This window comes from Nicotiana attenuata, unplaced genomic scaffold (genome assembly GCF_001879085.1).
Source record: "Nicotiana attenuata strain UT unplaced genomic scaffold, NIATTr2, whole genome shotgun sequence".
NCBI lineage: Eukaryota > Viridiplantae > Streptophyta > Magnoliopsida > Solanales > Solanaceae > Nicotiana > Nicotiana attenuata.
Window position 1 is genome coordinate 30,093 of NW_017673256.1, and position 63,798 is coordinate 93,890.

Below are 63,798 nucleotides of genomic sequence, written 5' to 3' on the forward strand. Positions count from 1 at the left end.
CCTAAGATAAAATAAATCTTTGGCTTAGACGGTTAACGGTTAATGAGTACTCATCCCTTCACACCCAAAGATTGTCTTCTTCATGCGTGGATCATCTTGTTGAACAAGAGCATATCTTTCTCGCTTGAACTACAAAAAAAAAAGACAACAAAACAAGAAAAGCACAAGAAAAGAAGAAGAAATTACCTTCACGTTAATGCTTCCAAGTCGTCAAAAGTAGACTCTGAAGTAGCTAGCAAACGCTGCAATTGATGCTCGTAGAGGGAATGCATACGGGTTTATATAGCTATCGAGATGTGGCGTTAAAATTTGTTGGGCGATGTGGGAACAGTGGTTATTAGAGTCCAATAAGGACTTGTTTTCCTAATTCAATCAGAGTAAAGAAAAGTGATGGGCAGTGAAGTCTACGTGCAAATCGGGAAAGAGACAAAGGAAATCCTAATTATAGTACACCAATGATTAGTTTTCTTCGCCATAAATCCAAGTCTGGCATATCCTTAAGGCAAATGATGTTAATTTCCAATTCGTTGGAATTGACCAAAGTTTGGATGAAAATCATTATGAATACTCAAAGTTTGCTTGGATAATTATAGGATATAAGTGCTGGGTTGCAAATTGCAAATGGACGTTGCATGGGGCGTCTTTGAGGAACATGCGCACGTGATTTTTTTTTTACTTCAAGTCTAGTCTTTGAAGTTTGTAAGACAAGTCTTGAAGTAGGGGGCATTTGTAAGCATGTAAAATTTATTGGATTTAAATCCAATAGATAATTTGGATTATATTTTAAATATACTGGTCCAAATAAATATATGGGCTAATATAATTGAATTAATTATATAAGTCCAATATATATGGATTAAATAAATAAGTCATAATCCATTGGGCTAGCCCATTTAATTGGGCTAAAGTGATGAGCCCAATTCATTAGGCCCAAGATGTCATCTTCCTAGAGGCCCAGTTTGGTGTCACGTGTCAAATGACGTGGCGCGCCAAGTCAAACGGAAGAGCCAATAGGATCATGCCACATGTCAAAATGACAAGGCATGCCAAGTCACACTAAAAGGCCAATGAAATCGCGCCACGTGTACAAGTGACATGTTCTGGCCAATCAAATGCGGTCATGTCACATTTCAATTTGATTGGTCGGAAAGAGTTTGTTCTTATCATGACTCTTCCCTTCCACAACTATAAATAGGGGTCTTCATAACTCAGAAAAGGGACCAAAAGTGATAACAAGAAGCAAGAAAGAGCTCGTGGATCAAACGCTGCAAATTCCTCCACAAGTTTCAAGCTTCAAGTTCAAGTTCAAGAAATCAAGTTCAAGCTCAAGAACGAAGAACAAATCAAGTTCAAGTTCAAGAAATCAAGTTCAAGATCAAGAACGAAGAACAAATCAAGGTCAAGTTCAAGCAATCAAGCTCAAGCTCAAGAACAAGATCATCGTTCGTGACAACAAACATAGACTCAAGATCAAGCTCCAAGGCCCTTGAATTTATTTACCATTGGAGAGAAGAATCAGAGGATTCATAGAGATTGTAACACTCAAATTACTTGAAATAAAATACTACGATTGTTGCGATATTTTCGGTCTTGATTTTATTTTCTTGACGCAAATTTATTGTCTACAGGAACAATTCCAATTATGGAAGTAAAATCCCATGATTAACTAAACAACCGCCCTTAATTTGTCTGTTCCGAGATTTCCGCCACGATCTTCGACCAGTTACGGATATCTCGCCTTTTCGTTCGGTCTTGCTCGATGTCTGGCCTACTCAACCTCGATCATTATCGGTTTCGATCTTGCTAGGTACCTCAAATCCGAACTCGGTGTCTTATCCTCGTGTTTTGATCTGATCTATTACGGGATCGATCTTCGATCCTTCACACCGGTCTCGATAAATCAGTAAAATCGGGTGTACAACTGTTCTTAGTTTAATGATCAAATAACGAGCCCAAACTGTGGATGCCGGTCGTGCCTTGGTTATACAATGAAATTTTTACTTACTTTAGAGCTAAAAACATAGCTTGAAACTATAATTGGGCAGTAGTAGTATTTGTTTTTTCTTTTGGTTTCCCATATGAAGTCCGGTACCTACATTGAAGTCTGACTTTATTCGAATTCGTGCCGCATAAGGCTCATTTATGAGTCACTATAGAGGGCAGCGTTAAATGAATTAATTTGATAGAAGGACCGAATCATTGAAAAATAAAAAAACATTTCACTTTAAATAAAAGACTAGAGGGTTGTGGCAATTGCTTATTAGCTAAGCGATAGGATTGGAAACATATTAAGCGGCAATAACACTGGTCCCTTGAATCATAAATTCTCTTGGCACAAATGGGAACATAATCAGTGTCAACCTTAAGTAATAATGAGAGGCAATCACTAGATCAACCCCTCCATTTCCTCCACTAGTTAGTAGTAAGGACCGTGAGGTTTTCAAATTAATTAAATGGATTGCATTCTGTAATTTCTCCCACCAGCCGACTTGATCTTCTTGTTCACAAAATGGGAACATTTACTACATATTACTTTACTTTGATAAAGGGCTTATGATCATGTAATTTTCTCCCTTCTCAGTCATCAAAAATTTCAAGCAAGAGAATTTCTACTTTTGCCCCCTTCAAGTTTGAGGCATATCTATATGAATTTAAATTATATATATATCCTCAGTGCAAAAAAAAAAAAAAAATACACGTCAAGTCATTTTAAATATTATGATAGATAATTTGTCTTATTCTCAAGATTACAAATCCGTATTTCCTGTAAATATGTTGTGTTATACATAATTTCTAACACCGACCGTGAATATAATTTAAATTCTATTTCTGCTAGCCTTGTTGTACAAACCTTGAAAATTTCGTAGTAGGTCAGGAAAAAAAAGGTAAAATTTAAGTTATACGGATGTAACGAAGTTTTTGTTCCAAATGTCTAGTAGTACACCATAAACGTGTTGTGACCACTTATAACACATTGGTGGCATACAGCTTTGGCGCAAGGACATATTCTGATCTGATCTCTTCAAGAGCTGAAAGTCAACCCAATTAGCCTACCAGTCGCAAAAGAGATCGCTATCACTCCTTTCTTCAAAATGAGAAACAATTTGACGAAACCCCAACCTTAGAAATTAGGGGTGTCAAATGGGGCAGGGCAGGTTAGGGCGGGGCGGGGCAAGCCTTGACCTGCTAATATTTTGACCCGCTCTGCCCTGCCCTATTTAGCATTTTTTCAAATTTTGCCCTGCCCCGCACCGCCCTGCCCCGCCCCGCCCCGTTTAGGCTTTTTTGTATTTTTTTTTTCTAATTTGTAATATTATGTTTATGCATTAATGCTTTTTTCCCTAGTATGGAGAAGTGTCCTTATTAGTTCGTTTTTAAAAATATCAAATATTAAAATAAATTCAAAATAATTTGAAGCGGACTAATAAAATGTTCAAAAGTTATTATGTATTAAAAATTATAATATTCAGAAATGCAAATTGGCTTACACTTTCAAAATGCAAAAAATACTACTATAATTGATGTATTGTGTCAAGTAATTTGTGTTCATTTCACATTTAAGAGTTTTGGAAAGATACATGTTTCAAAAAAGTTATTTTTCTCTCTTTCTAATGGAAGATGCAAATAATAATGTTCCATAAAATGTTTATTCTCTTTCTTAAGTTTCAGAAAATTCATTTAGGCCTCATTTGTTTTTTTTAAGATTAAGACGTCTGAATCTGAATACACATCTGAATATCAAGATGTGTATTAAGATTAAGACATCTGAATCTGAATACACAACTGAATATATTAAGATGTGTATTAAGTTCTGAACAGAAATAATTAAGACTGTTTGATTTTTAACATCTGAATGTACAAAATTTATCTTTATTTGAAAATTAATAAATGTAAAATTCAAATGAAATACTAACTAATCTAATATTTTATTAATAAAATGTATAGTTTTTAAAAATATGATAGTTGTTGGTGGTGATGGCTAACGGGTGAATGCCGACTAGAGGGGGCGGTTGGTGGTAGTTTTGGTTGATGATGGTGGTTCATGCTAGTAGCTAGTAGCGATTGGTAGTGGTGGCGATTATGATTGAGGATGGTGGTGGTGGGTGGTGATAGTTAATAATGTCGGGTGGTGGTAGTAGTTGTGATTGAGGAAGGTGGTGGGTGGGTGGTGGTAGGTTATAATGATAGGCAGTGTCCGCTGTGGTTGTTGATGGTAATGGGGTGGTCAGTTGTGGTAGTTGAGGCGGATGAGTGTTGATTGTGGGTCAGATGATGGTGGTCGGAGTGGCGGGGATAGTCGATAATGGAGGCTATGATTGAGGATGATGGTAGCATGGTGGTAGTGGTGGTGGGTGGTGGTGGTGGTTGAGTATGTTGGTGGTGGTGGCATGGTGGTAGTTGATAATGGTAGGCGGTGGCGGCAATTAATAATGAATATGTGATAGCATCTTAATGAAATTAAGTCTCTGCTATAGATCTTGATCATACAGACCTATTCAGAACAATTAAGTGGTTGTAAAGTAAAAAAAATAAACACATTTAATGATTAAGATCTGAATAATTAAGATTCAGACTTTAAAAACAAATGCACTTAATGTCTGAGATCTGAATGATTAAGATTCAGACCTCCATTAAGTGCAAACAAATGAGGCCTTAATCCTTCTACTTGTAATTTCCACAATTAATCTATTTTAATTATGGATAATTTTATATTTTTTAAAATTTTGGGACCTGACATCATATAACTCAACAGCTTGTCCAATCATAATGGTATTACCATAAGTATACTTAAGCACATTAAAGGTTATCATAAGTATACTGCACAGGGTACTGGTATTACCATTAAAGTAATAGATGAAACTGCTATCCTTGCTTTCCCTACTGTCCAGTACTCTGCCCTGCCCTGCCCTATTAAAAATTTTCAAAAATAATAATTTGCCCTGCCCTGCCCTGCCCTGCCCTGCCCCGCCCTGCCCCATTAAATTCTTTCCCTGCCCCGCCCCATTTAAGGTTATCCCTGCCCCGCCCTGCCCCAATTGCCATCCCTATTAGAAATAGACCACATTTATTGGCATCAGAAGCTAAAGTCAGATGAAGGCTGCAAATTTGGGTGGCAAACAAAGACTAAACACCACACTATGTACGAGAGTGAAGTCAAGGTTCAGTAGCTAATGTTAGACCATTTGGTAACACATTCATTCCAATACTTATGAATCATTAGTCATTCGTAACTGAAATCTAGATCCAGCTTTTGTCAGCGACACACGACCAATAGTGTCACAAACATTTATATATAAATGGATCGTTTGGTCCAAGGGTATTAGTTAATTTCGGGACAACGTTCACACTAAAATAATGGGATTATCTATCCCATATAAAAGGTGGGATAACTAATCTCATGGGATATTCCACCATTATAAACGATCCCTTTACGGTATTTTTTTGTCAAAAAAAGTTTCCTATAACAACAGGAGATTAGGAAAGGGATTAATACGGGGGACCGTGAGAATTTAACACTTTTATATGAAAGACTCCTATCGGTAACATATATAAAAAATATTGAACTAATATGCCTAAAAAGCATATTATATCGGCCGACAGATACCCCTACTTTCAAGATAGATGAATTTTTTTTAGCTCAAGTGACTAAGAGGCCACTCGTGTGGGTTTGTATAAAATGGGAATCAAATAAATTTCCTAGCGTGGGTCCATATATAGGAGTTGTACCTCATGGTTTGCGGGCCTTTGTGGCCATTTTAAAGGGAGAAATTCAAAAATAGTCGGATTTACAAGTGGTCATTCAAAAATAGCCACGCTTTCAAAAGTAATCGAAATTTAGCTACTTTTCATATACAGATAAATCTGAGGGAAAACACTGTTCAAAATCCGAAAAATATGCCAGTATATTATGCTGGAGTTCCAGCATAACTATACTTGAACTCCAGCATATTATACTGGAGTTCCAGGATAAGTATAGTGGAACTCCAGCTGGAGTTCCAGCATAAGTACACTAGAACTCCAGCATAATATACTGGAGTTCCAGCAAAGTATACCGGTCCAGTATAATATGCTGGAAGTTCATACACAAGTGCTCGAATCTCCAGTATATTATGCTGGAACTTTCCGTGCGTTGGAGTTCCAGCATAATATGCTGGAAGTTCATACACAGGTGCACCGAACTCCAGTATATTATGTTGGACCGGTCTCTGTTGCAGCAAAATAGTGATTATTTTTCAATGGCTTGACAAATGCTGGCTATTTTTGAATGACCAGTCCGAAAACTGGCCAGCCCGTGCTATTTTTACCATTTTAAATGATAGACACTTGATCTAATTGCTTAGTTTTGACAATTTTAGCTGATAATCATCACATCACATTCTGACAAGCAGGTTGATTTCCCCACCCCCTCCACCTACTACCATATCAAGCTTCTAGACAATTGAATGTGCTTCTCAGTTTCCTGTTTGCAGTAAAAGAAGATCTGAAAAAGGGAAATATTTGGCGAGATTTAAGTTTTTGTTAATTTGAAAGATTCAACCATTGGGATGGTAGATTCATGAGTTTTATCACTAAGTGGAAGAACATCACTATACCTATTCCTCTTATGTGCTACAAATAGATATAAATTTTTAATTAATGAATACGCTCGAAATTATTGAAGTGTATGGATATCAAACACTTGATAGAGTGGGAAATTTTTCTTTCTAAGATATCGCAGAAAGTATACAACTCTATAATATTGAATTTGGGATCTCTAATGTCTTTTCCCGTAAACTATCTCCATCATCTCGTAGATTTATTTTAAACACAAAAAACAAGGAAGAAATTAAAACAGTCATTGAATTTGGGATCTCTAATGTCTTCAACTGCTCTTGAGATTGAGATTGATGAATTTTTGAAGAGGTAGTTACCAAGTTAAGGTGCAGGTACTAAGAGATCTCATGTTTAATTTTTCTTCTAATTATACCTAGATATTTTTCTCATTTAGTAAGTGATAACGAATACTATGAATTTGTACCTGCTCTCAGAAAAGGAATTGCTTGTCCAAAAAAAGTAACTTATCGTTCTATATAAACAGATCTGGTATTGCGTGAGCAGCGTATGCTATATATTATTAGACAATAATCCAATACGAAGGAGAGCCTTGGAGTAACGTTAAAGTTGTCTCTATGTGACCTATAGGTCGCGGTTTCGAGCCGTGAAAGCACATAGTTACATTAGGATAGGCTATCTCTGCCACTCTCCTTGTGTGGTGCGGCCCTTTCCCGGACCTTGTGTGCATGCAGGATACCTTGTGCACCGAGCTCTTTTTTTGTTTTAATCCGGTACGTAGTTATATAACATCATTTACTGCCATTACGTACGAACTGCACCTAATATGCATTTGCCTACATCAAGGGCAAATCTCGGGTAATCGCCATTAATACATCAACAACTATCTTTCAAGATGAAAAGAAAGTCATGAATGGAATTCCATTAGAAATGAAAAGGAGAAAATAAGAAGGGCAGTTCACGAAGCATCCTGTAACAGGGGGTATGATGTAGGTAGCCTACCTAATGTAAATATCACTGGCTGATTTCACGGCTCGAAACTGTAACTTATAAGCCACACGAAGGCAGCTTTATCATTTCCGTCACAACAAAACATACATGAAAGTCTCAAATCACACACAATTATATATGTATTTAGCATTACACAAACAAAGCAGCTAGTGTTATGGCGTGACACCTAATTTTCAGAGGTAAAATATATACCACAGTCAAACCTCTCTATAACAATCTAATTTGTTCCAAATACATTTGGATGTTATAATGAAGTGCTGTTATAAAGAACATATATTATAACATAACATAAATTAGTTCCGGAAAAACTTAGCTTTTATAGTGAAATTTTATTATATAGGGATGTTGTTATAGAAATATCATACTTTACAACTAATATGCAATCAGCAACAAACTCCCAAAAATATGCAACAGAAAAACTTTTAAAATTAATAAACACTAAGGAAATATAACATATGCTTATCTCAACTAATTCTGGATTGAGGCATAATTGTTTATACTTAGCAAAAGATCAATGCTTTTCCTTAATTACTAGTAGTGCTACAAGTTCTAATCATCTTTAGGCATTTCTAATTACTGAAAGCTTGAACCTGGAGCACTGTAAATAGCAAGATCAGTCCAACCATTACTACCATTCCAACAGTTAGAATCTTCACCACTCTGAACAGGACACAAATATTCATCTGTATTGTTATTCTCACTTTGAGTTGCTGCATCTAAACCCGAAACAAGGCCCGAATCGGACACATTAGGTTTCAAAGCTTCAAACAAATTCCCAATTTCCGGCCCGTTTGATGTCAATAGCGAGCTGAAAGGCCCGTGGATTGGACTATTTTGATCAAAAGCTGCAACAACAGGTATAGGAAAAGGCTCTGTCTTTGGTTGTGCTGCTGAAGATGAAGATAGAGACGACGTCGTTGAGGAGCGTTTACTATTTGAAGAAGAATAACGTTTAGTGTTTTTGCGAGAAGCGCCACCAACAGGTATGTTTCGTAAAGTACCTCCTTTGGTCCAATACCTTTTACAATTCTTACAAAAATGGCGTGGCTGAGAAAGGTTGTAATTGTTATAGTAACAGAATTTTGTGTTAATTGAATCACATCTAGGACATTTCAAGATTTCTTGTTCTGGAAATTGAGGCTTGATCTCTGAATATACTGATGAGTCTTGCATATTCATTGATCCGGCTAATAAAAGGATATTAGTGAACCAATTAAGTTAAGGGAAATTTTGTTGTATTATTGAGAGACTAAATTTGTGGTTGTAGAGTGATTTTCATTTATGGGTTTGTCTGTTACTAAGAAGACAGAAAAAGTGTAACTGGGATTTATGAGATGTGGCGAAAAAGTGTAGAAACTAAAAAGAGGACAAAAAGGTGAAGATTTTTTCTTTGTTCAGTTGCAAAATCTGCAGAAAGAACAAGAAGAAATGAATAAATAAAGAAAAGAAGGAAGGAAGAAATTATATAGAGTATGAGAAAGTGAGTAGAACATATAGATTCTGAAGATCTGGAGAATTCCAACTTCTCACCAAATCAGTGACTTGCTACAGATATTGAAATCTAAATAATGGGAGCAGATAAATGGATATCACTTGAATGAATAATGTGAATGAAATAAACAATTTTGCGTGAGAGTGACGACCAAATATCATCTACAGTCTACACACAAATACAATGTGGAGAGAGAGTAGATATTTTCCCTTCTCTTTGCTTTTGTTTCGGAATTTGTGGTCCTAAACAAATCAAAAAAAGGACCCAGAGTATTTATGTGGTTATAAAAGCTTCTTATTAAGGGTGCAATTGTGAGTTTAAGCTAAATTGTTATCAAATTTAAAAAGGTCTTTTTGAAACGGACCAAAAAGTAAATAGGTTCACTGAAACGAAACAAAGGGAGTAATAATTTGTAATATGGAGAAGTAATCCCTTGGTCAAACTTTTTTCGGTTGCAAGAGAATGTTATGATGTCAAATCCAACAAAATTAACTAAATTTAAGAGTTACAACTTACAACAACAACATATTTATTATAATTTTATAAGCGGAGTTTGGAAGTATAGTGCATACGTAAATTTTACACCACCTCAACAATGCAGAGAGTCTATTTCCAATAGACCCTCGGCTCAAGAAGTATTAACGAGGTAGCATCTTTAATTTTAGCACCATGGGAAAAAAAATGAGACAAAAGGATGAAAATGCTTATAAAGAAAACAAACGATTAATTCGTTAGCAATTTTAGCAGACAAAGAAAGTTAATTAGAAGATAAGTATATAATTTCACCGTACAGATTATATTAAAAAGATATATGTTTACCCTAAAATTCAAGTAACAATTAAACTTGTATTGTGGTTTTAAAGATATGTGATTTAATTCAATGCCAATTGATAAACAAGGAACTAAATAGATAAACTAAAGAACAAGATAGATCAAACCAGAGTATAGGCAAAATCTCGACCTCGACCTGTGACAATCTCGAGGTATGGTGATGGGAGTAAATGATAAAATAATTCTGAAGAACAGTAAGCAAAAATAACAAGAGAATAATGTGCGTATATTTTCTTATCAATGAACCGTCTGCCACAAATGAATAGGATCCCCCTTTATATAATAGGGGAGTCCTAAATAAGATACACTTCTAATTACAGTAGGAAATCGTATTTGACAGCTGTCTAACCGCCGAAGACCAATCCATTCCGAAATTTACGCCGTGATCCTCGGGTCGTTGCGGGTATCTCGCGTGCTCTTTCCGTTACTGAGTCATAACGGTGTCATCTCGAAGCTTGCCTTCTTCTGACCTCGGTAAATGATATCGACCTCGACATCGGAAAGGGTTTCGACCCCGAGCTCGGCGTCCTGGCTTTCCGACGTGGTATCACTTTCTCCATCAAAGAACGAAATCGGGTAGCCCCGATTTCCACCATATACAGTATATAAGTTATAGATTATTTGGAATTTGTTTTAGTTTTTCTTTATTTCAAGTCCTTTATTTTTCTTGAGAAGAATTGTAATTATTCTGTGCAATCACAAACAATTTTGTCATCCTCGTCCTTTTTTGTTTATAGCTACAATTAAAAGATTTATTTCTCTACGTTGAAGACTACTTATTTTGTGTAATCGCCAATAGAATATTTTAGTATTTCGCCAAAATAGCTTGGTTAGGAGTTTATCTGCATGGAAAATTTTGGAGGTACTTTGTGTTCAGGCTAAAGTTTAAAGGAAAGTGCAATTTAGTTGAAAATAAAATAACTCTAAGCAAAACTTTAGAATAATTACATTCTTCACTCTTGTCGAAGAGAAAATCAATAGCCAATCCAATCCGTCAACGGAATTAGCGCTATTAAATTCAAACAAAGAGACCAAAGGTCAATTCTTGTCATCAATATGTTTACTAACCTTAGACAAGTGATATTTTCATCTTTAAAGAAAAATAAGTACTCCAACTAAAAAATTTAAAGGAAATTTGTTTTTATTAACAGGTTATGTCACTCTAACTTTTTCCTTTCTAATAGAAAGTGTGACGATCGGTGCTAAAATACTAAATTTCTATTCATTACTTTTCTTCTCCTATTCATTCCTTTTCTTTATAATAAACAAAATACACATACAGGTGCTAGCCTCCATAATTTTCTGTTTCTTATTACTCCCTTTTTTCTGAGTTGTATTACAACTTTAAGAGTACAATAGTAGAGAACTCTTAAAATAAATTATTTAGTACTAGAAGAAAATAGATCTGATTGGTCACATAAATATAATAATAATTAACCTCAGGTAATTTAAGAGATGTCATTGATTGATCGATTGAATCAAATCAAGTATCAAAATTTGGAGGGGTGGTGAAAATAAAGGTGAATAACATGCGTAAAGCATGTGCTTGATATTCAATGAATAATCCCTCTAGGAAAGGGAGAAAATTCAAAGGACATCTCGAAAATATGTTTGCCATCGTTTGTGTCATTTTGTCGTGCAAGAGATGTCAAGGAATTGCTGTTGGTCACGTAAGATACGATGACCATGACTCCTAGCTGCTAAAATAATCTAGACTAGAGAGTGTTGTTTAACGTTTGATTCTATTTAAAAATAAGAAGAAAAAACGTTTGATTCTATATACTCATACAATGCTATGCATGTATAGGTCCAAATTTGGCGACCACGGTAATGGATAAGGAAGGCATAGGACGGGGTCGAGCACGATATGACGATTGAAGGTCCTTCTCATAAAGGCTGATGATAGAAGCGGGCAACTGAGATAAGAAAGTAACGGCAGTATAGGTTCAGAAGTGGACATAAAGAATATTCCTTTGGATATTCTTTATGTTGTACCTTTTAGGGTTTTTGGGGAATATCCCTTATAAAAAGGAAGAGATAGGGAACAAGAGAGGGATCTGCTTTTTTGGGATTAGAATATATTGTAAAGATTGAGAGAAGAATATATAAAAGTTGTCTTATTTACTGATCTATTCAAGCACATGTTGTTCAATCTTTATCCATAAATCTCAAGATTCCATATCCACCTTGACTTCTCACTTTTCTACGCTGCCATCAGAGAAAAGGAACATCCCAATCATATAATAATTGGGTGGTAAATCCTTTTCCATTACATTTCTTGTCATTATCTGTCGTTATTTCACGTTTGTGCTATCATATTTATTATCAATCACAGCATATTAACTTCGCTATTTAATGTCCTTGTACTCTACCCGTTATACAAGTGTAAAATTTCATTTGATCTAGAATTTAGTAAGCTCAACTGAGATTCACCCTTTAACTCATCACTAATTGGTTTAGCATTTATTTGCTCAAACAATTTGGCGCCGTCTGTGGGGAGGTTTTAGTTGAAATTATAGTTCCTTCTAGATCATAAAAAAGACAGCCATCTTTTCTTCGTTTGTACAAACTAACGATGGCAGAAAAAGGAGATGCAAGATTGAAAGCGATAACAGGCGTCACTACCAACATTTTGAACACCATCAACGAAGATGGCAGGGAAGACAACGAGAACGCAACACCAAACACTATGCCCAGGCGGAGCGCTTCACCTCCCACTCATGAAAGTGTAACAGCTCACGCGAAAGGGGAGCCTCCACGTCTACAGCTGAGGAAGCACCACTAGCAGTAAAAAAATTACTGGAAGAGTGGCTGACAAGCACTCTGAACAACATGCTCGACAAACCCGTTCAAAGGGAGAGCGGAAACACCGCACAAACAGATACCACAGCGATCACTAGCGAGCAACCCGTCCCTCAAACAGGTATCACTTATACCTCTGTTGATGCAGGTAATGATGCACTCGCAGCCATTCTGAAGAAAATGGAAGAAATGGAAAACGAAAATAAGGCACTCTGCGACCAGATGAGGGAACATCAAGAAAGGGTCGATAAGATACCGGGCGCCCCAAAGCTACTACCAAAACGAGACGTTGGTCGGTATGTCGAACAACCGTATAGCGAGGAAGCGGCTCCACATGCCATTCCCAAAACCTTCAAAATGCCACCTTACATGAAGATATACGATGGTACTACAGACCCCGAAGATCACATCATCCATTATGTCACAGCGGTAAAAGGCAACGACCTTTCAAAGGAGCAAGTACCGTCAGTGCCACTGAAAAAGTTCGGCGAACCTTGACGGGGGGAGCCTTAACCTGGTATTCAAAACTATCGGCGCGGTCAATAGCAGCGTTCGAGGAAATGGCCGACAAGTTCGTCACCGCCCATGCAGGGGCTAAAAGGCGGAAGCTAGGGTGAACGACATATTTGCCGTCAGGCAATCGCCTGGCGAGGGACTCAGGGACTTCCTCGCCCGGTTTAACAGAGTAAGAATGAACCTACCAAATGTATCGGAAGGGATGGCGGTAGCGGCTTTCCAGAAGGGTTGAAAAAGAGCGGGTCGAGAGCAACCAGGAAGCTACTAAGCAGGCTCATGAAATACCTCCCACCACTTGGGAAGAAATCCACAATGCCTATTGCGCCGAGGTGAGAGACGACGAGGACGACCTTAACGGCCCGACTCAACGGCTGACATCGGTTCAAACAAAGTCGATAAAAGATCGTCGCAACGACGGTCGGAGAGATCAACCAAGCCCTCATCTCAACCGAGAAAGACATCAGCCCTACGTTAGAACAGACGTCCCACCGTCTCCTCGACATGCGGAAGGGCCGCCCAGGCCACAAACAGGAACTCAACAAAACGAAAGAGGTATGCCTCCACTCTTATCCGCTCACAATTTTTGTGTTTCCCCTTCAGAGATAGTGTACGCACTAGAGAAGCTTGGCACAAAGGTGAATGGCCACAAAAGATAAAGTCCGACCCAAGTACACGAAAGTCGAACGTCCTCTGTGAATTTCACCAGGAGCGGGGTCACAAAACTGAGGACTGCATAGCTCTACGGCAAGAGGTAGTAAACATGCTGAACAAAGGGCACCTGAGGGAACTGATGAGCCACCGTGGACGAGCCAACTTCGATCGCGGACGAGAACAACACCAGGGACCTCCAAAGCCACCCTCCCCCGCTCGCACCATCCAAATGATCGTCAGCGGAGGCGATGAAGCAACGATCAACCATGTGAAGTTCACCACTACACACAAACTCAAGCGGTCGATCACTCACGAACGGTACGATGACTTCGGAGACAGTATCATCTTCGATAAGTCAGATACCGACGGTTTGACTTTCCCTCATTTCGATGCTCTTGTTATTACTTTACATATTTCAGATATTGATGTGAAAAGAATAATGGTAGACGATGAAAGCATTGCGTGTATTATCCACCCTCGAGTCCTCATACAAATGAGACTCGAAGACAAGATAGTACCGCATTGCATAACACTAACAGGTTTCAATAATGCAGTTGAGCAAACCTCTGGGGAGATAAACGCTGCCCGTTTTGGCCGGGGGTATCACCCTAGAAACAACGTTCCACGTCATGAACCAGGATACAACTTACAACGCCATCATAGGGCGGCCGTGGATTCACGCCATGAGAGCCATACTGTCAAGCCTATATCAAGTGATAAAGTTCCCTACTCCATGGGGGATATTCAGCATCCGAGGCGAACAACACACCGCCCAAGAGTGTTATCGCATCGACCAAGACTGCACATACACCCAACAGCTAAAAGGAACAAACTCAGAAGCATAGCAATCACCGGAGTTGGGGACCAGACTCGACGTGCAAACAGACGTCATCAGGGACCCCAACATCGTGGAAGCCGCTAAATCAACGGTAGAAGATCTTGATCCCGTCCAATTGGATAGTAGCGACGGCAACAAAAGGCTTACATCGGACACAAACTCTCAGAACCAAGTAAATTTCACAAGTTTCTAATTGACAATGCCGATTTGTTCGCTTTTTCCCATGCAGATATACCAGGCATCCCGAAAGACGTTGCCACCCACAAGCTAAACGTTGACCCACTCTATCCACTAGTGCGGCAAATAAGAAGAAAATTCAACGCCGTAATCAACGAGGCTGTCAGTGATGAAGTAGATAAGCTGCTCGCCAATGGTTCCATCCGGGAATCAAAATATCCCCAATGGGTCGCCAATGGGTCGCGGATGTGCGTCGATTTCACAGACCTAAACAAAGCATGCACAGAAGACTCCTTCCCCTTGCCTCACATCGACCAGCTCATTGACGCAACAACAGGGCACGAATTGTTAAGCTTCTTGGACGCCTACTCAGGTTACAACCAAATCCTCATGGAGGAGGAGGATCAGGAGAAAACTACTTTCATCACCCATCAGGGAACGTACTGATACTAAGTCATGCCATTCGGGTTAAAGAATACAGGAGCAGCATACCAAAGGTTGGTCACCAAGATGTTCAAAGACCAACTCAACAAGACAATGGAAGTCTACATCGACGACATGTTGGTCAAGTCAAAAAGGAAAGAAGATCACATCGACCACCTTAAAGAGGCCTTCGGTATATTAATGCGGTACGGCATAAAACTAAACCCCAAAAAATGCGCCTTCGGCGTAACCTCGGGCAAATTTCTCGGTTTCTTTGTATCACAAAGAGGCATCAAAGTCAATCCAGACTAGATCAAAGCCATTGAAGGGATACCTGAAGTGTTGACCAGCAAGAAACAGGTGCAAAAACTGACTGGCTGTATAGCCGCCCTGTCGAGATTCATCTCACGGTCATCCGACAGGTGCCATAAATTCTTCAACGTGCTGAAAAAAGACAGCAGGCTCCAGTAGAATTCGCATCGAGGACTTGAGGGAACTAAAGGCATACTTGTCCTCGCCTCCACTGCTCGCCAAAGCAGAACCTGGCGAGCGCCTCCTAATCTACTTGGCCGTCTCAGAAGTCGTGGTAAGTGTAGTGTTGGTCCGCGAAAATAAAGGTACGTAGTCTCCAATTTATTATATTAGCAAAACCCTGGTTGACGCCGAAACAAGGTACCCCACCTCGAAAAATTGGCTTTAGCACTGGTTATAGCTTCAAGAAAGCTTAGACCCCATTTTCAGTGCCATCCCATATCGTTAGTAACGACCTTCCCCCTACAGAGCATCCTACATAAACCCGAACTGTCGGGAAGACTGGCCAAGTGGGCCATAGAATTGAGCGAGCATGATATAACATATCAGCCGCAAACAGCGATAAAATTGCAGGAACTCGCCGATTTCGTCGCCGATTTCAGTGCCAAAATAATGCTCGAGGTCGAGCAAGAAGCTTCCCGTACTTCCCCTAGGCAACCCAACCTCTGGGTCCTTTATACCGATGGTGCATCCAACGCGTCGGAATCTGGACTGGGACTCGTACTCGAAGTCCCAATAGGCAAAGTTATCCGCCAGTCCATACGGTGCCCCGATATGACTAAAAATGAGGCTGAGTATGAGGCCGTAATTGTAGGATTAAAGCTGGCTCTCAAATATGAAGCACGACGGTTCGTCCTCAGATGTGACTCGCAACTCGTCGTCAATCAAGTTACAGGGACTTTCCAAATCAAAGAGCAACGGCTGCAAAAGTACCAGGCATAAATTCATAAACTACTGCCAAAATTCGATGAATGTCGACTCGACCAGATACCTCGAGCGCAAAACATCGAGGTAGATGGCCTCGCCAAATTAGCAGCAGCCACCAAAAATATCACTAAGGAGAATGTGGCACCCTCCTCCACTCGTCAATAGACCAACTTGAGGTACATTCCATAAATTTGACTTGGGACTGGCGCAACCGCATCATGACATATTTGCAGGAGGGAGTACTCCCGCAAGACAAAAAGGAAGCCAAAAAGCTTCGAATGCAAGCAGCCAGGTACATCATCATAAACCACGGCCTGTACAAGAGAACGTTTGGGGGTCCCTTGGCGAAATGCTTGGGGCCGAGTCAAACAAGGCACGTGCTTGAAGAAGTACACGAGGGTCACTGTGGTGCCCATACAGGCAACCAAGCCCTCATTAGATGCCTCATATGGGAAGGATATTACTAGCCCACTATGAAAAAGGAAGCCACGGATTACGTTAAGAGATGTGAGCGATGCCAAAAGTACACACCTATGATACACCAGGTGGGCGAACATCTCCACTCCGTCACTTTGCCATGGCCGTTAATCAAATGGGGAATGGACATCGTCGGACCCCTCCCAGCGGGGCGAGGTAAGACACGTTTCCTTTTGGTTTTAACTAACTACTTTTCCAAATGGGTGGAAGCAGGTGCATTCACCCAAAGACGCAAACAGGACGTCATCACATTCATATGGAGAAACATCATATGCCATTTCGGCATCTCAAAAGAAATCAGCTGTGATAATGGGCCCTAGTTCACCGGGAAAAAGACCACCGAGTTCTTCAAAAAATGGTACATCAAGCGAATACTCTCCACGCGATATCATCCCGCCGGTAACGGTCAAGCCAAATCCTCCAACAAAACAATATTGAACATCTTAAAGAAAATGCTCGAGGACACCAAAGGGTTATGGCCAGAATTGCTACCAGAAGTACTATGGGCCTACCGCTGTCGCGCCCCCTTTTTTCCCTCCTCGCGGCGGGAGAATCGGGTTTATGACATTTGGGTATGGGGCAACTCGTTCCTTTTGGGAACTGGGTTTTTAAATTTTTGGAGAGTCGCCACCTAATGATTTATGGTGCATTAGGACACCTTACAAGATTCAACTACAACTACGCTTTTGATAACCAGAGATAGGGTAAGGGCTTTGAAATTATCCCAAGGGGAAGGTGTTAGGCACCCCTCAGGATCCACAAGTGTGGTTCCCGGCCAGATAATTTTTGTGAATTTGGTGTTAAGAGGGGATTTTAATACACAAATGCTTGGAAATAAACAAAGAATGGAAGAGCAATTATTAAAAGGCTGATTTTTGAAAAGAAATCAAAATATTTTTTAAGACAAAGAAAGAAAGGGAAAGAGGGTCCTAGGTTTAATCATAATATGGATCACATCAATGCAATACCCGGTAATCACTCCTCAAAAGAGGGGCTACACGTGGTATTAGCGCACCGGTCATCATATCCATATCTACCCTTCCCACCTGTTAAGGTATTAAAGCGCGGATTGGTCTCGTTCGATATTGCATGCTATTACCCGTCCCGTTCCTATCAGCCCTGGAGGCACTTAGGACTACTAATCCTAAAAGGGAGGGATATTGGGCTGACTTGAAGTTTCAAAGGTAAAAATCTAAGGCGACATAAAAAACATACAAAAGACTGCACATTCAAAGGGGAAACACATAAACACATAAGGCTCAAGTATACCTCCTCAAACAAAATAATCCAATAGCATGACTTAAACAAACAAGTAAGGTCTGATTCTAAAATACTTGAGGGAAGAGATCACTGTTGTTATGGTAGGCTTGGTCTATTACATGACTGAGTTAGGAAGCACGAATCAGGCCTGCCTAATGGTTGTAGCACTTAAACAAATGCGGAAGCGAGTTTAGTTTATTATTATTACTGCCTAAGGCTTGCCTAAGTGTTTAGGGGAGCTCTTAGGGACATGCATCTATTACTGATTCTGAGCGTAGTCACAGCTTAAAACGAATGATTTGAAATCCTATAGGCATGCTTTGCTAAATCGTATTAACAAGGAGAGATCAAGCTACTTGAGCACTGGTTCAGAATAGACTGACTTTAAAAATTAGACTAGTTTCAATTTCCTCAGGCGATGGTATCTACTGTTGCTGATTTTAGACCTTATGGACATGATATCTAATATTGAGTGTGAATAGAAACGAACCAGATTTTATTTACTTATTTTGGGAATCCCTATAGGCATGATTTCTACGAAGGGGTACTGATTTTAATGACATCTGATTTTTACCATTTAGATCCTAATAACATGGTATCTAAAATGCAGAAGTAAACATAACAACAGATTCCTATAGACATGATTTCTATTGTGCAGAATTAAACATGCAGAATCTCAAGTCTTATAAGCATGATTTCTAAGTTGCAGAATTACACATGCAGAATCGCAAGTCCTATAGATATGATATCTAAATGCAATTTGGGTATGCAGAACTAAAAGTAGTCCTATAGGCATATTTTCTACCCTTGACATGCATAATTACCCACCCTTTTTCACTAGCCATCCCCGCTGTTTATTATAAATTATTACAAACCAGAAATACTGAATTACATCAGAACAATACATAAAGATACGTCCAAAGGAAGCCTGATTCTTGGTTCCTCCCTGAGCTATGGGATAAACTGCCTTAAGATGCCCTTGCTTCAAAGCCTTTCTCAGACTTGAGTGTGTCAAAGTTCCCTAAGGGTCTCAAAAGAACCCCGGGCAGTGCTCACACCCAAGTTGCATCAACCAGATAGAGATGAGTGCAGTGTGGAAATGCCAGCCCTTGTGTGTCCAAGTTTAGAGGGAGCTCATGGGTCCCAAGGCAAGGCTCACATAAGGGGGGCAGACCTTAAGTTCTAAGAAGATAGTGGAAGTGCTGGAATAGAGTTTAAAAAAGCTGAGGGGGAAAAGGAAAGGGGTAAAGGGTGAAAACAAAATATAGAGTTGATAACTTCATACAAAGAGGGGTCAGGGGTTGAGGATTCAAAGAGCCTATGTACTTAGGCAAAGGTCAGCTTTAGGCATGTACAGCAATAGAAGATGTTGGCATGCCTATAAGCCAACTAGAACATAAAACAATTAGAAAAAACATGGGGGTTATGATCCTAGTGATCCCAAAGGGATCAAGTTTGGGTCATGAACAGCAATGTTCAATGCTGTCATGCCCCAAACCAACCACAGATACCAAACACATTGGGGTGGGGATTTAAGGTTCACAAGCCATGATAAGTAAATAACGAAACCATTAATTTAGAACAGAAAAGGCAGAATACAGCATGCTCAATGATGGAACTTATTTAGATACAAACAAAAGATTAAATACAAACAGGGGGCAAAACTGGAAATGAAAGAAACAGTAAAGAAACATGTTGTTGTTGATGCTGAAAATTAATCAGAACATACCAGTTAAAGAAGCAAAGTGCAGTAAAGAAAGTAAGCAGGACTTCAAAGTATAGCCTTGGCTTTCAGCCGGCTAAGCAGACAGTAGCACAAGTAGTAATAAGCAAGAGAGAGTTTTTTTTGAGTGTAAGTGTGTGTTCAGAACCAAAAGTGTTCGTGTGTTTAAAGAAAAGAGGGTAGGGTATTTATAGTTTTGAAAACGAGTGAAGAATAAGGTAATAAGTAAAGCTTTGGCACAAACATGGAAATAATCACAATCAGAATCAATTAACACAAGTGATTCCCTTTAATTAAGGAATCACTGTTTAACGGATACTAACAGGCTCATAATAAGGAAAGAAATCAATTTGTAGGTAAACCAGCAGTTGCCATAAAAGAAGCAGTAAAAATAATTGAGTAAGTAATCAAGTCTAAGTACAGGAATATACTAATTTTTGGAAGGGATTCAGTAAGGCAAGACAAGGAAGAGAATCAATTAAACTTTAATGGGAAAAGGTCCAAAATTGTCCCTCTACTATGGTATATAGTATAAGTTTGTCCCCCGTTATACTTTTCGTTCAGATCCACCCCTACCATAAACAAACTTTTTAGAATTGCCCTTAACCCTAACGTTCCTTCACCGTGGCACCCAATCCCTCTATTAATTTGTCCATGTCAGCTGCCAAGTCAGGCCCCATACACTAAAAGTCACAGAAAAATATTTTCTACTATTTCTTTTCTTTCTTTCACTTTTTCCCCCTCTTTCACGTTTCTTGTTCTTCTTCGGCGACCAAAATTCTCAAAGGAAAGCTATCTCTATTCCTAATATCTCAAAAACCAGATATGATTTCACGGAAAGCCATCTAAAGTTTTGAGTTATTAAATGGATCTTTGAGGTTTGATTGAGGGAAAAATGTGGGTGTAGCTAGATTCAATCATTATTTGTTTTTATGAAGCTGAATTGACAGAGAATCTGGAAAAAAAATCAAGTTTACTTGACATTTAGTTCTTCGATGTTTTCACTATGTCAGTTTTAAAATATGAGCTTCATAGAAGATTTGGACTAAGATCAAACAAATAAGTAGTCCCAGAAACTCGAATAAATCCAAAAATTGGGATTTTTAACACCAATCGAGCCCAGAGATAATAAACAAGTAAATCAAACAAATAAATACAAATGGACTAAGAAAACTCGGAAGACATTAGGGTTTTCTCATGCAAACTCAGAGAGGGGGAACAATACGAGCAAACATAGCAGAACAGGTTAAAAATCAAAAAAAAAGTTTCGAAATGACTTAACAAGAAAACCCTAATCGGAAAAGATAAAGAGTTTTGAAAGCAGAGTTTAAAAAAAACTTCGAGAAATATGCTTAGAAGTTTAAAGCAAACATAGAACTAAAGCAGATCTAAAGAAATCGAAAGAACCTTAGAGCTTAGGGTTTCAAAAGAACCCAAAAACAACGAGAAGGCCTTGAAAACTATCAATCTAACCAAGAGAGTCAAAGATCTGACTCGAATGGTCATAGCCGGCCGGGGAAACGCCACAAATGACCGGAGAACAGCCATGAACTAACATCGAACACATGTTGGACCAGAGTTCTTCATGGTCTGGCCTGGAAACCATAAGAACAAACATAAAGGAGCCATGGAAGGCCGGTATAAGTCTCCGATGACCTTGGAAAACCATAGGTTAGGGCAGAGTGGGGTGGTGGCGACTAGGATTTGAGGGTGGTGTAGAGAGGATTTGAGAGACGAGGAGAATTCAGAGGCGGCGGATTATGGAGAATGAAAAGGGTTTGGGGGGTCTTTGGGTTTAATTAGGAAAAGAGTAATGGTGGCCGTTGATCATTTTGATCAACGGCCTGGATTGAACGGGTAAGTGGGGCGGTTTAATAGAATAAGGTTTGGGTCGGTTCAATTGCAATTGGGTCGGGGTAATTGGGGTTCAAATTGGGTTCAATTGGGGTCCAAAATCAGGCTATAATTGAAATAAAGTGGGGCTAGCATTTAAATAGACAATTTCTCCTATTTGATTTTATAAAAAATAATAAAATAATTTCTGTAAATAAATTAAAGGTACTAAAATGATTTATAGTACATAATTAATTATTAAAAAATACCAGACCTATTTTTGTGAACATAAATGCAATTAAATCTTAAAAGAGGCTAATATTGCAATTATATGCAATTTAGCTTTAAAAATGCTAAATAAATTTGTAAAAAATGTATAAAAATTCCCTTGGCTATATTTTAACATAAAATGAGAATACAATAGGTAAATTACCCAAATGATAGTTTTGGAAGTAATTATTGAGATTTTATAAATAACAAGAGGGAAAAATAAATCGATTTAAATCTTTGAAAATTATGAAAAAATAATAAAACACTTGGATATACTTATATATGCATATATATGCTGTTTTGAAAGTATTTTGCATATTGAAAAAATATATATAGGGAAAAATTGGGTGTCAACGGCTGCCCCTCTTTACCCGGGAATGATGAAAGAACTTTCGGGTAAAGATATGATGGCCAATTTTGACCGAGCGAAACGGTTTGGGAGAGGTTCAGGCCGCACCCTTTTGAGCTGCCTACATATCCCTGGTCTTACAGGAATTAGGCCGTATGTAGTTCAGGATCCGTCGGCGGAGTGTGCCGACGGGTATTTTCCAAGTACGGATGCAATATTTTGGGCTGGTCGAGTGAGTGGCTTACTGGAATGGTTAGGCTTGATGTGGCTGCGGGCACCGGAGCGGGCCCCTGCCGGAACGGCCGTTGCATGCCGGTTTTACCTGCAAATGGAAATAATACAAGCGTATATTGTGCATAAAATTAGAAATGATGCAAGTTCCCGTTGGACCATGAATGCTGCCTTTGGGACGGTTAGGATGACGTCCTTAGGCCATGACGTCCTGGGCCATGAAGCGTGTAATAAAGGATTCGCCGGCCATGAAATGATGCTCTCGGGCTTATGAAAAATGGTGCCTTCGAACCATGATGCCTTTGAATAATAATATGCAAAAGATTGAAAGGGATCCTCAGGACATGACATGGTGTTCTCGGGCTATGAGGATGGTGCCTCCGAACGATGACGCCTTTGGATAAGTTGGCGATATTTGAGCCCATGAAGGATGCAGTAGCATGTGGCGATCTTTCAGTCGTGCAAATATGGCGATCTTTCAGCCGTGCAAGGGTGGCGATCTTTCAGCCGTGCAAATATGGCAATCTTTCAGCCTTGCAAGGTGGCGATCTTTCAGCCATGCAAGTGTGGCAATCTTCGAGTCCAGTCGCNTTTATCATCAGACTCGGGTGTGCCTGAGATGGGTAGGGTGGAGAGTGGCACGGTCTCCACGTAGATGGGGGTGTTATGGTGGGTGTGGAAGTGGTCATTTGTGGAGTTTTAGAGTTCTGGGAGGAGCAATGGGGTGTTGTTTGTGGTATGGCAAGTGTTGCATTGGGTCTTTGGTGGAATAGTATGGGGAGCGGGATGATTTTGTTGCTTTGGGATGTTTTGGGGTGGTGTAGGGTTTTAAGTATTGGGAAAGGTGATATCTGGGGTGCTGAGCGAGAATGACAAACTTGCCAGATTCCGAACCTGGTCGAGCTCTTCCTGGAACTTTAGCAATTTCTGTTCAAGCTGGGATACATTTTCCTTAGGAACCTGAGTACCATGACCATTAGTGACCTCTACCCGTTCAGTTGAATTCTCCCTTCTGACGCTGTTCAAATCTTCCATTTTGCCCTTGTTCTTGTTCTTAACAGGACTTAGAGGAGGAGTGGGTGGAGGGCCCTTGGATCTTGTGGAATAGGATGATGTTGCCAGAGTGCTCGAACTAACCTTTGGGGAGGGGAATAACAAAACGAAAATAAAACAAAAAGGTAACCAAGTTAGTTGGGTTCATAAGAAAAATGTTGCAATATTTAAACACATAGTGTGGAAATATAAAGCGTGTCCTAATTTAGGAGCCTCGTTATGCCCGAGGTAGGCCTAGCGACAAGTTGATTCGGAGAACTTAGGATGCTAAATGCCTCATTTTATTGATAAAAAATAGACGAATCCCAAAACGACACTAAATAAGCAAGAAATAAAACTCACTAATGGCCATTGGCCTTATTACATTTTTATAAAGCGAAAAGGCAAACTCCTATCTATTTGGTCCCAGAAGGACCTTCCCCAGATTCGGCATCCCTGGCTCCATCGAACAGCTTTCCCAACTCGCGAAGTCCCAGCAATAGGTAAGCCCTGGCTAGATGTCCGCCTTCATTTCCCTCAGCATTCTGACAGTCTTCGACCCTCTTGAGAAACTTTCTTTCTAACTCCACTATGCCTCGCTCCAAGTATCCCAGTCGCTTGTTGGCACAGACAGCCATGTCCTTCCACTCCTCAATTAACTTCTGATTGGCTTCTTGTATCTCACGCTGCTCGCTTTCGCACTCCCGGATCCTCTTGCGCAGTTGGTTGTATTTGACCTGTGCCTCGGCCTTTTCATCTATGATCCTGTGACCTCGAACAAACCCAGGCTGGCCCAGACCATCATGATTATCCTCCAACTAGCCGGAGTAGTAGGGAGCACAACCAGTATGGTATCTATCTGGCTCGACGGTATCCTTCCCCATGACGATCTTGCAGTGCCACATATGCTGAGCTTGGCACTTGTAAGGGCTATCGTCATCCTGGAAGTCAGCCTAGAAGTGACTCATCTTGTCGACCCTGGGTACAACCTGCTTCCTACCAGCTTGCCTCATCACCCGGAGAGGGACGTAAGGGTATGTTCCTCTTAGACCAATCAATATCAGGAAAGGTGCGTCCCTGGATCGGGCGATGAATTCCTCGGTCGGAAACCACTCGAACATCCATTTTACTTGCTCCTCAGTCAAATTATCGAACAGTTCGACCCATCCTTTAGCATCCTCCGGCTGAGCAAACATATCGGGGATATAATTCATTCGCTTTGGGTGATGGAAAGCGATGTGATCGTCCCAGTCCCTTCGCTGAATCTCTTGTCGATGGTCACCCTTTCGGAGATGCTCCATGAGCCAAAGTTGAAGTAGCAAATTGCAGCCTTCGAAGTGGCTGGCTCCCTGTTGACACTTCTCTAGGGCTCGGTATATTTCCGCAATTATCATGGGCACAGTGCTGAATGGTTGACCGCCAATTCCTTCCATTAAGGTCTTAGTGACCATGGCCAGTCTGGTGTGGATTCTTGGTTTCTTCATTGGAAACACAATCAACCCCAGGAAACATAACATGAATATAAAGACCCTTCGGTGAATATGCCCTAATGATGTGATGGCAAACTCATCAGGATAGGTACGGTAGGATTTGTTGTGACCGTACCTCTCATACAAATAGTCAAAGGAGATATATGATTCTTTTAGGCGTGTCAGTTCTGGATTCTTCTTCAGACCCATCATTTTGAGGAAGCCCCTGCCCTTGCAGTTCTCAGGCATCAACAAACCCGGAGTTTCCCACACTATACCAGCCAATCCTCCTATTTCCTCTAGCAAGGGTGTCATCTCAATGTCCCCAAAGCGGACTGCAGCGCTTTCACAATCCCAAAACAATGTGGCAGCTTCTATGATCTTGTTGTTGGGTTGAATTTCCAGGAGGGAAGGTAGATTTCCTAGATATTTTCGGACGAGAGTCTGATCACTAGAGTGAAGATCTTTCCACCAGCTTAGCAGTCTTGGGTGGATGTTGGTAACCATGCCGAATCAGGGGATTTCGTGCCTCATTATCTACAAAACAGAAGGGTTAGACCCTACCCCCACCAGACTCGACTATTTAACATCAACAATTAGCATTAAGCATTCAATTCTCCAAATAAATGCACAGAACGTGATGATGTCCGTTTGGGTTTAGGGAAACCCAGTGGACTTTGGACAAGGCTATCTTAAAGGATCATTATGTGGACAACATAACTGATCGAACTAGGTTTGACCATGATGCATGCACAGTTTAGACGGAGTAAGGTTTCTATGGGGTTTTAGACTGGTACCCTTGAGCGGACAACTCAAGGGGGAAAGGCACGGAACCGTTGACTACACCGTTGATCGACTGGTTTTACTGCAAATATGCCTTTTCCGGATTTAGGGGGTAATAATATAGGAAGAGCACAACCACTCATTATAAGCGTTGTTATGGGATTTGTTGGCACGAGTGGAATATGATGTTGAGCATGATTATGCAACAATTAAAAGCATGTTGTCACGTATTTGCACGTTAGAAAGCGGTAAATACAACAGTTTCATAATTTAAAGCAGTAGTAAAGGAAAAAAAAAAGACAAGTCAGTTTTGCAATTGAAAAGGGAATTGAATGCTTAAAGGAATTAAACAAGTAATTGCACATAATGAGATACAAATTCACAATAACAGTCTGAAATAGTAAAAGCCTAGATCATCCCCAGTAGAGTCGCCATGCTGTCGTGCCCCCTTTTTTCCCTCCTCGTGGCGGGAGAATCCGGTTTATGACATTTTTGGGTATGGGGCAACTCGTTCCTTTAGGGAACTGGGTTTTGCATTTTTTAAGAGTCGCCACCTAATGATTTATAATGCATTAGGACACCTTACAAAATTCAACTACAACTATGCTTTTGTTAACCAGAGATAGGGTAAGGGCTTGAAATTATCCTAAGGCGAAGGTATTAGGCACCCCTCAGGATCCACTAGTGTGGTTCCCGGCCAGATAGTTTTTGTGAATTTGTGCAATTAACATGTAAGCAGATAAGGCTCAAGTAAGAGGAGATTTAATACACAAATGCTTGGAAGTAAACAAAGTATGAAAGAGGAGTTATTAAAAGGGTGATTTTTGAAAAGAAGTCAAAATATTATTTTTTTTTAGACAAAGAAGGAAAGGGAAAGGGGGCCCTAGGTTTATTCATAATATGGATCACATCAATGCAATACCCGGTAATCACTCCTCAAAAGAGGGGCTACACGTGGTATTAGCACACCGGTCATCATATCCATATCTACCCTTCCCACCCGTTAAGGTATTAAAGCGCGGATTGGTCTCGATTGCTATTGCATGCTATTAACCGTCCCATTGCTATCAGTCCCGGAGGCACTTAGGACTACTAATCCTAAAAAGGGAGGGATATTAGGCTGACTTGAGGTTTCAAAGGTAAAAAATCTAAGGCGACTACAAAACATATAATAGACTACACATTCAAGGGGAAGCACATAAACACACAAGGCTCAAGTATACCTCCTCAAACAAAATAATCCAATAGCATGACTTAAACAAACAAGTAAGGTCTGATTCTAAAAATACTTGAGGGAAGAGATCATTGTTGTTACAGCAGGTTTGGTCTATTACATGACTCAGTTAGGAAACACGAATCAGGCCTGCCTGCTGGTTGTAACACTTAAACAAATAACGTAGGCGAGTTCAATTTTATTTATTATTACTGCCTAAGGCTTGCCTAAGTGTTTAAGGGAACTCTTAGGGACATGCATCTATTACTGATTTTGAGTGTGGTCACAGCTTAAAACGAATGGTTTGAAAACCTATAGGCATGCTTGCTAAATTGTGTTAACAAGGTGAGATTAAGTTACTTATGCATTGGTTCAGAATAGATTGATTTCAAAATTAGACTAGTTTCAATTTCCTCAGGCGATGGTATCTACTGTTGCTGATTTTAAACCTTTGGACATGATATCTACCATTGAGTGTGAATAGAAACGAACCAGATTTTTTGTTTACTTGCTTTGGGGGATCCCTATAGGCATGATTTCTACGAAGGGGTACTGATTTTAATGATATCTGATTTTAACCATTTAGATCCTAATAGCATGATATCTAAAATGCAGAAGTAAACATAACAACAGATCTTATAGACATGATTTCTATTGTGCAGAATTAAACATGCAGAATCTAAAGTCCTATAGACATGATTTCTAAATTGCAGAATTATACATGCAGAATCGCAAGTCCTATAGACATGATTTCTGAATTGCAGAATTACACATGCAGAATCGTAAGTCCTATAGACGATATCTAAATGCAATGGATATGCAGAAGTAAAAGTAGTCCTATAGGCATATTTCCTACCCTTGACATGCATAATTATCCACCCTTTTTCACTAGCCATCCCCGCTGTTTATTATTACAAACCGGAAATACTGAAATTACATCAAAACAATACATAAAAGACATCAAGGAAAGAAATCAATTTGTAGGTAAACTGGCAGTTGCCATAAAAGAAGCAGTAAAACAATTGAGTAAGTAATCAGGTCTAAGTACAGGAATATACTAATTTTGGGAAGGGATTCAGTAAGGCAAGACAAGGAAAAGAATCAATTAGACGAGTGAAATCAGAATTTCACAAAAGAAAGGTTTGAAATCAATCCAAGATGGAAGATCAGTCAAGAAGGAAATTCAGAATATAAATAGAGTGCACAAACATTAGATATGCGAGGCCAAACTATGGCAAAGAGAAGCAGCATGCAATAACAACACAAAGTTAGCAAACCTTCGAAACATGATAGTCACGCAGGTCCACTTCATTGACTTAGTAATAGAGAAAAGAGAGAGTATTAGAAGCATGCAAAGGGTCAAGTGTAAAATCCCTTCTGAAAAAGTATAGTCGAGTAGCAAGAAACCAGAATCACATAAAGAAATAGATGCTGAAACAAAAGAATTTCACATCAAGTCGAGCAACTTCAAACAGATGAACTGCACAAGCATTTTCAGAAACTCGAATAGACCCCAAAGAAATTAGGGTTTTGAAACCAATCGATCCTAGAGATAATAAACAAGTAAATCAAACAAATAAATACAAAATGGACTAAGAAAACCCAGAAGACATTAGGGTTTTTATCATGCAAACTCAGAGAGGGGAACAATACGAGTAAACATAGCAGAACAGGTAAAAAATCAGAGAAAGTTTCGAAATAAATTAACAAGAAAACTCTAAAAGATAAGAGGTTTTGGAAACAGAGTCTTAAAAGAAACTTCGAGAAAACATTTAGAAATTCAAAGCAAACATAGACATGAAGAAGATCTAAAAGAAATTGAGAGAACCTTAGAGCTTAGGGCTTCAGAGGGACCCCAAAACGATGAGGAAGGCCATGAAAGCTATTGATCTAAGCAGAAGAGTCAAAGGTCTGACTCGAATGGCCATAGCTGGCCGGAGAAATGCCACAGATGGCCGGAGAACAACCATGAACTAAAATCGAACAAAGGCTGGACCAGAGTCCTTCGTGGTCTGGCCTTGAAATCGTGAGAATAAACACAAAGGAGCCATGGAAGGCCGGTCATAAGTCTCTGATGACCTTGGAAGGCCATAGGTTAGGGCGGATTAGGGTGGCGGCGGCTAGGGTTTGATGGAGTCTCAGAGAGAATTGAGAGAGAAGGGGATTCAAGGGCGGTTGTAGGTAAGAAATGATTAGGTTTAGGGGTTAGTTCGGGTTAAAAAAGGAAGGGAGTAATGGGAGCCGTTGATCTAAACTATCAACGGCTGGGATTAGGTGGGAGTCCGGGTGGGTCATTTAAATGGGTTGTGGGTCGGTTTGAATGGGAATTAGGTCGGGTTTTGATAGAATTTGGGCCAGGGTAATTGGGTTTAGATTAGGGTCCAATTTAGGCTATAATCGAAATAAAATGGGGCTAACATTTAAGTAGCCAATTTTTCCTATTTGATTTTATAAAAAATAATAAAATAATTTCTTTAAATAAATTGAAGGTACTAAAATGATTTATAAAACATAATTAATTATTTAAAATACCAAACCTAATTTTGTGAACATAAATGCAATTAAATCTTAAAAGCGACTAATATTGCAATTATGCAATTTAGCTTTAAAAATACTAAATAAATTTGTAAAAATGTGTAAAAATTCCCTTGGCTATATTTGAGCATAAATATGAGAATACAATAGATTAATTACCAAAATGATAATTTTGGAAGTAATTATTGAGATTTTATGGATAACAAAAGGGGAAAATAAATCAATTTAAATCTTTGAAAATTATGAAAAAATCATAAAACACTTGAATATACTTATATATGCGTATATACGCTATTTTGAAAGTATTTTGCATATTGAAAAAATATATAGGGAAAAATTGAGTGTCAACAGCTGCCCCTCTTTACCCGGAAATGATGAAAGAATTTTCATGTAAAGATATGATGGCCAATTTTGACCGAGCGAAACGGTTCAGGAGAGGTTCAGGCCGCACCCTGGCTTCTGAGCTACCTACATATCCCTGGTTTTACAGGAATCAGGCCGTATGTAGTTCAGGATCCGTCGGCGGAGTATGCTGACGGGTATTTTCTAAGAACGGATGCAATATTTCGGGCTGGTCGAGTGAGTGGCTTACTGGAATGGTTAGGTTTGATGTGGTTGCGAGCACTGAAGCGGGCTCCTGCCGAGACGGCCGTTGCATGCCGGTTTTACCTACAAATAGAAACAATACAAGCGTATATCGTGCATAGAATTAGACGTGATGCAAGTTCCCGTTGGACCATGAATGCTGCCTTCGGACGGTTAGGATGACGTCCTTAGGCCATGACGTCCTGGGCCATGAAGCGTGTAATAAAGGATTCGCAGGCCATGAAATGATGCTCTCTGGCTATGAAGATGGTGCCTCCGAACCATGATGCCTTTGAATAATGATATGCAAAAGATTGAAAGGGATCCTCAGGCCATGACATGGTGTTCTCGGGCTATGAGGATGGTGCCTCCGAACGATGACGCCTTTGGATAAGTTGGCGGTATTTCAGCCCATGAAGGATGCAGTAGCATGTGGCGATCATTCCGCCGTGGAAATGTGGTATGAGGCGATCTTTCAACCCATGCAGATGTAGTATGGGGCGATCTTTCAGCCCATGAAATGCAGTATGAGGCGATCTTTCAGCCCATGAGATGCAGATGTGGCGATCTTTCAGCCGTGCAGATGCAATATGAGGCGATCTTTCAGCCCATGCAGATATAGTATGAGGCGATCTTTCAACCCATGAAATGCAGATGTGGTGATCTTTCAGCCGTGCAGATGCAATATGAGGCGATCTTTCAGCCCATGTAGATGTAGTACGGGGCGATCTTTCAGCCCATGAAATGCAGATGGAGACATCGTTTAGTCTCGGAAGGCAGAATGGTAGCCTTATGCATGTTGGAAGGCAGAATAGTAGCCTTATGCAATGCAAATGCAGATAGAGGTAGAGCTTAACCTCGGAAGGCGGAATGGTAGCCTTATGCAAGTTGGAAGGCAGAATAGCAGCCTTATGCAATGCAAATGCAGATAGAGGTAGAGCTTAACCTCGGAAGGCAGAATGGTAGCCTTATGCAAGTTGGAAGGCAGAATAGTAGCCTTATGCAATGCAAATGCACATAGAGGTAGAGCTTAACCTCGGAAGGCAGAATGGTAGCCTTGTGCAAGTGCAGATGCAGATAGAGGTAGAGTTTAACCTCGGAAGGCAGAATAGTAGCCTTATGCAAGAAATAAAATGGCAAACGGTAACGGAGCTTTCTTAGCTGATAGCATATTGCGATATTGTGACTGCTGGGGACATTATGACATACGGAGTGTCGCTGGTGTGTGTGGATAGCAAATGTGGGTAAGTGCAACGGTCTTGAGAGTTGTATTCCTGAGCAATGTTTGTCTCGTGAGTGTATAGTATGTTTGATGATTTCGCAATCCAAGTGCCTGCATCCAAAGAAAAATTGTGAGTTTTGCAAAAGGGGAGGTTAGTTCGTATCCCCGCTGGCTCTGCTTGACCTGCTTGGCTTCGATCTGGTGATACTGTATGTGTCACTGGGGTAGCGTTGCTGAACAAAGCAATTTTGATGATAGACATGCATGAAAAAGTATAACATAAATGTATAATTAAAATAGTTTTTAGATGAATCGACGACTGTGATGCGGTTCGAGACATCGCGACCTCTCTTTCTACGGAATTTTGAGTGTCCTCCTCAAAATTCTGCCCCGGTTTGATGGGTTGATGCTTCTGACTGTTGCTCGTGCGGCGATCGGCTGAAATTACTTCGGAATTTTGGGGGTCCTCCTCAAAATTCTGCCCCAATTTCCAATTTCGGGGGAAATAAAATTTTTATTGAATTGTGACCGAACCCATAGGGCTGCCTACATATCCCCTCTTAAACGGGAATCAGGTCAGGCGTAGTTCAATTTACATCATATAGGGAAAACATAAAGATTACACATAGTAGCGCTTGACTGCATCTGAATTAATCGGCTTTGGCCAAACTTCTCCGTCCATTTCTGCAAGTATGAGGGCTCCTCCTGTAAGAACCCGGTGAACCATGTATGGACCTTTCCAGTTAGGAGAGAATTTCCCTTTGGCTTCATCTTGATGCGGAAAAATTTTCTTTAATACCAGCTGCCCTGGCGTGAACTGTCTCGGCTTGACTCTCTTGTTGAAGGCTCTGGACATTCTGTTCTGATAAAGTTGACCATGACACACTGCGTTCATTCTTTTCCTATCTATAAGAGCTTGCTGCTCGTAACAACTTTTTACCCATTCTGCGTCGTCGAGCTCAGCCTCCAGTATGATCCTTAAGGAAGGAATTTCTACTTCGGCGGGAATGACGGCTTCTATACCATAAACCAGCATATAAGGTGTTGCCCCGGTCGATGTGCGGACCATGGTGCGATACCCCAATAGAGCAAACAATAACTTCTCGTGCCACTGTTTGTGCTTTTCTATCATTTTCCTCAATATCTTCTTGATATTCTTGTTGGCGGCTTCCACAGCTCCATTCATTTGAGGCCTGTAGGCTGTGGAATTCTTGTGGCTAATTCTGAAAGTTTCGCACATTCCTTTCATTAGGTCACTGTTGAGATTGGAGCCATTATCAGTGATGATCGACTCTGGGATATCGAATCGACAAACGATACGGTCGCGGACGAAGTCTGCCACGACCTTCTTAGTCACTGCCCTGTAGGATGCTGCTTCGACCCACTTGGTGAAATAATTGATGGCTACTAGGATAAACCTGTGTCCATTTGAAGCAGTGGGCTCAATTGGACCAATAACATCCATTCCCCAGGCGGTGAATGGCCAAGGTGAGCTTGTTGCATTGAGCTCATTTGGCGGCACCTTTATCATGTCGGCATGAATCTGATAGCGATGGTATTTCCGGACGTACTAGATGCAATCTGTCTCCATAGTCATCCAAAAGTAACCAGCCCAGAGTATCTTCTTTGCTAAAGCAAAACCATTCATATGTGGACCACAGGTCCTAGCATGAATCTCCTCTAGCAGCTTGGATGCTTCCTTTGTGTCGACACACCTTAATAATCCCAAATCAGGAGTCCTCCTATACAGGATTCCTCCGCTGTGAAAGAAATTATTAGACAACCTCCGCAGCGTGCGCTTCTGGGTATGATTGGCAAGCTCCGGGTAATCTCCTTTTGCCAAATATTCCTTGATATCATGGAACCAAGGTTTTCCGTCTGCTTCCTCTTCAACATGGGCATAGTAAGCTGGCTGATTATGAATTTTTACCGGTATGGGACCAATGACATTCTTATCGGGATGCTGTATCATGGACGATAGGGTAGCCAATGCATAGGCGAATTCATTCTGGATTCTGGGAACATGTCGGAATTCTGTCTTTGTGAACCTCTTTCTCAACTTCTGTACATGATACAGATACAGGAGTATCTTAGAGTTCTTGGTTGCCCATTCTTCTCGTACCTGATGTATGAGTAAATCTGAATCTCCAATTATTAGCAGCTCTTGAATGATCATGTCAATGGCCATTTTGAGCCCTAAGATGCAGGCTTCGTATTCGGCCATATTGTTGGTGCAGGAGAACCTGAGCTTGGAAGACACCGGATAATGCTGACCAATTTCTGATACTAGGACTGCTCCTATGCCAACTCCTTTGAAATTTGCTGCTCCATCGAAAAACATTCTCCAACCATCATAGGACTCGGCAATATCTTCTCCTACGAATGATACTTCTTCATCAGGAAAATACGTTTTCAGGGGTTCGTATTCTCCATCCACGGGATTCTCAGCGAGGTGATCTGCCAGGGCCTGTCCCTTGACCACTTTCTGAGTTACGTAGAAATGTCGAACTCACTTAACAGGATTTGCCACTTGGCTAGCTTGCCGGTGGGCATGGGCTTCTGAAAGATGTACTTTAAGGGATCCATCCTTGATATGAGATACGTAGTATAGGCACAGAAGTAATGCCTTAGCTTCCGAGCGACCCAAGTCAAAGCACAACAGGTGCGTTCCAAAAGAGAATACCGGGCCTCATATGGACTGAACTTCTTGCTGAGATAATAGATGGCCTATTCCTTCCCTCCTATTTCATCATGTTGCCACAGAACGCAACCGAAAGCTCCGTCCAACACCGCAAGGTAGAGTAATAAGGGTATACCTGGCTCAGGCGGGACCAAGACTGGTGGTGTTGACAAGTGCTCCTTGATTCTGTCGAAGGCCCTTTGACAGTCGTCGGTCCATTTGGTAGCGGCGTCCTTCTTCAACATCTTAAAGATTGGCTCGCAGATGACCGTGGACTGTGCTATGAACCGGCTGATGTAGTTCAGCCTCCCTAAGAAACTCATCACGTCCTTTTTGCTCTTTGGCGGTGGTAGTTCTTGAATGGCTTTGACTTTCGATGGATCCAACTCTATTCCTCGGCGGCTCACAATAAACCCAAGTAGCTTCCCAGCAGGAACCCCAAATGCACACTTTGCGGGATTTAGTTTCAAGTTGTACCTCCGCAATCTGTCGAAAAACTTCTTCAGATCTCTTATGTGGTCAGTGGCCTTCTTGGACTTGATGATAACGTCATCCACATATACCTCTATCTCCTTGTGTATCATGTCGTGAAAAATGGTAGTCATGGCCCTCATATAGGTGGCCCCTGCATTTTTTAGGCCGAACGGCATCATTTTGTAACAATACATTCCCCATGGCGTGATTAAAGCCGTTTTCTCAGCATCTTCTTCATCCATCCAGATCTGATGGTAACCGGCGAAACAATCCACGAATGACTACAGCTCATGCTTGGCGCAATTGTCAATCAATATGTGTATATTTGGCAAGGGGAAGTCGTCTTTCGTACTGGCCCGGTTGAGATCCCGGTAGTCAACACAGACTCTGACCTTCCCGTCCTTCTTCGATACTGGTACAATGTTGGCTAACCATGTCGGGTATTCAACTACCCTGAGGACCTTAGCTTTGACCTGTTTAGTGACTTCTTCCTTGATTTTCAAACTCATATCAGGCTTGAAACCTGAGCTTCTGCTTTACCGGCGGACATGTCGGATCAGTTGGCAGTTTATGGGCCACAATAGACGTACTTAGACCAGTCATATCGTCATATGACCAGGCGAATATGTCCTCATATTCCTTTAGAAATTCTGTGTATTCCTTCTTTTCTGATGGCGACAAATGAACGCTGATTCGTGTTTCCTTGACATTTTCTGCATCTCCCAGGTTAATAATTTCTGTCTCGTCCAGGTTGGACTTCGGTATGTTCTCAAAGTTCTCTGCTTCTTTGACAATTTCCTCTAGTATATCATCTTTCTCTGAATCAATGTCCGTTTGTTGCGTTGTCTCATTGCATGTCACAGTCATTGGTTCATCAAGATAAGTAATAGTAATGCTGTATAAATGAAGTAAATAAGAGAAAATAATAATAAGTGTCGATTCATAAGAAAAGTCGAAATGCTTTTGATAAATTTCATAATTGTTTTGAACATTGAAGATCTTATTGCGAGAACAAAAATGCGAAAAGAAAATCGTCTAGTAAAAAAAACAGTGCATGATGCTTGTTTAGCCTTGCTACCCCGAGGCTCGCCGGGCTCTGGTTGTTCTAATAGACCAGTTATTGAGGTGCGCTCCTCTGCTTACGGCCTGTATGGAAGGGCCTTCCTCCCCCTCCTCCTCAAGGATAACACAGCAATCCATATCATTGTCTTCTAAAAACAAGTTTTTCATTGCTGCGAGCGCCTCTTCTTCGTCCATCCCATAGACAACGTCAGCCTATTTGAAAGTTTGTTCTAAGTGCGGTATCGGTTGCTCCAGTGGGTAGTAAGGACCACGCCATGGCGGCGACCAGTTGTTGAACTCTTCCCAAGTATATTCGTATCCCAGACCAAAAGTAGTGTCGTGCTTCTTGAGCTTTATGGGTTTAGCAATCCCCTGGAGGTTCTTGCCAATCCCCTTGCCATGTTCGTACCCACTCCAGTTCAATATACTCTCGATCTTGTTGTCCCACCATTTATCTTTGTCAACAGCGTTGACTCGCTCGATGTGGTGGTAGGTTTCCCCACCTAACTTTCTTCTTCCCCCTATTGCCGGAATGGTCTGACGACTGTATATAGGATTGCTGCAATCACCGTGAATGATCACTTCCTGGTGATTCCATTCAAATTTCACGGCCTGATGCAGTGTTGAAGCCACAGCCCCCGCAGAGTGAATCCAAGGGTGTCCTAACAGCAGGTTGTAGGATGCGGGCACATCTATCACTTGAAAATCAACATCGAACCAAGTAGGTCCCATCTGAAGACACAAGCTAATCTCACCAATGTGGACCTCTGAGACCCATCAAAAGCTTTTACGTTGATAGCTCCTTCTTTTATCTCGTGCAAACCTTTGCCCAACTTCTTGAGCGTTACCAGAGGACAGATGTTAAGGCTGGAACCCCCATCGACCAGGATCCTGGTGATGAAATAGTCCTCACATTGCACGGTGATATGCAGGGCTCTGTTGTGACCCAACCCTTCAGGTGGCAGCTCGTCCTCATAGAAAGTGATTTTGTGGCTCTCTAATACCTGTCCCACCATGTTGGCCATTTCCCTGCCGGTGATGTTGCTTGGTACATAGGCTTCACTTAGCACCTTCAACAGAGCATTTTTGTGTGTCTTGGAATTCTGCAATAGTGAGAGGATAGATATCTACGCTTGTGTTTTGTTCAGCTGGTCGATGACTGAGTACTCCTTGGCTTGTATCTTTCTCCAAAGGTCGTCTGGACTTGTCTCAATGATGGGTGGCCGGTTGGAGGCCTGTTTGCTGGACTCAGCTAGGTATTCAGGGGTATAGACTCTCCCCGTTCTTGTCATTCCCTATGCTACAATAGTCTCTTCGAACCTGACCTTGCCTTTCCTCCTAGCCTCGGCTGTGTAATCCCAGGGTATAGCTTTTGTGTGGAATGATGGCATGACGGACATTGCCACTGGGATGGGTACAGCCATCTTTACTTCGAATGGGATATGTTCTTTGGGTGGCAAAACTGTGACTTCAAATGGTGCCGGTGCTTTTGCTGATGGAGATGCTTCGAACTCAAGAGGGATAGACACATCTACCTCAGTGACCTTAGATGGTTGGATCTGGACCATGATGGGATTGAGGGTAACCGCTGGTTTCTTTGGATCATCGCCTTCTGTGATTAACCCAATGGATCCCCCGGGATCCCAATCATCCTCTATTTCAATCAACACCCCCGCCCTTGTGATCGGGTAAGGGGCTGTTGCGAACATTCGGAGCGGCTTACTTTGCTACAATGACCTTGTTATAAATTATGGACTGTATCTTGTCTTTTAAAGAGCGGCATTCATCGATGGTGTGTCCCTTCATGCCAGAATGGTATGCACAAGATTTGTTTGGGTTAACCCAATGAGAAGGGTTCTCAGGAGTTGAAGCAGGGATGGGGGTGACATAACCGGTGGTTTTGAGTCTCTCATATAGCTGATCAATGGGTTCGGCAATGGCTGTATATTGTTTTGGGGTCTCTGATCAAAGTTAGGTCGGGGCCTAGGAAAGTTTTGGCGTGGGGGTGGTGACTGGTAATGAGGTGGTTGGGCATTGTAGGCTTGGTAGACATGTGCGGGTTGGGAATATCTGGGTGAAGTAGGCTGATATATGGGAGGTGGAGATGGTTGATAGGAGGGCGGTGAGGGTGCTTGGTAGTTCGGAGTAGGCTGATATGTGAGTGGAGGTGTCGTGTAGGTTTGGTACTTGATAGGAGATTTGGTTCTTTGTGCAACCATCACGGCTCCTACGTCCCTCTTTTTGGACACACCACCGGACTGCAAGGCCTTATTTGTAGCTTGCAAGGCCTCGAAGTTTAACCATACCGCTCTTAATGCCTTCTTCAATTCGTTCCCCCAATTTGATAATGTCCGAAAATTTGTGGCTTTTGATCATCATTAGTCGTTCATAATATTGCGGGTCTTAGGGCCCGGACAAAGAATTTATTCATCTGTTCCTCTTCTAAGGCAGGTCAGACCTTAGCAGCTTCGGACCTCCAGCGAGTAGCATACTCGCGAAATGTTTCTGTAGGTTTCTTCTTTAGATTTTGAATGTAGAACACATCCGGCGCATTCTCTGTGTTAAACCTGAACCTGTCCATGAAATCGGGCGCCATGCCTACCCAGCTTGACCATTTCTTTGGATCCTGGCTGATGTACCAAGACAGCGCATCTCTTTTTTAGGCTCCTCATGAACAACTTCATGCGGATTCTCTCGTCTTTTCCTACCCCAACCAGCTTGTCACAATACATCCTCAAATGCACCCTAGGATCACCTGTACCGTCAAACATCTCGAACTTTGGAGGTTTGTACCCCTCGGGTAGTTCGACATCGGGCTGTATGCAGAGATCTTCATAATTCAACCCTTCAATTCCCTTGTTTCCTTCAACGCCCTGGATCTGGCTAGTCATTTTCTTAAGTTCTTCAGCCAGGTTCCTGATGAGCAAATCTTTATCATCAGACTCGGGTGTGCCTGAGATGGGTTGGGTGGAGAGTGGCATGGTCTCCACGTAGATGGGGGTGTTATGGTGGGTGTGGAAGTGGTCATTTGTTGAGTTTTGGAGTTCTGGGAGGAGTAATGTGGTGTTGTTTGTCGTATGGCAAGTGTTGCATTGGGTCTTTGGTGGAATAGTATGGGGAACGGGATGATTTTGTTGCTTTGGGATGTTTTGGGGTGGTGTAGGGTTTTGAGTATTGGGAAAGGTGATATCTGGGGTGCTGAGTGAGAATGACAAACTTGCCAGATTCCGAACCTGGTCGAGCTCTTCTTGGAACTTTAGCAATTTCTGTTCAAGCTGGGATACATTTTCCTTAGGAACCTGAGTACCATGACCATTAGTGACCTCTACCCGTTCAGTTGAATTCTCCCTTCTGACGCTGTTCAAATCTTCCATTTTTCCCTTGTTNATAACAAAAAATAAAGCAAAAAGGTAACCAAGTTAGTTGGGTTTTATAAAAAAAAGCGTTGCAATATTTAAACACATAGTGCGAGAATGTAAATCGTGTCCTAATTTGGGGACCTCTTTGTGCCCGAGGTAGGCCTAGCGACAAATTAATTTGGAGAGCTCAGGATGCTAAATGCCTCATTTTATTAATGGAAAATAAGACGAATCCCAAATCGACACTAAACAACAGGAAATAAAAGTCACTAATGGCCATTGGCCTTATTACATTTTAAATAGCGAAAAGATAAACTCCTATCTACTTGGTCCCTGAAGGACCTTCCCCAGATTCGGCATCCCTGGCTCCGTCGAACAGCTTCCCCAGCTCACGAAGTCCCAGCAATAGGTAGGCCCTGGCTAGATGTCCGCCTTCGTTCCCCTCAGCATTCTGACAGTCTTCGACCCTTTTGAGAAACTTTCTTTCCAACTCCACTATGCCTCGCTCCAAGTATCCCAGTCGTTTGTTGGCACTGACAGCCATGTCCTTCCACTCCTCAATTAACTTTTGATTGGCTTCTTGTATCTCACGGTGCGCGCTTTCGCACTCCCGGATCCTCTTGAGCAGTTAGTTGTATTTGACCTGTGCCTCGGCCTTTTCATCTGTAGCCCTGTGACCTCGAACAGACCCAAGCTGACCCAGACAACCATGATTATCCTCCAATCAGCCGGAATAGTAGGGAGCACAACCAGGGTGGTATCTATCTGGTTCGATGGTATCCTTCCCCATGACGATCTTGCAGTGTCACATATGCTGAGCTTGGCACTTGTAAGGGCTATCATCATCCTGGAAGTCAGCCCGAAAGTGACTCATCTTGTCGACCCTGGATACAACATGCTTCCTACCAGCTTGCCTCATAACCCGGAGAGGGACGTAAGGGTATGTTCCTCTCAGACCGATCAATATCAGGAAAGGTGCGTCTCTGGATCGGGCGATGAACTCCTCGGTCGGAAACCACTCGAACATCCATTGTACCTGCTCCTCGGTCAAATTATCAAACAGTTCGACCCATCCTTTAGCATCCTCCGGCTGAGCAAACATATCAGGGATATAATTCATTCGTTTTGGGTGATGGAAAGCGATGTGATCGTCCCAGTCCCTTCGCTGAATCTCTTGTCGGTATTCACCCTTTTGGAGATGCTCCATGAGCCAAAGTTGAAGTAGCAAATTGCAGCCTTCGAAGTGACTGGCTCCCGGTTGACACTTCTCCAGGGCTCGGTATATTTTCGCAATGATCATGGGCACAATGCTGAATGGTTGCCCGCCAATTCCTTCTATTAAGGTCTTAGTTACCATGGCCAATCTGGTGTGGATTCTTGCTTTCTTCATTAGAAACACAATCAACCCCAGGAAACAGAACATGAATACAAAGACCCTTCGGTGGATATGCCCTAATGATGTGATGGCAAACTCGTCAGGATAGGTACAGTAGGATTTGCTGTGACCGTACCTCTCATACAAATAGTCAAAGGGAATATAGGATTCTTTTAGGCATGTCAGTTCTAGATTCTTCTTCAGACCCATCATTTTGAGGAAGCCCCTGCCCTTGCGGCTTTCAGGCATTAGTAAACCCGGAGTTTCCCATACCAAACCGGCCAATCCTCCTATTTCTTCTAGCAAGGGTGTCATCTCAATGTCCCCAAAGCGGAACACATCCCTTTCACAATCCCAAAACAATGTGGCAGCTTCTATGATTTTGTTGTTAGGTTGAATTTCCAAGAGGGAAGGTAGATTTCCTAGATATTTTCGGACGAGGGTCTGATCACTAGAGTGAAGATCTTTCCACCAGCTTAGCAGTCTTGGGTGGATGTTGGTAACCATGTCGAATTTGGAGATTTCGTGCCTCATTATCTGCAAGACAGAAGGGTTAGACCCTACCCCCACCGGACTCGACTATTTAACATCAACAATTAGCATTAAGCATTTGGTTCTCCAAATAAATGCACAGAACATGATGATGTCCGTTTGGGTTTAGGGAAACCCAGTGGACTTTGGACAAGACTATCTTAAGGATCATTATGTGGACAACATACTGATCCGGCTAGGTTTGACCATGATGCATGTACAATTTAAATGGAGTAAGGTTTCTATGGGGTTTTAGACTGGTACCCTTGAGCGGACAACTCAAGGGGGAAGGCTCGGAACTGTCGACTGCACCGCTGATCGACTAGTTTTACCGCAAATATGCCTTTCCGAATTTAGGGGGTAATGATATAGGAAGAGCGCAACCACTCATTATAAGCGTTGCTATAGTATTTGTTTTGGCACGAGTGGAGTATGATGTTGAGCGTGATTATGCAATAAATAAAAGCATGTTGACATGTATTTGCACATTAGGAAAGCGATAAATACAACAGTTTCATAATTTAAAGCAATAAAGGAAAGAAACAAAGAAGATAAGTCAGTTTTGCTTTTTGAGAAGAAAATGAAGGAATTAAACAAGTAATTGCACATAAAGAGGGCATAAATTCACAATAACAATCTTAAATGGTAAAAAGCCTAAAATCCCCAGCAGAGTCGACATGCTGTCGCGCCCCCTTTTTTCCCTCCTCACGACGGGAGAATTGGGTTTATGACATTTGGGTATGGGGCAATTCGTTCCTTTTGAGAACTGGGTTTTTGCATTTTTGGAGAGTCGCCACCTAATGATTTATGGTGCATTAGGACACCTTACAAGATTCAACTACAACTACGCTTTTAATAACCAGAGATAGGGTAAGGGCTTTGAAATTATCCCAAGGGGAAGGTGTTAGGCACCCCTCAGGATCCACTAGTGTGGTTCCCGGCCAGATAGTTTTTGTGAATTTGGTGCAATTAACAAGTAAACAAATAAGGCTCAAGTAAGAGGGAATTTTAATACACAAATGCTTGGAAATAAACAAAGTATGGAAGAGCAATTATTAAAAGGCTGATTTTTGAAAAGAAATCAAAATATTTTTTAAGACAAAGAAAGAAAGGGAAAGAGGGTCCTAGGTTTAATCATAATATGGATCACACCAATGCAATACCCGGTAATCACTCCTCAAAAGAGGGGCTACACGTGGTATTAGCGCACCAGTCATCATATCCATATCTACCCTTCCTACCCGTTAAGGTATTAAAGCGCGGATTGGTCTCGTTCGCTATTGCAGGCTATTACCCGTCCCGTTCTTATCAGTCCTGGAGGCACTTAGGACTACTAATCCTAAAAGGGGGGGATATTGGGCTGATGAAGTTTCAAAGGTAAAAATCTAAGGCGACATAAAAAACATACAAAAGACTGCACATTCAAAGGGGAAACACATAAACACATAAGGCTCAAGTATACCTCCTCAAACAAAATAATCCAATAGCATGACTTAAACAAACAAGTAAGGTCTGATTCTAAAATACTTGAGGGAAGAGATCACTGTTGTTATAGCAGGCTTGGTCTATTACATGACTCAGTTAGGAAGCACGAATCAGGCCTGCCTAATGGTTGTAGCACTTAAACAAATACGGAAGCGAGTTTAGTTTTATTATTATTACTGCGTAAGGCTTGCCTAAGTGTTTAGGGGAACTCTTAGGGACATGCATCTATTACTGATTTTGAGCGTAGTCACAGCTTAAAACGAATGATTTGAAATCCTATAGGCATGCTTTGCTAAATCGTATTAACAAGGAGAGATCAAGCTACATAAGCACCGGTTCAGAATAGACTGACTTTAAAATTAGACTAGTTTCAATTTCCTCAGGCGGTGGTATCTACTGTTGCTGATTTTAGACCTTATGGACATGATATCTAACATTGAGTGTGAATAGAAATTAACCAGATTTTATTTACTTGTTTTGGGAGTCCCTATAGGCATGATTTCTACGAAGGGGTACTGATTTTAATGACATCTGATTTTTACCATTTAGATCCTAATAACATGGTATCTAAAATGCAGAAGTAAACATAACAACAGTTCCTATAGACATGATTTCTATTGTGTAGAATTAAACCTGCAGAATCTCAAGTCCTATAGATATGATATCTAAATGCAATTTGGGTATGCAGAATTAAAAGTAGTCCTATAGGCATATTTTCTACCCCTGACATGCATAACTACCCACCCTTTTTCACTAGCCATCCCCGCTGTTTATTACAAATTATTACAAACCAGAAATACTGAATTACATCAGAACAATACATAAAGATACATCCAAAGGAAGCCTGATTCTTGGTTCCTCCCTGAGCTATGGGATAAACTGCCTTAAGATGCCATTGCTTCAAAGCCTTTCTCAGACTTGAGTGTGTCAAAGTTCCCTAAGGGTCTCAAAAGGACCCCGGGCAGTGCTCACACCCAAGTTGCACAACCAGAATAGAGATGAGTGCACTGTGGAAATGCCAGCCCTTGTGTGTCCAAGTTTAGAGGGAGCTCATGGGTCCCAAGGCAAGGCTCACATAAGGGGGGCAGACCTTAAGTTCTAAGAAGATAGTGGAAGTGCTGATATAGAGTTTTAAAACTAAGGGGTAAAAGGTGATAGGGAAATAATAATTAGCAAAATACAGAGTTGAAGACTTCATATAAAGAGGGGTCAGGGGTTGGGGATTCAAAGAGCCTATATACTTAGGCAAGGGTCAGCTTTGGGGCATGCACAGTAACAGAAGATGTTGGCATGCCTTTAAGCCAACCAGAAAACACAACAACTAGAAAACATGGAGGTTATGATCCCAAAGGGATCAAGTTTGGGTCATGAACAGCAATGTTCAATGCTGTCATGCCCCAAACCAACCACAGATACCAACTACATTAGGGATATGGATTCAAAGTCCACAAGCTATGACATGTTATTCAGACAGAAAGGCAGAACATAGCATGCTTAACAATGGGACTATTTAAATACAAACAGGGGGCAAACTGGAATGAAAGAAACAGTAAAGAAACATGTTGTTGTTGATGCTGAAAATTAATCAGAACATACCAGTTAAAGAAGCAAAGTGCAGTAAAGAAAGTAAGCAGGACTTCAAAGTATAGCCTTGGCTTTCAGCCGGCTAAGCAGACAGTAGCACAAGTAGTAATAAGCAAGAGAGAGTTTTTTTTTAGTGTAAGTGTGTGTTCAGAACCAAAAGTGTTCGCGTGTTTAAAGAAAAGAGGTTAGGGTATTTATAGTTTTGAAAACGAGTGAAGAATAAGGTAATAAGTAAAGCTTTGGCACAAACATGGAAATAATCACAATCAGAATTAATTAACGCAAGTGATTCCCTTAATTTAAGGAATCACTGTTTAACGGATACTAACAGGCTCATAATAAGGAAAGAAATCAATTTGTAGGTAAACCAGCAGTTGCCATAAAAGAAGCAGTAAAAACAATTGAGTAAGTAATCAAGTCTAAGTACATGAATATACTAATTTTGGGAAGGTATTCAGTAAGGCAAGACAAGGAAGAGAATCAATTAAACTTTAATAGACGAGTGAAATCAGAAGTTCACAAAAGAAGGTTTGAAATCAGTCCAGAAGGAAATTCAGCATATAAATAGAGTGCACAAACATTAGACATGCGAGGCCAAACTATGGCAAAGAGAAGCAGCATGTAATAACAACACAAAGTTAGCAAACCTTCGAAACATGCTAGTCACATAGGTCCACTTCATTGGCTTAGTAATAGAGAAAAGAGAGAGTATCAGAAGCAAGCAAAGGGTCAAGTGAAAGCCCTTCTTAAAAAGTATAGACGAGTAGCGAGAAACCAGAATCACATAAAGAAATAGATGCTGAAACAAAATAAAAGAATTTCGAATCAAGTCGAGCAACTTCAAACAGATGAACTGCACAAGCATTTTCAGAAACTCGAATAGACCCCAAAGAAATTAGGGTTTTGAAACCAATCGAGTCTAGAGATGATGAACAACTAAATCAAACAAATAAGTAGTCCCAGAAACTCGAATAAACCCAAAAATTGGGGTTTTTAACACCAATCGAGCCTAGAGATAATAAACAAGTAAATCAAACAAATAAATACAAATGGACTAAGAAAACTCAGAAGACATTAGGGTTTTCTCATGCAAACTCAGAGAGGGGAAACAATACGAGCAAACATAGCAGAACAAGTTAAAAATCAAAAAAAAAAAGTTTCGAAATAACTTAACAAGAAAACCCTAATCGAAAAAGATAAAGAGTTTTGAAAGCAGAGTTTTAAAAGAAACTCCGAGAAATATGCTTAGAAGTTTAAAGCAAACATAGACCTGAAGCAAATCTAAAGAAATCGAAAGAACCTTAGAGCTTAGGGTTTCAGAAGAACCCAAAAACAACGAGAAGGCCTCGAAAACTATCAATCTAACCAAGAGAGTCAAAGATCTGACTCGAATGGTCATAGTCGGCCAGAGAAACGCCACAGATGATCGGAGAGAAGCCATGAACTAACATCGAACACATGCTGGACCAGAGTTCTTCATGGTCTGGCCTGGAAACCATAAGAACAAACATAAAGGAGCCATGGAAGGCCGGTATAAGTCTCCGATGTCCTTGGAAGACCATAGGATAGGGCGGAGTGGGGTGGCGGCGACTAGGGTTTGAGGGTGGTGTAGAGAGGATTTGAGAGACGAGGAGAATTCAGAGGCGGCGGATTATGGAAAATGAAAAGGGTTTGGGGGGTCTTTGGGTTTAATTAGGAAAGGAGTAATGGTGGCCGTTGATCATTTTGATCAACGGCCTGGATTGAACGGGTAAGTGGGGCGGTTTAATAGAATAGGGTTTGGGTCGGTTCAGATTGCAATTGGGTCAGGGTAATTGGGGTTCAAATTGGGTTCAATTGGGGTTCAAAATCTGGCTATAATTGAAATAAGTGGGGCTAGCATTTAAATAGCCAATTTCTCCTATTTGATTTTATAAAAAATAATAAAATAATTTCTGTAAATAAATTAAAGGTAGTAAAATGATTTATAGTACATAATTAATTATTAAAGAATACCAGACCTATTTTTGTGAACATAAATGCAATTAAATCTTAAAAGAGGCTAATATTGTAATTATATGCAATTTAGTTTTAAAAATACTAAATAAATTTGTAAAAAATGTATAAAAATTTCCTTGGCTATATTTTAACATAAATATGAGAATACAATAGGTAAATTACCAAAATGGTAGTTTTGGAAGTAATTATTGAGATTTTATAGATAACAAAGGGGAAAATAAATCAATTTAAATCTTTAAAAATTATGAAAAAAATAATAAAACACTTGGATATACTTATATATGCATATATATGCTGTTTTGAAAGTATTTTGCATATTGAAAAAAATATATATAGGGAAAAATTGGGTGTCAACAGCTGCACCACGCCAAAATGAGCACAGGCGAAATGCCATATTCACTAGTCTACGGAACTGACGCCATGATACCTGTCGAGGTCGGAGAGCCTAGCCTGAGATACTCCAACGAGAGCGGATAAAACAACGACGAGAACAGGAAACAAGACCTCGACGAGACAGAAGAACGAAGAGACATGGCTTACGTAAGAATGGTAGCTCAAAAACAACAAACAGAAAAGTACTACAACAAAAAAGCCAAAATACGGCCGCTCAAAGTCGGAGACTATGTTCTCAAGGCCAAGACACTAGCGAGCAAAGACCCGAAAGAAGGCAAACTGGGAACCAATTGGGACGGGCCATACAAGATCACAGCAGTAGCAAGCAAAGGAGCATTCCAACTAGAAACAATGGAAGGAAAACAACTACAAAATAATTGGAATGTCGCCCACCTCAAATACTTCAACTTCTGAAAAGGGACGCCTCTCAAGTCGTACTCTTTTTTCCTCACCCGGGTTTTGTCCCAATTGGGTTTTCTCGGGGAGGTTTTTAACGAGGCGATGAAGGGGACGTTTCGAAGTTCAAGGTATGATTCATCGCTCCGCCTGCCGACTGCTTCTCTAGGCCAAACGATGAAGGGACTAGATACATGGAAACTTCTCCAATATATGTATGAAACGGACATGTATAGTATTCTCCAGTGAATGAAATAAAGCAGCATTTTGTACTCTCCACCAAGATATTCTCCAATGAATGAAATAAAGAAACATCTTACTCTCCATCGTTTTTTTCCCACTTAACATTCGATCTCGCTCGGATTATTTAACATTTGACCTCGCTCGAATTACTTAACATTCGACCTCGCTCGAATTACTTAACTTTCGACCTCGCTCGAATTGTTTAACATTCGACCTCGCTCGAATTACTTAACATTCAACCTCGCTCGAATTGTGTAACATTCGACCTCGCTCGAATTACTCAACATTCAACCTCGCTCAAATTACGTTAAGATCTGTGATCGACTACGCCAAATCATTACACACAAGCGGCCGAAGAGCTAAGGACCACCGCACAGCAAACAAAAATAACAAGTCGGGGATACACAGCAGAAAGCTAATCAATCCATTACAATTGTTATATTACAAAAACTTTTTACAAAGGGCCCAAAGACGCCCTCACAAAAATAGCAGGCAAAAACAAATATAAATACAACGGCCCTACGCCGCATCATCCCCTTCGGCATACTCATCGTTATACCAAGAATCGGAGGCGAGCCTGTCCGCATCATCATCGACATCGTCCCCGCCAGGCGTATCGGGATCACAAACACAGGCTTCACGGGCCGCACGTGCTTTAACACGGACACCCTCGAGCTCTACCTCGGAAACCTTCCCGTCGGCCTTTAGGGGGGAATATCCCTTATAAATAGGAAGAGATAGGTAAGAAAAGGGGGATCTGCTTTTTTGGGATTAGAACATATTGTAAAGATTGAGAGAAGAATATATAAAGGTTGTCTTATTTACTGATCTATTCAAGCACATGTTGTTCAACCTTTATCCATAAATCTCAAGATTCCATATCCACCTTGACTTCTCACTTTTCTACGCTGCCATCAGAGAAAAGGAACATCCCAATCATATAACAATTGGGTGGTAGATCCTTTTCCATTACATTTCTTGTCATTATCTGCCGTTATTTTACGTTTGTACTATCATATTTATTATCAATCACAGCATATTAACTTCACTATTTAATGTCCTTGTACTCTACCCGTTATATAAGTGTAAAATTTCATTTAATCTAGAATTTATTAAGTTCAACTGAGATTCACCCTTTAACTCATTACTAATTGATTTAGCATTTATTTGCTCAAACAATGCATATTTTACTTTTGCAGCTCACGAAGACAGAAAGTAATTTTATGGTGGAAGAAGAAGCAAAGTAAAGGCTGAATAAAAGCATGGTGTAGCATCGGGTAGGTTGAGCTATGGGCGGATCTAACCTTTCGGTAATGGATTCAACTGAATCTAGTAATTTTAATGTGTAATTTCAATGTGAAGTAATATATACATTTAAAAATCTACTAAAATATCAACAAATATTAAATTTCGAACTCATAATAACCTTAAATGTCAAACTCATTAAATTAAAGTGCGTTGGTTTACTTGCTAAATATGTATAGTAAAAAGAAGAAAGTGAGAAATTATGGGGGTCAGTTTCAAATCCGCGTGCAACACGCCTCAGTTAGCGTTGCCTTGGCCAATTTGCCGTGGCTATCGAATCAATCACCACAACCATGAATGAAATCATTTCTGACAAATATTTGCACGCTGCTGATTCGCTTGGGATTGTTTTCCAACGTGTGCTTCATATCTGTCGTCTGAAACCAGCACAGAAATGAGCAGAGCCCAAGTAGGGTTGGTTTGAAAAGGGATGGAGAAACTTACCAAGAAATTATGCACCATCCTCCCAGCCTAGGTGATCCATTTATTCACAAGGAAACATGTTGATCAACTTTTTTCTCTTGCATCAGCTATATATAGCATGCTGTTACTCGTCGCAAGTAATTTCATTCCATAACGAACGCATATCATCACTTATCTCAATCACATTGTGCCAATATATTTATAAGAAAAGCATGTCAAGGAAGAACAAGTCGTAGTTCTTCCTGTTGCTCTTCCTATGAGCACAAACATGCTTGCACACAAGACATTAACCAACCATCATAAGCACAAGCAACCTAACTCTTCACTGATGACAGAAGTATTGCTTGCAGGAGACATACAATGGCCTCTCCTAATGCATAAAAGAATGTTAGCATAAGGGAGAAGTACAATGGTATCGTTTTCAGAGAGAAGATGAGGCATCCAGCCGTGGGGAACCGTTATATGGTTGCCATACACAGCAATGTGAAAAATGTTAGCTGGATCATGCAGGTTTAGTTCCATTACATGGCACCAGCAGCAGAATAAGAGTACCCACCTCAACCTAATAAAATGCACAAGTACTGAGGATCTCCAAGTGATAGAAAGGTTGGCAGTGCAAGCTTCACTTTACCAAAGAAAAAAATACAGGGAAATAAATGCCGGTGCCCTTGAACTTCTTTTACAGGAAAAAAGAAAAAAGAAAAAGAGAACTACTTCAGTCAATAACCTATAGCAAAAAGCACATTAAATTATCCTACAAAAAATAATGCTATCCAATAAAGTTAGTTTAACGCTCTGCAAGTTAGCCAGCAGGTCCTTTCCAGCAAGATTTCGAGCAAAACTGCATTTACCTTAGATCTAGTGACAATTTTTTCACATCAATCGGTTTTGCTTGTGGGAGAACTACAATGAGATCTCTCCTGAAGTCAACCCAATAAATAGGAAATTTAGAGAAGGGTGAAGCAGAAAATGGGAACGCATGGCTATTGACAAATAAGTTGCTAGATTGTCCACTCTTTGAGCAGCGGACCTTAACATTAAGACCATGTAATATACGTCGGCATTGATTGTGGAAGTGCGAAATGGCAGAACCTCAAGTTGATTCGAAACAAAGCCTTCTGAAAAAGCAACTCCAAGAAACTGCAACCTCATATTTTATGCATAATACATATACAAGCTGTTTGCAGCGGCACATGCAATTGAATTTTCAGTTGGATGCCATGCGAGATGGAGCAGTTTGGTTGTGAAGTCAAATGAGTTTCCATTAGCATCAACTGGACTTTCTGCTCCTGGAATGCATATCATAAAAATTCAAATTTATTTCAAACTGTTGGGGCAAAATTTCAAATATAGATACTCCCTCTATTCCAATTTATGTGAACCTGTTTGACTGGGCGAAATTTAGGAAAAAATGAAGACTTGAATTTGTGGTCCTAAACAAGTCAAAAATGGGTTCAGAGTATTTGTGTGGTTGTAAAAGCTTCTCATTAGGGGTAGAACTAGAAGTTTAAGCTAAATTGTTTCCAAATTTAGAAAGGGGTCATTCTTTTTGGAACGGACCAAAAAAGAAATAGGTTCACATAAACTGGAACGGAGCGAGTAACATATATCTGAGATATATGAGAAACTATATATCTGCATCTAGAAAAGCATACCTCTCCTGACAACACGTGTTATACTGCTGCTCAAGGATCTGGAAGGCCTCGAAGGGGTCTGGACTTGTCTTCTAAAGGAGAATAATCAAAGTCATCAAAAGCCATGACAATATGATATATCCAAATAAATTTACATGCCGAAAAACTTTTAATACAGGTACCTCATGGGGTTTTTGCTTGCTTCTAATGTAGTTGCTTCCGTGTTCCCCGCAGCACAACCAAACACACGGAAAAGGTTGCTGAAATTGCACAAATTATGTTGAACAATACATCACCATGGTGGAGAAATAAAAGGAAAGGAAATAAAAACTGAAAAAAATAAGTCTACGCACCTATAAGATCCAGTTGCTACTCGCAAACCGTCACCGCTAAGGCAACATTCGAATTTATCAAAGATGGAATCATTCTCGTATAAATCACATAACTGCAGAGCAACATAATAATTACTAATCAGCTCAGACACAAATAGAAACTAACCAAGCACAAGCACCTAATTTTGGGAGAAAGAAATTCACCTTTGGTCTCAAATATTCATGAACCTGAAAAGTTGAAACTGGACCAGAATCCATATTTATATCCCAAAGCTGCAAGGCAAGATGAGTTTCAGTAAAAACGGAACAATCTTTTCTTCCATATACTTAGGTTAGGATCACCTCACCAGGAAAAAAGAATCAATGATAAAGATCTCACTTCTTCTCATTCTTTCTTTTATTGACGAGTACGTCCACAAACATAAAGCTGAAAGAAAGTAGATCTAGCAGGAATCTGAATATAATAGTTACTCTTATGGTATACCGTGCACATTGTTGCCAGGAACTAGAAAGGATAAAGAAAATGTAGTATCTGCACCTTTAAGTTCTTGAAAACGTTTTGCAGACTCACAAACATAAGATGCAAACATAGCAAAACCTAATGAAACCAAGAGGTTTTGTTTGTAATTAAGATTTTTGAAAGATGAGACTTAGCCTTGGGAAAAATTCAACTGCAAAAGCTTTCCACAGGGGAACACAAGGATTAAAGCAGCATGCGTATCAATTATAGACGACAATGATAAGAGAAGAGGGGGCAAAATTGGTGTATTAAGTGATTCGTGCGTGAAAGAATTGAAGAATCTGTCAATTATTTGTTTTTACATCTGACGTGACCGATGAACTGATGAAACACGACGTTTCCATCTGGCCAATCAGAAGAACTGTGAGTGACTATCTTTGCAATTGGAGAGGCTCTCTAGTTCATAAAGAGTGTTAAGGCGTTTTCCAAGACAGCTAATCTATGCATTTTGTGGTTGCTGTGGGAGGAAAAAAAAAAAGAAGCTCCGAAGGGGTATCAGAGGCAATATACAGCTTGAAATATATCTTGAGGTTTCATATTGTTGTGTAACAAAGAAAGAATTATGTAAAAGCTATAAAGAATCTATTTTTAACTCTTTTTTTGAAAGTGAAGAATAGCTGTAACATCTTGTAAACCTTTGCAGTACCCACTTGGTACTATTTTGTGAAAAAATACTTTTACTTACAGCGCCATGCACATGCACATAGTTTAATCTTCCAGAAAGCCCAGAAATTCTTCTAAATAGTGCACCAAGGAAAACTCCAAATGCACTCGTAATGTTTACTACCATGGCTTTTTTTGTGTGTGTGTGTGTGTTGTTGAGTTGGTATGCTGGCAATTTAAGTCAGATTCCGCCATTCCGGCAGTGAAGAGTGTGCCACAGCTCATTTATTAAACTTGTTCTAAACCAATTACCAGGAATGTGACTAAGAGATGCCCATGGACCATGCTTATGTTACCTTCTGACTTATCAGAACTCTGTTTTCCTTATGCACCCCATTTACAGAGTCAAGCATATGATACATCTCACATCAATCAACTGAAAAGATGAAGACCTAGAGAAAATAAAGGGAGAGAAAAACCAACCTTAAGGGTCATATAGTCACGACTAAGTATGTATCTTCCAGCCTTCGCAAATTTTATATCTGAAATTGAAGCAATTATCTCGGTAAAAAAGGATCTTGAACCAGGAGCTTCCTTTTCTTCAAACCTGCATATATGAGTAACCAACATTTCAACTTATTAAAGCTATGAGAAAGTAATTTTAAAATATTTATCTCTTGAAGAATATCTTTCAAGGGGCCCTATACTTTTTTTTTTTTTGAGAAAAGGCTTTCCAGGGGCCCTATACTGGTAAGAAACTAGCTCTCTTGTAGAATTCTTTTGCACAGGTGATATCTTGTTTTGACATAGAGAAGATAAGCAAACACCTACCAGCAAAGGACTACAATTTAAATAATGTGATACTCACAATTTAGAATGGGAGTCGCACAATGCTGATTGCCGCAAATCTACCAGACGGATTGATCCTTTTGAACTACTATAAGCCAACATGTTACAGTGAGTAGGGTGAAATTCAGCTGAAGTTATCACCTCTGCAATAACAAACATCTAAACAAATATGAGCATTCATTGAAACAAGAATTTCTGAAAAATTAAAAATAAAAATTAAAACTATCATGTATTTGAAGTGCCCACAACAAAATGGAAGTTGAGATCAACACATCAAAAATTCACCAGTTAGATCTTCCATATTTGCTGGCTTGACATCAACAATATTGAAACTTTGATTGCTTATTTGCAAGTTCCAAAGGTTTATCCGGAGATCATCAGCTGATATAAATGTTTCCCCATCACTAAGTGGAAGAAAGAAAAGGACAGAAATTACGTTAAGTTCTAACAAATAGAAGACATAGTAAATCAGATTTCCAATCATAGAATGGATCTTCACCAGTTATTTGAAATAGAATTTATATGATAGTCATGTGCATGGGCATATACTCTTCTACATTTAGCAGCAACGCTGCTCTCACTGCTTGAAACCTGCAATTCAGATTCCAAAGCTTTTAGAAGCAGATGAAAGAAAAATAAAGACGATCAATAAATTTCAACAAACAGCATTTGTCAGAGGGGACGTGAGCTAAAGCCACATGGAAATTCCTTTAGCAAATTGAGGAAAGATTTAAGGAAGAACAAAGGCATAAAGGTTTTCGGTTACCCAGCCTGAGAGGTAGAGGATAAAGCACCTATGCATTGACCCAGCACATATGCAGATTGTACGTAGAATTAGTAAATACTAAAAGGACCAATGCGGAATGTACTAAAATGTGAAATACAGATATGTTTCTGGTTTCTTGTTACACTTTGCACCAATACATGGATGAACAATTAACCAAAACTATAGACCTTAACAGATGTTTTGGAATAGTATACACAGTCATCAAAACAGACTTCCCCAATAACCCGGACTAACAAATATCATATATGAAGTTCAGCTCAGACTATCAACTCCTGAATTATTTTCCTTTCTACACTATTTTATTTCCGACAATTAGATGTAACTTTATACCCATGGACATCATTGTTTTTATAGGTAAATGCTGGCCATACTTAGGAGAACTAATGTACATACTTGAGAGGTTAAAAAACCAATACACATAGAAAACCTTGACATATATATGTAGTACAAGATAGGAAGTTGCATATATATCTTAAGTACAACTACCACAGGTAAATGTAATGCAGGAAGACCCCCAGGTGGAAACGAAAAATCATTGCTTAAACAGTCGGAAGATCCATCTGTGTAGCACCCATTTGCAAGATACTTTTTTTGACTGGAAGAAACACTTGAACTGGGCATGCTGCCATTTGCAATAGCTCTGGAAGGGTCAATATTTAAGTTGGATATTTTCTTGACTTTCTTCTCTTCGACCTGAAAATTCAGGAAAAGATAATTAGGAAGCAAATTAGGATGCTATAGGCAGCCAACATAGACAGTCACAAGAAGACTGAGGTGCTTAAACAGTAGCTTGTCAAAAAATGCATAGTATCTCAACATATGCATTCCACAAGAATGGAAGAAGGGTTGGTTGATAGCCGATGTACGAATTATAAGAGGCAACAGCACATCAGACAATTTCCCAAAGCATTCAACTAGATATCACTTTTCCCAGGCATCCCATCCCACCACACTGAATAACTTTCTCACCCCCTTCCTAATACAACAGTTTCTAGTACTACCATGAATATGAATGAAGATGAAGACATGTCAGGCTACACACTTGAAATTGCTATTAGTATCCCTCTCCCACAAAACTTACTGTAGCTTAAGCTTCGGATAAGTAAATACGGAATAAACATTTTCATTTTACTTGATAGGGGTATCAAAAACCTACTCTGCATGTACTACCACATAGAATCACAGAGAAGCAAATCGGATGAAATAACTTACCTTCCAGAACTTTATAGTTTTGTCATTAGTAGACAAAAGAAAGAGAGCACCATTAGGCATATGGCACCACCGGATCTTGTTGATCTTCTCCTCAATCTCCAAACTCTTCAGATAATCAAACTGAATGACGTAGATGAGAGCATAAGAATTCTACTTGAAGCGGCAAAAAGAAGGAACTAAGAGCACATGAAGAGTGAAAACTAAAAGGCAGTAGTCCACCATAGACACAAGAAAGTGGTGGCTCAGATGGTAAAACATCCATCTATTTCCAGGACATAGAAACAATAAGGTAATGTGTCTCGGAAGCTCTTTCAAATATTGTTTCTCAGGCAAGTACATGACGCAAGGAGAAATTACACCACGAAAGAAGGTTAGAAACAGAGATGAGTCGCGTACCTCAGGCTCGTGGCTTTGAAATTCTGTCTTGTAGCGGAACTCTGGATGCCGGGTGACTGGATAGTCCGTTCTCTCTAATTCTCTTCGGCTACCAGCATGCTAAACAAAAAAATAAGCGCAAGGAAAAGACTGATCAATCAAAAGAACCTCCAAATTCTGAATAACTACAAGATTGAAGAACAACCTCCTTTGTATCGGTCCTTTCAAATAATACCACCCTACCCCCTCGATCCCCAGTGGCAAGATGGTCGCCAGTTTTGTCAAACTCAATTGCTGAGATGATATCAACTGCAAAACAAAGACAAGAAAACAAATCATGAGACAGAAGAAAAGAGTGTCCAAAATGTCTAAACACCGTGAGCATGGTAAATATTATCCTACTATTTGAGAAAGTTGTGTAACTGCAGAAAGAATCGGTGCCATTATACAAGAAAACAAATCATGAGACAGAAAGAAAAGAGTGTCCAAAATGTCTAAACACCGTAAGCATGGTAAATATTATCCTACTATTTGAGAAAGTTGTGTAACTGCAGAAAGAATCAGCGCCATTATTCCATACGTGAAATCTATTGCAAGATATTCAATTCTGTTGTTTCCTAGAAAGGTTCGTCTACGTGTCTTATACTAAAGTCTGACAGTAAACCACCAGCAACTACCTTCAGGTAACACGAACTGCCTAAAACTGCTATCTAAACTATGTTATACACCAAAGAACAAGCTGGGCATTATTAAGACGAATCCATGCACAATATTGAGAGACATTCTTTCTGTTCCTTTCTTTTCATTCTGGATGTTGCCATATCAGCATAAATGCTGCATTATCCTAAACTGAAAAGTCCTACATTAAATGAACTCACATGAATGCAACCATGAAATAAATTTCACGCAACACAGAATGCTACTGGCAGCAAATTCACTAGTCACGGTGTTCTTCTTTCTGGATATCCCCACATCATGATAATGTGCAGCGTTGACGTGAACTTTACAAAGCCCTATGTTGCGCGGACTCTCCAAAACAGCTGCCGCGCCCGTGTCAGATCCTCCAAAAATACACTATCTTTGGAGGATCCGACACGCACCCATCGATATATTCGGAGAGTCCGAACAACATAGACAAAGCCTACATTTTTCTTTGATAGGTTACTGTACAAAACCTACAATAAATGAACTGACTCAAATGCATAATTCAAAGAAGACTCTGAAGGACGAGCCTTTTGTTTTCCTTATAAAAAAATAAGGAACATTCAGAGGAATTATTAGAACAGCTATTGAAGAAGGCAGTGTAATTAAAAGTCCCCGCTTAGTTGCTCAAAGCGACAAAAGGATGCAAACATGCGGTTATCATTTCACGGCGACGCCACGCGCTTCAGAGAAGGGTGCACTTCAAACAATAATGTGACAAGTGATCCTAATGAGAAGCTTTTAATTATTTGAAACTCAACTTTGAGGAGTTGTCAATAACAACATTATCGTAAATTGACTGCTTAAGTAAGTATTTTTATTGCAATTTCATTATTATAGTAGGATCACTAAATTCCAATTTGGTATTTTTTTAAATTTTCACAACTCGTTCGCTTCAGTTCAAAAGCATGCTTCACTTTTCGCTATCTGCTTCAGTTCAAACGAGGGGTTATCATTCTTTGTGCTTTCGCTTTTAGAAGCACCGGAAGAAAAGAAAATCAAAGTCTCAACCATGCTAACATAATTAGAAAAAGGACGAGATAAGTTATTTAAAACACATAATAAAATCTCAGCCAGCACTTTCCTTAAGCAGGATTACCATTGATCTAATGCAACTCGTCTATTCAAAACAGGGCAAAACTGCCAATAAACATAATGAATTTGGTACTGCCATGGATTTGTGAAGAGCTTGAAACATAAAATAAGTTTTTCTGCATCCACTATTTAGATGCAGATGACTTTAGTCAGAATAAGAAGACCGCCATGAGTCAAGCAAACTAGCTCCATAAAGTAGGACTTCTGTAACTACAGGTGTTGCCTTTAAGCACTCCTACTTCAGCAAACTTCAATGATCAACAGTCTATCATTCAGCGCTTGTTTTCTTCTTGTGTGCACATTCTGCATGCTTGACCAATTCAATGAAGGGGGGTCAACAGAATCCCCTTCATTGGAAAATTATACTGCACAAATAGGGTAAAAACAAATTCTTTTGTGCATATATAAGTTTTTAAATCCCCTTGACATGATGGAAACTTTAAAATTAGTGGTAGTGGGGTTAAAAATTTGCTTTAGGTAACAAGTTGGAATCCTAGGCATGGTATTCTTTTAGTTTTTGAATCCCCTTGTTAGGATTTTTGGCTCCACCACTGCAATAAACCATGAGGAACGAAAAGTCAAGCCTAAAAAAGCAAGACAACGAAGGAGCTAGACTGTGGTTTCTATTTAGAGCAAATGGACTTCAACGACACTCCATCCTACAAAAAAGAACCCCAAGGGCTGAATAAAGTCAGAAAGAAACTCCGAATCTGGATATAACTTCTGTAAGAGAAACATTTGGTGCCAAATCGTGCAAATTATGAAAAAGTTTCCAGTCAATCTAACCTGCCAATACTTCCACCTATTATGTTTTTACGCTGACAGGTACTTCAGTAATTATTTAACTGGCAAAATGAACTAAGCTATACCAAAGGTCGTCAAACATACTTCTCAGAATCAATAAACTTCTGAGCAAGAACTAAACAAGCTACAGGGCATATGGTGTATCTGGAAGAGCATCAATGGTTTACTGTTGTAGGAGATGGCTTAAAACCAGAATATGGTGGGATCCTTGGTTGGATTTAATCTCCCTTGAAGCAGAACTTTCATGAATTTTTTTTGGTATGAGCCAAAGCAAGATGCAACAATTTCCGTGTGCTGGAGTAATGAAGATTGGAATTTTGGATTAAGGAAAAAAAATTCGGTTGGGAAGTAGAAAACTTTGGAGTTTGGACAACTGTTATTCAGAGTAGAGGGAGTTTGAATACACGCAGACATTCCTGATTCTCTAGCATGGGAAGAAGACAGAAAAGAAAGTTCACCGTAAAATCTTGCTATAACCAGCTGAAATCTCCAGCAGGCAGGAGATATGGCCTTGGAAAGCAGTGTGGAAGACAAAAGCATACCAAGAGCAGTTTGCTTTGGCTGGCTGGCACTACAGGAAGCGTGCCTAACACAGGAAAATTTACAAAAAGAAATTTTCAGCTATGCCATAGGTGTTCTCTATGTGAAGCCAACAGTGAATCTCCTGCTCATCTTTTCTTGCATGGTTAGCACGCATGGGAAGTACGGACCTTGTTCCTTAATATGTTTTGGATACAATGGGTACATCCAGAAATGCTGAAAGAAGCTGTACACAGCTGAATGGGCAGAGAACAAAGAAGCATCTCAAAGACTTTTGGAACACTGTCCCTCTTTGTTATATTTGAAAAAAAACAATAGGTGTTTTGAAAACAAATACTCCGCAATACACTTCGTTATGTTTAGAGCCTTACATTTTCTGTATTCTTGGTGTAAGCTCAAGATTGACTGCCACGTAAATACTTTTGTCGGCTTTCTGGAATCCCTTCTTTATTAAGGGGGTTAGAAATCTTTGACGTACATACTAGCACTTTCTTGGTGCAACCAATAAAATTTCACTTATCCAAAAAAAAAACGTTGGGCAAGAAAATCAGGATAGTTCTAAAAGAGGAAGCTAAAGCACAAGGCTAGGAGCTGCAGAGGGTTAGAACACTCAGCAGATGCAAAATACGATGAACTTTGTCGGGGAGCTGTCAATTAAATTCACAATGAACAACTTTATCACACATCAAGAGTCCAATGACATAGCATCATGAAACCCCAAAAAAAGAGCGGATGCAAACTGCTTTCTCGAAGCCCAACAACGTTGAAACAAACTTTCGTCAAACAAATTTGGAACTATGTAAAATGGACAACTTCTAATAGCCGAACAATCTTGACCCAAAATCTTCTCTCTGGGACAGTCTCCATTAATCATGTGCAGTTAAACACTTGGCTGGATTCAAGCCGACAAGCCCCATGAACAACGTCCAATATTTCCAAAACACAAGAAAGGTATTGTCTCTACCTTGACCATTTTGGCATATCCACCAATACCCCAATATAAATTTGCTCTCCGAGCAGCCTGTCGTACTGAAACATGCCCTGCAATCTCAAGAAACTTACTAGTATATGTACTAGAACTTCACTACTATATTTACATCACAAAAAGTGGAATAAAAATAACATGACAAGTGGTCACTGACTGCATCAATAAAACTTGAACAACCTTAAGCAAGAGGATACATGTACCTAAAACTGACACCGGTGGGCAGGTAGAGAATACCTAGAGGCGAAATACGGAAGGGGAAGTTACAAATTTGTCCACTCGGTACAGCCCCTAGCCAATATACATATATTACACACTAATTATGTGTAATATATACATTTGCCGGCTATTTTTCGGGGCGAGCGACTATTCTAAGTTAGTTTCTCAATACGGAACCACCCTGTCACACAAATGCATCTGTGGTAAATCCACAACTTTAACTAGAAACTGACGCCCTTATGCTTTAAATTTAAGTATAATAGCTCAAAGCACTTAAACAGCAAAACCACCAAATGAAGTCAAAGCAACTACAGCTCCATAGTCCTTCAGTAAATCAATAACAAGTACTGATTCGCCAGTCAAACACAAGAGACATCAAGACACAAGTTCAAGGATCTCCAATATTTTTCTTAAAATGAAATATAGCTTAAAAGGACTGAACTTGGTTAGTTCATTAATAGACTGTTCATATAAGGTATTTTGGTTAAACTCCGCATGCAAAATCACACCATCAAATCCATGATCAAATCAAACAGATTTTTCTCTACTGGTCAATAATGAAATAGTAATTATTTGAGCAATTAACAACCAAATAGCAGATAGCAAAACCTAATTCAAAATAAGTGTGGATCCATAGAGTAAAGAGTGAGATGATAAAGTAGTTTACCTTCCTGAACTTCTTCGCCGGCCGCACGTTCACCAAAGACCTGAGAGAATTTCCACTCTAACGGCGGTGCCGGAGCTGCTGCTGCAACATCACCACCGTTCATCGTTTCCCCCCGATAAATCAACAGCCCCAAAATCAAGTTAAAAAAAAAAAGCGAGGATCCAAATTTCAATCTAGAATCAAGTGACGACGATAACTAATAGAATAATAATCACTTCACCAACTTAGGTATTTGAAATCTCCGCCTGAAGATACTAACTTCAATGTCGGATTCAGAATCAACTATTACAACAAGTCCAGATATAAATAACAACACATGCGTATAACACAGATTGAGATTCTCACAGTATATCACTTCTCTCTCTCTCTCCGTCTCTCTCTGTCGAAGGAGAATAAAGGGAATTGGAGTAGAAAACAGTTCTGAGAATTAAGGTCAGTGGTTCTCTCTATCAAACCGTTCTCTCTCTCTAGGAACTTATAAGCCCTGCTCTAACCTTACCTCTCTCTCTCTCTCTCTCTCTCTCTCTCTCTCTCTCATCTGATGTCGTTGAGTCAAAAGACAACAAGCAGTGGCGGATCTATTCTAGTTCTAGCCTTCTAGGAAAGAAATTTAGTCGAACATAGCAAATGTTTAACTTGCCACAGTTAAAGTAGTATATTGAAATAAAAACATATAGATTATTTACGATACTTAAACTAATAAATAATGCGTGGATTGATTTAATGTATATATGTCGAATATGAGTAAGTATTTTTCATCAATTCTATCAACATATAGAACCAGTGATTTGTACGTATATTTATGTTTATTTATTATGTTAAGTTAAAAAGTAGTAAAAACTTCTCGAAAGTAATATTTAAACAAAATTAGAAAGGTTGTTGAAAGTTTTTATAAATTAAATTTATATGTTACTTTTTAAAAGGTATTATCAATATAAAAAAATAATTGCGATGATACTTTAAATTTGTTAACACAAGATTTTAATTTTGTTTGTTAACAATAGGGCTCACCGGCTAAGGTATAAACTAGAGGCAAAAAAAAAAGTTTAACTTAGATACGTGAACCTTGCAAATGATTTTTACTCAACTAGTACATTTTCATTAGTTATATCCAATAATTCAATTACGTTTTAAGTTAACAAATTAGAATTATTATATTTACTTACTTGTTGTGAGTTACCATAACGTGATGGTTATAACTAATGCACATGAATGCACAAAGTTAAACTCCCTCAAAAAAAAAAAATCATTATGAAATATGTTAATGGAGTTATAGTACAAGAAGGGGTGTAGTTGGAGATGACACAAAGGTTCTCTGAATTGACGTGTATGCACTTATCATTTTTATCTATTCTTGAAATAGATTGTGAAAATTAAACAGTGTATTAAATATCTTATTCAAACTTGGTCCATAAACATTAAATTAACTGTGCATATTAATAGAATAAAATTCTATCTTCTTGAAACATTGGTACCATTAGAGAATTTGTTAGCTTAAAACCTATAACGTATATGGGCTTAAAAGATTCTTTGTTTTCAAAAGATAATCTATTAAATGAAAACATACTTTGAATTCTCAAAAGGCATAACAAATAAAGAATGTGCAAAGCACATGATCTTTTAAAAAGTGAAACTATTAATAGCCCGTTTGGCCAAGCTGCAAAAATCAGCTTCTTTTGAGAAGCACTTTTTTCAAAAGTGTTTTTCTCAAAAGTACTTTTGGTGAGAAGCGGTTTGTGTTTGGCTAATTAGTTTGAAAAGCACTTCTGAGCAGCAATTAGTGTTTGGCCAAGCTGTTAGAAACTGTTTTAAGTGTATTTTTCTCAAAAGTGCTTCTCAAAAAAGTGCTTTTGGAGAGAAGCTACTTTTTTCTGCTTCTCCAAAATTGCTTCAGCTTCTCTCAAAAGCACTTTTTTCCTTTCCAGAAGCTTGGCCAAAAGCACTTTTGGCCAAAAATAAGCTTGGCCAAACAGGCTATAAGACTCTCTCTCTTTTTAAATTATTTCTTATTATTTTGTCTCGATAAATAATATTTTGGTATATCAAATTTTAAAACATTGAAAACTTATTTAAAGAATATATCAGGTGAAAAATGATATATCTAATTGTTAAAAAAAAAAAGTCGACATAAAATTTCTGTCCAAGCACAATTTTAACTTTCAAAACTATTTTTTCTAAGTTAAATTTCAAATATTCCGTTTAAACTTCGACTAGATAGTGCCAAAACGCCTATAAATGTCAAAAGTTCAATTACAATTTACAAATTACTAAAATGACTAAAGTATTAGCCAGTCGGTGGCAGCCCATTCATATTCGTTTGAGGTCTTATACAACATGGACTAGCCACCTATTTGGGCTAGCTATAAAACGGAATCAGAATGAAGCATAGAAAAAGGGTGGCCTTTCCTCATCAAAACGATAAATGAAGTGTGAAAAGAAAGAAAAAGAGGTGAAATTTCACATCTTGTCAAGAACCCATACCATTACTTGCCCAAACATAAAGATACCCTTGTAGATAAGCCTCTTGTTTAATAGTAATTTCATGTAAACATTGCACGGGGCGCTCTATTTGGATGCCCCCATTTAATTTATACCTATTTTTTTTAAAAGTTTTAACTTGTACCCACTTTTTAAACAACTTCAGCCCCCTTTCTCCTCCATCATTTTCTTCTTCTTTCTTCTGCTGTTGTTGGTGCTGCTATGAAACTTCAGTTCATGGGATGATTGCCACAAATATGTTTATCAGATTATTTAGAAACAAATTAAAAATAATTACGTAAGTTAGTAGACAATAATTTATGAATATTTCCACGTATGTAAGTTAGTAGACAATGATAATTCTGTTCTTTTCACGTTTATTGTTTCCAAATTTTATGATTTAGATACTGTTGGCAATCTGATTATTTATCTAGTATGTTAGAAAGCTTTTTCAAAAACTTCAGCTTATATAGTGCTGAAGTTTTTACAAATGAACTAAATAACTTCAGCATCTTCTGCTGAAGTTTTTGAAAAAGCTTTATGACAAAACTAATGAATCTAGGATAAAAAACTTCATCTTTTAGTGCTGAAGTTTTTACAAATGAACTAAATAACTTCAGCAGCTTCTGCTGAAGTTTTTGAAAAAGCTTATCCTGGACAAAAAAACTTCAGCTTATTTAGTGCTGAAGTTTTTATAAATGAACTAAATAACTTCAGCATCTTCTGCTGAAGTTTTTGAAAAAGCTTAATGACAAAACTAAAGAATCCATGACAAAAAGCCTTCAGCTTATTTAGTGCAATTACAAACAAAAACTTCAGCAAATAGAGAACAAAACTTCAGCTACTATGCTTAAGTTCAGCAATTACAAATAAAAACTTCAGCAAATAGAGAATAAAACTTTAGCTACTATGCTTAAGTTCAGCAATTACAAACAAAAACTTCAGCACACTTGCTACTCCAGGCCCGTCTACTAGAATGCTGAAGTTTTGCGTAATTGCCCTTGCTACTTCAGCCCCGTATGCTGAAGTTACGCGAAAAAGCGGGTACACTTGCAATTTTTTTTGCAAAGCGGGCACAAGTTAAAACGTGACCCAAAAAGCGGGTATAGATTCAAATGCCCCTAATTCCATTATATATATATATATATATATATATATATATATATATATTACA

General features: G+C 39.7%; 2 protein-coding genes across 4 annotated transcripts; both read right to left on the bottom strand.

Annotated features, from left to right (window-relative positions):
* Positions 1-7,970: 7,970 nt before the first annotated feature.
* On the bottom strand, positions 7,971-9,212 carry LOC109215851 (dof zinc finger protein DOF3.1-like). Its single transcript, XM_019379963.1, has one exon. It carries the CDS (start codon positions 8,740-8,742, stop codon positions 8,137-8,139), a length of 606 nt encoding a protein of 201 aa, XP_019235508.1. The 5' UTR covers positions 8,743-9,212; the 3' UTR covers positions 7,971-8,136.
* A 40,050-nt stretch (positions 9,213-49,262) lies between these two features.
* LOC109215853 (serine/threonine protein phosphatase 2A 55 kDa regulatory subunit B beta isoform-like) lies at positions 49,263-60,739 on the bottom strand. 3 transcript variants are annotated; one of them, XM_019379968.1, is made up of 14 exons: positions 60,147-60,739; positions 55,340-55,443; positions 55,156-55,254; positions 54,760-54,879; positions 54,031-54,240; positions 53,260-53,351; positions 53,046-53,164; positions 52,780-52,903; positions 52,395-52,518; positions 50,993-51,061; positions 50,810-50,901; positions 50,639-50,716; positions 50,478-50,545; positions 49,263-50,111 (listed from the first exon to the last, which is right to left on the bottom strand). In XM_019379968.1, the coding sequence occupies exons 1-14, from the start codon at positions 60,247-60,249 to the stop codon at positions 49,978-49,980; spliced, it is 1,536 nt and encodes a 511-aa protein (XP_019235513.1). In that variant the 5' UTR covers positions 60,250-60,739; the 3' UTR covers positions 49,263-49,977. The 3 variants fall into 3 exon arrangements, with proteins under 3 accessions (XP_019235513.1, XP_019235510.1, XP_019235512.1); XM_019379965.1 differs by having other exon boundaries at positions 50,478-50,548; positions 60,147-60,738; XM_019379967.1 differs by having other exon boundaries at positions 50,478-50,548; positions 54,034-54,240; positions 60,147-60,737.
* Between the last annotated feature and the right edge of the window lie 3,059 nt (positions 60,740-63,798).

Bases quoted from the DNA above. Each gene is read 5' to 3' on its own strand.
- LOC109215851 (XM_019379963.1), bottom strand. From the start codon at position 8,742: ATGAATATGCAAGACTCATCAGTATATTCAGAGATCAAGCCTCAATTT.
- LOC109215853 (XM_019379965.1), bottom strand. From the start codon at position 60,249: ATGAACGGTGGTGATGTTGCAGCAGCAGCTCCGGCACCGCCGTTAGAG. The intron at 51,062-52,394 runs GTTGGTTTTTCT...CTTGCCTTGCAG, and splicing joins GTGACTATATGACCCTTAAG to CTTTGGGATATAAATATGGA. The intron at 50,112-50,477 runs GTATGCTTTTCT...TATGCATTCCAG, and splicing joins AACACGTGTTGTCAGGAGAG to GAGCAGAAAGTCCAGTTGAT.